At 43.9% G+C, this 65,823-nt stretch overlaps 1 protein-coding gene and 1 pseudogene across 1 annotated transcript; one reads left to right on the top strand and one right to left on the bottom strand.

The window, feature by feature from the left end:
* The first annotated feature begins 7,336 nt into the window (after window positions 1-7,336).
* On the top strand, window positions 7,337-48,895 carry LOC131757667 (inhibitor of carbonic anhydrase). The gene is made up of 17 exons (XM_059065340.2): window positions 7,337-7,429; window positions 16,906-17,078; window positions 20,339-20,447; window positions 21,265-21,426; window positions 22,651-22,798; window positions 23,606-23,661; window positions 27,034-27,212; window positions 28,533-28,704; window positions 29,592-29,740; window positions 31,788-31,878; window positions 33,043-33,099; window positions 36,195-36,350; window positions 39,248-39,389; window positions 45,420-45,484; window positions 46,123-46,307; window positions 47,717-47,903; window positions 48,728-48,895. Exons 1-17 carry the CDS (start codon window positions 7,387-7,389, stop codon window positions 48,760-48,762), a joined length of 2,109 nt encoding a protein of 702 aa, XP_058921323.1. The 5' UTR covers window positions 7,337-7,386; the 3' UTR covers window positions 48,763-48,895.
* LOC131757678 (small ribosomal subunit protein eS21 pseudogene) lies at window positions 13,300-13,543 on the bottom strand (annotated as a pseudogene).
* Window positions 48,896-65,823: the final 16,928 nt, after the last annotated feature.

The following is a 65,823-nucleotide window of genomic DNA, read 5'->3' as shown; positions in this document are numbered from 1 at the left end:
ACCTCAAGAAACAGGAAACATCTCAAATAAACAACCTAACTTTGCACCTAAAGCAATTAGAAAAAGAAGAGCAAAAAAACCCCCAAAGTTGGCAGAAGCAAAGAAATCATAAAGATGAGATCAGAAATAAATGAAAAAGAAATGAAGGAAATGATAGCAAAGATCAATAAAACTAAAAGTTGGTTCTTTGAGAAGATAAACAAAATTGATAAACCATTAGCCAGACTCATCAAGAAAAAAAGGGAGAAGACTCAAATCAATAGAATAAGAAATGAAAAAGGAGAGGTAACAACAGACACTGCAGAAATACAAAAGATTATAAGAGATTACTACAAGCAACTGTATGCCAATAAAATGGACAACCTGGAAGAAAACGACAAATTCTTGGAAATGCACAACCTGCCGAGACTGCCCCAGGAAGAAATAGAAAATATGAACAGACCAATCACAAGCACTGAAATTGAAACTGTGATTAAAAATCTTACAACAGGGCTTCCCTGGTGGCGCAGTGGTTGAGAGTCCGCCTGCCGATGCAGGGGACATGGGTTCGTGCCCCGGTCCGGGAAGATCCCACATGCCGTGGAGCGGCTGGGCCCGTGAGCCATGGCCGTTGAGCCTGCGCGTCCGGAGCCTGTGCTCCGCTACGGGAGAGGCCACAACAGTGAGAGGCCCACGTAACGCAAAAAAAAAAAAAAAAAAAAAAAAAATCTTACAACAAACAAAAGCCCAGGACCAGATGGCTTCACAGGTGAATTCTATCAAACATTTAGAGAAGAGCTAACATCTATCCTTCTCAAACTCTTTCAAAAGATAGCAGAGGGAGGAACACTCCCAAACTCATTCTATGAGGCCACCATCACCCTGATACCAAAAACAGACAAAGACGTCACAAAGAAAGAAAACTACAGGCCAATATCACTGATGAACATAGATGCAAAAATCTCAACAAAATAGTAGCAAACAGAATCCAACAGCACATTAAAAGGATCATACACTATGATCAAGTGGGGTTTATTCCAGGAATGCAAGGATTCTTCAATATATGCAAATCAATCAACGTGATACACCATATCTACAAACTGAAGGAGAAAAACCATATGATCATCTCAATAGATGCAGAGAAAGCTTTTGATAAAATTCAACACCCATTTATGAAAAAAACCCTGCAGAAAATAGGCATAGAGGGAACTTTCCTCAACATAATAAAGGCCATATATGACAAACCCACAGCCAGCATCGTTCTCAATGGTGAAAAACTGAAACCATTTCCACTAAGATCAGGAACAAGACAAGGTTGTCCACTCTCACCACTCTTATTCAACATAGTTTTGGAAGGTTTACCCACAGCAATCAGAGAAGAAAAAGAAATAAAAGGAATCCAAATAGGAAAAGAAGAAGTAAAGCTGTCACTGTTTGCAGATGACATGATACTACACATAGAGAATCCTAAGGATGCTACCAGAAAACTACTAAAGATAATCAATGAATTTGGTAAAGTAGCAGGATACAAATGAATGCACAGAAATCTCTGGCATTCTTATACACTAATGATGAAAAATCTGAGAGTGAAATTCAGAAAACACTCCCATTGCAACAAAAAGAATAAAATATCTAGGAATAAACCTACCTAAGGAGACAAAAGACCTGTATGCAGAAAATTATAAGACACTGATGAAAGATGATGCAAATAGATGGAGAGATATACCATGTTCTTGGATTGGAAGAATCAACATTGTGAAAATGACTCTACTACCCAAAGCAATCTACAGATTCAATGCAATCCCTATCAAACTACCACTGGCATTTTTTTACAGAACTAGAACAAAAAATTTCACAATTTGTATGGAAACACAAAAGACCCCAAATAGCCAAATCAATCTTGAGAACGAAAAATGGAGCTGGAGGAATCAGGCTCCCTGACTTCAGACTATACTACAAAGCTACAGTAATCAAGACAGTATGGTACTGGCACAAGAACAGAAATATAGATCAATGGAACAGGATAGAAAGCCCAGAGATAAGCCCACACACAAATGGTCACGTTATCTTTGAAAAAGGAGGCAAGAATATAGAGTGGAGAAAAGACAGCCTCTTCAATAAGTGGTGCTGGGAAAACTGGACAGCTACATGTAAAAGTATGAAAATAGAACACTCCCTAACACCATACACAAAAATAAACTCAAAATGAATTAAAGACCTAAGTGTAAGGCCAGACACTATCAAACTCTTAGAGGAAAACATAGGCAGAACACTCTATGACATAAATCACAGCAAGATCTTTTTTGACCCATCTCCTAGAGAAATGGAAATAAAAACAAAAATAAACAATTGGCCCTAATGAAACTTCAAAGCTTTTGCACAGCAAAGGATACCATAAATAAGACCAAAAGACAACCCTTAGAATGGGAGAAAATAGTTGTAAATGAAGCAACTGACAAAGGATCAATCTCCAAAATTTATAAGCAACTCATGCAGCTCAATAACAAGAAAACAAACAACCCAATCCAAAAATGGGCAGAAGAACTAAATAGACATTTCTCCAAAGAAGATATACAGATTGCCAACAAACACATGAAAGAATCCTCAACATCATTAATCATCAGAGAAATTCAAATCAAAACTACAATGAGATATCATCTCACACCGGTCAGAATGGCTGTCATCAAAAACTCTAGAAACAATAAATGCTGGAGAGGGTGTGGAGAAAAGGGAACCCTCTTGCACTGCTGGTGGGAATGTAAATTGATACAGCCACTATGGAGAACAGTATGGAGCTTCCTTAAAAAACTAAAAATAGAACTACCATACGACCCAGCAATCCCACTACTGGGCATATACCCTGAGAAAACCATAATTCAAAAAGAGTCATGTACCAAAATGTTCACTGCAGCGCTATTTACAATAGCCATGACATGGAAGCAACCTAAGTGTCCATCAGCAGATGAATGGATAAACAAGATGTGGCACATATATACAATGGAATATTACTCAGCCATAAAAAGAAATGAAACTGAGTTATTTGTAGTGAGGTGGATGGACCTGGAGTCTGTCATACAGAGTGAAGTAACTCAGTAGGAGAAAAACAAATACCGTATGCTAACACATATATATGGAATCTAAGAAAAAAATGTCATGAAGAGACTAGGGGTAGGATGGGAATAAAACACAGACCTACTAGAGCATGGACTTGAGTATATGGGGAGGGGGAAGGGTAAGCTGTGACGAAGTGAGAGAGTGGCATGGACATATATACACTACCAAACGTAGGGTGCATAGCTAGTGGGAAGCAGCCGCATAGCACAGGGAGATCAGCTAGGTGTTTTGTGACCACCTAGAGGAGTGGGGTAGGGAGGGTGGGTGGGAGGGTGATGCAAGAGGGAAGAGATATGGGAACATATGTATATGTATAACTGATTCACTTTGTTGTAAAGCAGAAAGTAACACACCATTGTAAAGCAGTTATACCCCAATACTGATGTTAAAAAAAAATAAATATATAAAACTTCTGTTTATTAAAAGACGCCATCAAGAGAGTGAAAGAAAACACATAAAATGGAAGAAGATATTTGAAATACATATGTCCAACACAGTTCTCATATCTAGAATAAATAACTCCTACAACACAAAAAATGTGCAAAGAAAAAATAGGTATATCACAAAAGAAGATATCTGAATCACCAATAAACATGTGAAAAAGTGTTCAACTTTATTAGTCATCAGGGAAATTAATACTAAAACTACAGTGAACTTCATCATATGCTCCAGCAGAGCTAAAATTAAAAAGTCAGCCCAAACCAAGGGTTGATAAGGATGTGAGGCAACTGGAACTTTCATACACTGGTGGGAGTGGGAGGAGAGTGGGAAGTGTACACTACTTTAAAATCAGTGTAACAGCACTTATTAAAGCTGAACATAGGCGTATGCTGTGATTCAGCAATTGTGCCCTTGTGTGTCTAATCAACAGAAATGCAGACACATGCTCACCAACAGACACGTACAAAAATTTTCACAGCAGTATTACTTCGTAATAGCCTCAAATTGAAAAACAAAAAAACCCAAATGTCCATCAATAGTCAATTGATATATTCACTATTGGAATACCACACAGCAATGAGAATGAACAAATTACAGTATATGAAATAGCATGGTTGACTGTCGTGAATATTACATTTGGACAAAGAAGCAAGATAGAAAACAGTGCTTACTTTATGATTCCATTTGTGTGAAATACAAAAACAGGTGAAACATCTGTGGTGTTTGAAATTAGAATAATGGTTACTTTTGATCACTGGTGACTCTAAGGTGAATGAGGGGGCTTCTAGGGAGCTGGTAATATTCTCTTTATCTGAGTGCTGGTTACATGGGTGTGTTCATGCTGTGTTAATGCATAGGTTGTACACATGATGTGTGCACTTTCTATATGTATGTATAAGTTCAGTAAAAGGTTCACATTAAAAAGATATAAATCCCCTTTTCTCTAGATTAAAAAGAGGAAAGGACTGCTATTCTCATTTTCAAAAATTCTAAAGGTCAAAGGATTCCTTGAGTGGAAGGAGACACAGAAGTAGCTGAGAGTCCTAACTTGGAATCTCTGGCCTCTAGTGTCTTTGGCATGGGGGGGCAGCAGGTGGCCTTCAGGACTTTGTGTCACCATCACAGCAGGCCCAGAGTAAGGGTTTACCCCATAGCAGTCTCTGGGACAAACCCCATGCCAAGAACACCCTGATGAGTGTCTCACCAAGGAGGGGACATGTTCATCCTTTCCTTTGAGATGGTGTTCAGCAAATTGCTGGTCTAGAGGTTGCTTTAATCTCTGACCAGTAATATGCTGGCTATTTCCAGCTCATAAGCATATGGGATGTGGTCTCAGGGACCCCGACAGCCTCTCTGCACAGCACGGACCTTGTGTGACCGAGGCTCCTAAGCCTTTCCCCGTGCCCTCCAGCTGGTCTTACTCCAAAGGCCAGACGGTCACCTTGAAAGCTGACCAGATGTGAGAGGTCCCCTCCTCACTATATCCTGTCCCTAGTTATCTGGCACATAGAGACAATACATTTCTTGAATTGAAAACTCAACTTAGCTGGCTAGAGGTTGTGTGAAGGGGGAGAGAATGGGGACAATTTCCCATTGCTTGTCCGATGATGGTGATGTCCGTAAGATATGGAAGGAAGAGGGTACATTGTTTACTTTGAGGTATATGTGTGAGTCTGTGTGTGTGTGTGTGTGTGTGTGTGTGTGTGTGTTTATAAGAGAAGGGGAGGAGAGCCCAGGTTTGTGTATAATAGTCTTATGCCTTTGACCTTGTGAATTCTGTGATTTACAGCCTCTTCCTACTCCTTCAGGACTAACTCTGGCCTCGGTGGAAGGCAGGGTTAATCTCTGACAGAGGGGAGAACTTTTCACAATTTTGGTAGGAGCTGAAACAAACAACAATATTTCCTTAGAAAAGATTCACCCTTTGCGCACAAGAAGACGGGGGCAGAATAAAGAGTTATGGTGGGCTAAAATAATAAACTGTTTAAATTCAATTATAATACATTCTTACAGTCTTAAGACTCAATTTTGAGGATGCTTTATTAGATGAGTCTTGGTTTGTAGTTTGAATTACTATATTGCCAGTCCTAATACTTAACTTGAGAGAAAGTCTCCTTAAAATGTATTCAGGGCAAAAGACTGGAACAAGAGGGCATTTAAATAGTTAATAAGCATATAAAGATACTCAACCTCATTAGTCATCAGAAAAACTCAAAGTTATGGTGCAAAACCACCAACACTCCCAGCAAAACAATAAAAATGTGGAATAGCCAAACTCTTTTTTTTTTTTTTAATTAATTAATTTATTTATTTATTTTTGCGGTACGCGGGCCTCTCACTGTTGTGGCCTCTCCCGCTGCGGAGCACAGGCTCCGGACGCGCAGGCTCAGCGGCCACGGCTCACAGGCCCAGCCGCTCCGCGGCACGTGGGATCTTCGCGGACCGGGGCACGAACCCGCATCCCCTGCATCGGCAGGCGGACTCTCAACCACTGCACCACCAGGGAAGCCCGAGCCAAACTCTTATACTCTTAATGTGGGAGCGGAAATTGGTTCAACCACTTGGGAAAAGTGTTTGGCAGTATCTATGAGTTGAACATCTGCCTACTTTATTACCAAGCAGTTACTCTCCCAGGAAAATATCCTGCAGAAATGTATACCTATGTGCAGGAAAAGACATGTACTAGAATGTTCACAGCAGCACTCACTATAAGAGCCCACTAGAAACCACTATCATCAACAGGCAGGATAAATAGCATGTCCTGCATATACAATATGGGGTCATATGCAACACCAAGATCGCCTGATGGGCAACTATACACAGCAACATAGATGAATCTTACAAATGTAACGAGAAAGAAGTCGGATGCAACATTGTACATATTGTATGATTCCATCTCTGTAAAGTTAAACAATCAGCAGAATTAGTCTATGTTGCCAGAAGTCAAGATAATGGGTATCTTTGTGGGGAGATGGGAAGTAATTGGAGGAGAGGCACCCCCCCCCACTCTGTTAACGTTCTGTTTCTTGATGTGGGTGCTGGTTACATGGGTGTGCTCACTTGGTGATAATTGTTCAAGTTGTATACTTAGGATATGTTAAGTTTTATGTATGTTTATTACACTTCAAGAAAAATTTTGAAAAATCTAAATTCGGAAGACTTGCCCCAGGCAGAGCTCAAAGACTTCAGGAGGATGGGGCTGCGGGCTGCACTGGTGAGCAGAAGCAGCCCTCCCAGGGTTCAGCGCTTCACCTGACCTCAGCCTTCAGCCGAGGGTTGCAGGAGACCGTGTCAGGGGGATTGGGGGTGAGAAAGCTTCCGGGAGGGACCCGGAGTGGGCAACCGAGACGCTTTTGGAGGAAGAGTCTGAGGATACCTGAAAATTGCGTTCAAAACATTGTGTATGCGTGTGCACATGGTCTCCTGGGGGGAGGGTCCACAGTGTTCACCTCGTGGACGGCCCCTCAGTCCCGAAGAGTCTGTGTTGCAGACATCGAAGAGTTGCTTGTCTAGGTGAAGGTCCAGGGGTCAAGGAACCCGCATTCTAGTAACTAACCTGGTGCCCAGGCGGTCACTCTCATCTTGGGCCTCGACTTCTCTCTCCAGCAAGCTCCGGGGTTGCTGCGGCTCGTACCTCCGGGGTGCGGACTCTTAGCCCGCGAGCAAAGATCCAGCCTCGCAGCTCCGGGCGCTGGGCGAGCTGTCTGGGCGAAGGGTGGGGGTGTGGCGAGGGTGATGGGCCGGAAGGGCGAACCCTTCGGAGGAGGAGGATCCGCCCCCTCGAGGGCAGGTACAGTTGGCCGAGGCCCCGGGAGCCAGGAGCCGGGCAGGAGTCGCGCGCCGCCAAGGAGAATGAGGCTCGCGGTCTGCGCAGTGCTGTGCGCAGGGGCCCTGGGTGAGTGCGCACTGGGACCCGGGTGGGGGCCGGCCGTTTAGGATGGGACCGGGGACACTGCACCGCCTCTTCTAGGCGGCTTCGAAGCAGCCCAGCGCCTGGCTGGCCCCAAAGTGCCTTCCACCGCCTGTGGTGCATCAGTGCACCTGACCAACTTTCGCCCTTGCAGAAACCCTGCCGGCTAGGGCAGGAGTTCGCAAACTCTGACCAGCCGACCAAATCCCGCCAGCTGCCTGATACACAGCCGAACGAGCTAAGAATGGATTTTACATTTTTACATGTGTGAAAGAAAATAAAAAGAAAAATAGTTTGATACATGAGAATTATATGAAATTCAAATGTCAGCGTCCATAAATAAAACCTCATTGCAACATGATCATGCTCATTCAGGTAAGTATTGTCCACGGCTGCTTTCAGGCTTTAAGGGCAGAGTTGAGTAGTTGCCACAGAGACTGTATGGCCCACAAAACTAGTAATTGCCTAGCTAGCCCAGTACAGAAAAAGTTCATGACCCCTGGCCTGGAGGCTGTTCGTCCAGTTTACAGTGAAGGAAACAGGGTCAGAGGAGAGAAGGGATTTTTTCCGAGGGCTCAAGGACTATTATTGAGAGGGGGAGGGGCACATCAGGTAAGCCTGTCATTTCAGATATCTAACCAGAGGATCTTTCCTGCTCTGAACTGTACAATGCCTCCCATCCCTACTACACACTAGGGAGGTGGAGGAATATAGGGGAGAAACAATCACCCTAGAATGGAATCCACCTGCCACTTGGTGCCATGTGACTGGCTGGTCCCTTGCCCTCCTCTCTGAGCTAATTTCCTCCTCAGTTCAGTAGAAATTACTTTTTCATAGCAAGCACACAGTTGCTGTGAAAGTGACATGAAGTCATGTACCTAAGGGCAGAGCTCTAGGCACAGGTGAGTTATCTTTGGAAAAAAATCCTGCACGTAAACGTAGGGGGCTCCTTCCCGTGTTGGGGGGCTGTCGGGGCTGTTGGCTGGGTAACTGTAAGGAAGGTAATGGTGCAAAGTCACTGAGCTCATGCAGGTGGAAACCCCTCCCTGGTGGGACAACTGGGTTCTGTCCAGCCCTGATTCTGTCTTAAATCATTTCTGGGGTAGGGTGTCTATCATCGGGGGAGGGGTAGAAGGCAGGAAAGGCAAGGAGTGCTTTCAGGGATGGGGGTGGGCCTCCTTGGCCCAGTGCTGCCACCTAGGGCCACACGGGGAGCTCTGCTGGGGCTGGGGAAGGCTGGCAATGTCGCTACAGCTGTGGTCCAACTATGGTTGCAGAAAATCCAGGGTGCAGCCCCCTGGCCTCTCCTGTATTCTTCCCAAACAGGGCTTCTGTTGTTTGTTCTTCCTCCATCCCCTCTCTTGGCAGTGTCAGGCACTGACCTAAAGTTCACTTTCCCAGTCAGCTCTGTGTTTACTAAAAAGAGGCAAGAGCTGCCTCTCCCTGGCCCTCCTCCCACTCCATCCCAACATTCCTTCTCTCTTGGCCACTGGACAAGGCTGGAATCGAGGACATGCTTTCTTCAAAGCTCAGTGTTCTTTTCCTATAAAAACCCTTCTGGTGGCAGATGACGGGAATGTAACCAAACTAGCTTAAACTAAAAGTGTCAGAGGAGTGGGAGTGGTGATTAGTAGGCCTTGCAAGAGCCAAGAACCAGAGGCTCAGTACAGCTTGTACCTCCACCTTGGCTGCCACCACCTTTTGCTCTTCTGGGGAAGAAATTTCTCCACACAGCGAGCATGTGGCCACCAGCAGCTTTTCCCTTCTAGGAGCAGATTGAAATATTCACGGTGGGCTCTGATTGCCCCTTCTTGAAATTGTCACATGGTTGGATGGAGTGTTATTGATGGCTGGGCTAGTTTAGGTTACTTGACTCCATTGACCCTTAGCTTGCTTACACACACTCTTCCTTTTTAAAATCATTTTTATTGAAGCATAACTTACATTTAATAAAATGCTCTCCTACAAATATACATACAGTTCAATGAATTTCAACAAATATGCCTACCCCCATAACTACCACCACAATCAAAATACAGAACATTTCTGTCACTCCCAAACTGCCCCCTACCCCTTCCCAGTCATTCCCATTTTTTCCCACTTTAGATAAGTTTTTCCTTTTCTAGGATTTCATATAAATGGAATCATGCACTACGAAGTCTTTTGTGTTTGGCTTGTTTCATTCAGCACAATTGTTTAGAGATTCATCCACATTGTTGTATGTATCAAAGTTCATTCCTTTTTATTGCTGAGTAGTATTCCATGGTATGACTTCATCACAGTTTGTTTTCCATTCACTTGTTAGTGGATGTTTAGGTTGTCTCCAGTTTGGGATATTATGACTGAAGCTGCTATGAATGTTAGTGTACAAGTCTTTGGGCGGACATATATTTTCATTTGTTTTGGGTAAATATCTAGGAGTAGCATTGCTGGGTCATAATGGTAAGTTATGTTTAACTTGTTAAGAAAATGTCAAACTTTTTTGAGTAGTTGTACCATTTTCCATTCCCACCCACAATATGATAATTTCAGTTGCTCCACATCCCACTAACACTTGGTGTTGTCAATATTTTCACATTTAGCCATTCTGATAGGTGTGTGTAGTACCTCACAATGGTTTTAAATTGCATTTCTGTGATGAGTAATAATGTTGTGGCTTAGCTTTCCATTTTCTTTTTATTTTTTTAATTAATTTTTTTTGAATTTTTGAATTTTATTTTTTTATACAGCAGGTTCTTTTTAGTTATCCATTTTATACATATTAGTGTATATATGTCAATCCCAATCTCCCAATTCATCACACCACCAATAAAATTATTTATTTTATTTATTTATTTTTGGCTGTGCTGGGTCTTCGTTGCTGCACGCGGGCTTTCTCTAGTTATTGTGAGCAGGGGCTACTCTTTGTTGCCGTGCGTGGGCTTCTCGTGTTTCAGAGCACAGGCTCCAGTCTCACAGGCTCAGTAGTTGTGGCGCATGGGCTTAGCTACTCCGCGGCATTTGGGATCTTCCTGGACCAGGGCTCAAACCTGTGTCCCCTGCATTGGCAGGTGGATTCTTAACCACTGTGCCACCAGGGAAGCCCTCCATTTTCTAAATGATACCTTCTGAAAAGCAGATGTTTTACATTTTGATCAGGTTGCCTTACCTAATTTTTATTTTTTGTTATTATGTTTTGTGTCCTCTCTAAAAATATTGATATAATTAGCTACCTCCAAAGTTGCAATAGTTTCCTCTTTGTTTTATTTTAGAAGTTTTATAGCTTCAGCTTTTATGTTTTGGTCTATGATACATTTTTAGTTAATTTTTGTGTATGGTATAAAGTAAGAGTTGAGATTCACTTTTCTCATATGGTTATCCAGTTATTCCAGGACTTGTTTTTGAAAAGAATATCCTTTCTTCACTGAATTACCTTGGCAGCTTTGTTGAAAATCTACTGACCCTATATATATGGGTCAACTTCTAGACTCTCAGTTCTATTACATTAAGCTTTATATCTCTCCTTGTGCCAATATCACACTGTCTTGGTTCCTGTAGCTTTATAATAAGTCTTGAAATCAGGTAGTATAAATCCTCCAACTCTATTGTACTACTTTAGTGTTGGTCTGGCCATTTAGATCTTTTGCATATCCAAACACAATTTTGAATCAGGTTATCAAATTCTATAAAAGACAAGTTTAGGCTTGGATTATTATTGAGATAGCATTTAATTTATAGATTATTTTGAGGCTTGGCATCTTAACAATATTGAGTTTTCTAATCCATGAACATTCTATATCTATTTATTTAGGTTTTCTTTCATTTATCTTGGAAATATTTTGTAGTTTTCATGTACAGCTATTGTTCATAATTTGTTAAATTTATACCTATATATTTCATATATTTTTTAAAAAGATTTTTTTCCTTATTTTCTTTCATTTTTCTTGGCTGCATCAGGTCTTAGTTGTGTAACGCTGGGTCTTCGTTGAGGCATGTGGGATCTTTCGTTGCGACATGGGCTCTTTGTTGTGGTGTGCAGGCTTCTCTCTACTTGTGGCGTGCAGGTTTTTCTCTCTCTAGTTGTGGTGCGTGGGCTCCAGGGCACATGGGCTCTGTAGTTGGCGGCAGGTGGGCTCTCTTGTTGAGGCATGTGAGCTCAGTAGTTGTGGCGCAAGGGCTTAGTTGTCCCACGGCATGTGGGATCTTAGTTCCCCCACCAGGAATGGAACTCGTGTCCCCTGCATTGGAAGGTGGGTTCTTTACCACTGGACCACCAGGGAAGTTCCGATATTTCATATTTTTGAAAGCCATTGTAAATAGTATTTTTAAAGTTTCATTTTACAGTTTTTTTCTTTTTAGCATTGTAGAGATTCAACTGATTTTAGCGCTTTGACCTCAGATCCTAAGACCTTTCTAAATCATTTATTCCTTAAAATTTTCTGTGTAAAGAAACATGTTATCTGTGAATATAGACAATTTTCTATCTTCTTTTCCAATCTGTATGCCTTTTGTTTCTCTTTTGAGCTTTGTTAAAATGGTTAAGACCTCTAATAACAATGTTAAACAGAAATGATGAGAATGTCTATCTTTGCTTTGTTTCTGACCTGAAGGGGAAAGCATTCAGTCTTTCACCATTAGGTATAATATTAACTGTGGGGTTTTTTTGTATATGCTGTTTATCAGGTTGAGGACATTCCTTTCTATTCTTACTTTGCTTGGAATTTTGAATTGGCAAATGCCTTTTCTGTTCTATTGAGATAATCGTATGAATTTTTCTGTTTTATTCTGTAATATGGTGAACTATACTGATTAGTTTTTGCACATTAATTCAACTTCACATTCCTGGGCAAGAGATAAACCTGCATGTTTGTGTGTGTGTGTGTGTGTGTGTGTGTGTGTGTGTGTGTTCATGTACTCAAGAATTTTTTTTGGCTGGGTTTGATTTGTTAATATTTTGTAAATGATTTTTGTGTCTATGTTCGTGGGGAATATTTGGTTGTAGTTTTCTTTACTTATAATGTCTTTGTTTGGATTTGGTATCAGGTTAATGCTGGCCTTAGAAAATGAGTTAGGAGTATTACTTTCTCCTCTACTTTATAAGATAGTTTTTGCCACATTGGTGTTATTTCTGTTAAGTGTTCGATAGAATTCATGAGTGTAACCACTTGGGTTTGGAACTTCCTTTAACATTCATTGTAGTGCAAGTTTGCTGTACCCAAATTCTCCCAACATTTGTTTGTCTGGAAAAGTTTATTTTTGCCTTCTGTTCTGAAAGTTATTTTCATTGGTTTTAGATTTCTAGGTTAGCAAGTTATTTTCCTTTTAGCACTTTAAGGATATTCCATTGTCTATGACTTGTGTGGTTTCTGACAAAAAGTCTGAGATATTTACTGTCTTTGCTCCTCTGTACCTAATTTTGTCTATTTTCTCTGGTTGCTTTAGAACTGTGAGTTTGTAGTTTTCATAATACTAGGAAAAATTCTGGCCAAATATTTCTTCACATGTTTTTTCTTGCCCCTTCCCCATTTTTTTATCCTGAACTCCAGTTACACATATGTTAGATCACTTGATACTGTATGACAAGTCACTGAGGCTCTGATCATTTGTTTTTCTATCTTTCTTTCTCTCTGCTTCATTTTGGATAGTTTGTAATAATGTCTTCTAGATCATCTTTTTTCTTCCGCAGTATCTAATCAGCTGTTAATCTCATCCACTGGAATTTTCATTTCAGATATTCTATTTTTCATCTCTAGCAATTCTTTTTGGCTCCTTACCTCTTATGTTTGTATCCTCATTATGCTCATGTTTTTCTTTTCTTGGGGGGAGGGTTCTCTATTTATTTATGACAAATATTCCACATCCATGAGCCTCTCCAGTCAGAAGTGCTTTGAGAGGATGCCATGGGCCTTGGCCAGTCGGAGAATGGAGTCATCTGACTCTCCCATCCTGTGAATGGCCCTGCCTAGGTTTTGAACTGGGTGTTGAACCTGCCTGTTACTTTGTTGACCTCAGCCAAGTTCACCTGGACTGAAGCGTGGTTTTGGCGCTGATGATGCGGTTGCTGGCAGAGTATTTCTGCGGCAAATACAGGTCCATGAACTCTCTGGCATCATTTTGCATGTTGAGGGCATGTCTGGTGGCACCACGACAAGCATGGGAGCAGAAAGGAAGCGCCGCATCCCCCAGCAGCGCTGATGTTCATGTTTTTCTTTAACTCTCCGAGCACACTTATAACATTTAAAATAGCTGTTTTAAAGCTATTTTCTGTTAATTTCCTCATCTCTTTCATTTCTGGTTCTGATTCTATTGACTGATTTTCCTCCTGGTTATGGGTTACATTTTCCTGCACCTTCACTTGTGTATTAATTTTATTGGTTGCTGGACACTGAATTTTACCTTGCTGAGTACTGTATTTTGGTTTTGGGTTTTTTTTTAATTTAAGGAGTGTCAACCTTTTTTTCTGGCAGGCACTCATAATGTCTTCAGATCAGCTTAACCTTCTCAAGACTATTTTTCAAGATGTTTAGGCAGTGTCTAGAATACCCTTCTTTCTAGATCTAGTTTAGCTTACTTATGGAATCTTTCATAAATGCACTATTTATTCAATAAAATTTTCTCCACTCTGAATGGTGGGAACCCAAATGATTCCTAACCCCATTTGAGTTCTGAGAAATGTTTGGTTTAAGCTCCCCATTAAATTTTCTTTCCCTAGCAGTTGTCCTTGCCTGGCCTCCATGATGCTCAAATTGATATTTAGCCAGAATCTCCAAGGTGTGACAATTCTGGATCTCAATCTCTCTTCTCTTTCTCGTCTCTTTTTGCATTCCCTGTTCTTTGGTACCCTGTGCTGCACATTCTAATTGCTTCCACCTTACCAAACTATGATCTCTGTCTCCTCAACTTGGGATGACCATCGGGCTGTTTGTTTTCTCTTCTCTGCCCTGCTATCTGGACATTTTGCCCAGGAAGAAAGTTAGTGTGATTACTTTACTTGTTTTTACTTTACTTTATTTGTTTCCCTTCTCTCAGGGATCACAGTCCTGCAGTTCCTATTGTCCAATGTTTTAAAACATTTTTTTCATATGTTTTTCCCCAGGTTTATTTTTTCTCACCTGTTTAAAGTGCTAGGGCAAGTCCCATATCAGTTATTTCTCATAGGTGGAAACAGAAGTTCATCCTGGTTTGATTTTTTTGTTTGTTTGTTTTGTGTTTTATTTGTTTTGCATTTGTTTAGTTCCCTGTTTTAGTACCATGTTTTTGTCAAGACTTTAGCTTTTCCCCTAATGATGCAAATATCATTCACCCTATTTCATACTCATACTGAATGAACTGGTGATTACCACTGGGGAGAGGGAAGGGATGAGGGGCAATATAGAGGTAGGAGAGGGGAAAAAAGGTTATTATAGGGTTATATGAACTTATCTGTGTGAAACTTTTGGAAATTGTAAAGCACGGTAGAATTTTAAAAATCTTTCATTCAATAATAAATAAATAAATAAATAAATAAACAAACATCAGAAGTTCAAAAGCTACAGTTTTAATCATTTGACCATAAGCACAGGTGACTGAAAATAGACTTTGAAAAAGGCTTTCTCAGGGCTTCCCTGGTGGCGCAGTGGTTGAGAGTCCACCTGCCGATGCAGCGGACACGGGTTCGTGCCCCGGTCCGGGAAGATCCCACATGCTGCGGAGCAGCTGGGCCCATGAGCCATGGCCGCTGAGCCTGCGCGTCCGGAGCCTGTGCTTCGCAATGGGAGAGGCCACAGCAGTGAGAAGCCTGCGTACCGAAAAATAAAAAAAAAATAAAAAAAGACTTTCTCAGTAAGTGCAAACCTTTGAAAAAGGGGGGGAAAAAAAAACACTGCAATTGTATACAGTAGCTCTTTGTGTAACAACCTGCTTACAAAGCTATTTTCATTTATAGAGTTGTATTGTCTCTACAGTTACCAGTCATTTCCAAGAGCAGAAATGTGTTAAGAATCTGTATTGGCAAGCAGAGTAAACATGCTTTGAAAGGCTCCAAATGCAATATGAGCTATTACTCCACACACTTCTATTCTGCGCAAGGGCACATGTGCTGACAGCTCCATTCTCTCACTGGCTCTTCTACCCTGGCGGCTACTATGGAAGGCCTGTTCAAAACAGAGCGGAAGCACGCCATTTGTCACTCCCTGTCTTTGGTATGGGATTCTCTCTAAGGAAATTTGGCATCTCCTGTCCCATTTATTTTGATATTCCCTACTTGCAGACAGTTAAAAGGCAATACAGGCTTTGGAGTCAAACAGACCTCAGTGTTTCAAGTATTAGCTTCATCTCAAGTTACTTGATGTCTCTGACAGTTTTTTTTTGTTTGCTTGTTTAAACTCATCTACAAAATGGGAACACCAGTATTCAACCGGCAGGACAATTGTGGGCATTTGAGGAGGATCGCGTGCCTGGCCCACTGCCTGACACACAGGGCCTCCTCAAAAATTCATAGCTGTGACTGCTGTTACTTTCATCTGCTAGATTTCATCTAAGATGACATCTTGCTCAAGTACCACAGATCTGTAAACAGCATTTTGCCTTTGCATTATTGTTAACACTAATTACTACAGCGTAAAGTGCCAGTGAAATGAACAGACGCTGATTTTAATGCCCCAGCAGTTACTACCATGTAAGGTTAAAGTATCTAATGCCAAGACAAAGACTAAATCATTAGGCCCAAATCTTCCTTCCCATAAGACTATTTTCTTTTTAGAGGTGAAATTCACTAAAATGAAATTAATCATTTAAAAGTATACAATTCAGTGGTATTTAGTATGTTCACAGGGTTATGCAACTACTGCCTCTATCTAGTTCCACCATAGTTCCAACACCCCAGGAGAACATCCTGTACCCATCCTCCTCTTCCCCAGCCCCTGGCCACCACCAATTTGCTTTCTGCCTCTATAGATTTACTTATTCTAGATATTTCATATAAATAGAATCATATAATGTGTGGCCTCTTGTGTCTGGCGTCTTTCATTTAACGTATTATTTTTGAGCTTTATCAATGCTGTAGCATGTAGCTGTACTTTATTCTTTTTACAATAGATTATATTCCATTTTGTGGATGTACTATATTTTGCTTATCAATTCATTCATTGCTGTACATCTGGGTTGTTTCCACCTTTTTTGACCATTGTGAAAAGTGCTGCTCTGAATATTTGTATATATGTATTTGAGTACCTGTTTTCAATTCTTTGGGGTATATACTTATGAGTGGAATTTTTGGGTTATATGATAATTCTGTATTTAACTTTTGGGAGATGCTTTGGCTTTTTTCTCCAAGGGAAAAGGCACAACCAGAGAAATGGGACCTGAGAATTTATGTGAGCCAGGCAGCCAGTCCAATTTGTGTCTACCCCTCTCAGCCAACCCTTGACCTTGTCTTTAACCTCTTCTTACAGCAGAGAAAGGTGAGCTGTGGGTCCCTTACACCCCTGGCCTGTCTCCCATAGGGTTGTGTCTGGCTGTCCCTGAAAAAACTGTGAGATGGTGCACTGTCTCAAGTCATGAGGCCAATAAGTGCTACAGCTTCCATGACAACATGAATAATGTCCTTTCAGTGGATGGTCCTCATGTCACCTGTGTGAAGAGAACCTCTTACCTTGAGTGCATCAAGGCCATTGTGGTAAGTCACTGCTGCCTAAGAAGAGTGGAAGAAAATCCATACTTTCTCCTTCTTTTTCTGTACTTGTTATAGTTTATTACTTCAGAACAACTTTCTCCCCCAAGGAACCGGACCATGCTTTAGAGGAGAAAGAAATAAGCTAAAGACTTGAAAGTACAGAGACTATGTGTAGATGAAAATATAGGTGCTCAACATTCATTAATAGTGAAAACAACAATAATAATAATTAAACAACTGATAGAGAAGGATTCAGTGAAAATGGCCACCGTAAAACAAAGCCAGAATTGCACTGAAAGAGAAATCTGTAAAGACTCAGAAATAAACAAGAAGCTCTAGTATCACTATTATTACTTAATATTGTTTTTGGAATTTCCTAGTAATGCAATGATATAAAATACATATGAGATAGAAACAAACAAAATATCAATATTTTCAGATGCTTGCATGTCTAGAAAGTACAATGGAATCAAAAGAAATGTTACCATAATTATTAATGAAAAAATTAGTTTGGTAAAAGATAAATATATCACAATTAATGTCATTTTCTTATATCAACAGTCACTAGTCGGGGAAAAATAACCCAAAATTATGATCTCATTTACATTTAAAATGATATACAGAAAAATGTTGCAGGGAAAAAATCATATGAGAGATCTGCAAGATTATTATAAATGTAATACAAAAGTCTGAGACAAGTGAACAGTATTTATGAATAAATTAAAACATATGCCATATTCCCAGACAGGAAGACTAAACTTCATATATGTGCACATTTTCCCAAAGTTAATTCATAAATTTAATATAATTGTTATCAAAATTATATTATAAAATTTAAAAAGTCAGTAAAATAAGTTTACAATTCTTAAGAAGAAGTATGGGTGAGAATATAAAATAGTATTATGAAAAATAAAATGAGCTGGGGAGTAGCTGAGGCCTGCCTGAAACTATAACATATTTAATAGCAGTATTACAAAGAACAGGGTCCTAGGACAGATGTAAAAGATATGGAAGAGAACAAAATTCAGACATATTCTGAGCTTTCTATACATACATCCATCTATCTAATTATCTACATGATATGACATAGATGCAAACTATGATGAATGTCCAACACTAAGGCAGTATGGTCCTAGGCTTAATGGTTACATACACATAGATTTAGATGTTGTATGATAAGGCATACTTTCCAAACAAATGTCTGAGAAAGGATTCTTTAGTTGGACAACTGGATAGCCATTTAGAAATAAAATCAAGTGAGATTTTTAATCCATTTACCAAAATAAACTCCCAGCTTGACTCAAGTTGACTAATGTAGATAGATATAAAAAGATAAATCACAAAAGTAGACAAATTTGGAAATGTAAACATTTTAAATCTCTGACAAAGAAAAAAAATTAATGTCCTAAGTGTACAGAAAAATATATTCACATCAGCTATAATGAAACAGTGTAGTGTAAAACTATATAAAGATGTCATTTAAATTTATAAGAAATGCTTAAGAATAACAAGCTATAAACAAACTACTCACAGAAATTACAACTAATAGATGATACAAGTAAGGAAGAGAAAATGTTCATCCTTTATAATAATCAAAGGATGCAAATAAAACCACCTTAAGGTAACAGTTTATATCTCATAATGTGATAACATTTCTTAAATGATAGTATTTCTTGCCAGTAGTTTTGCGTGAAATTGGTATGCATTGCTATGGGCATTAGAAATTATAAATTTCTACATCATCTCTGGAGAAAAATTTGGAAATATTCAGTAAGGGTCATAAAGATGTACACAAACTTTATTTATTTATTTTCTATAATTCATTCATATTTATATATGACCTTATGCAGTTGTGGGACCTGGTTAAGAGATGTCTGTAAGACTATTGTCTTTGCATCTGATACTGGAACTTGAGGAGGAGGTGGTCAGGAGGGGGAAGATGTGTGTAAAGCAGGAAAGAGTGAGAACTATCTAGAACCTCAGTCATGAGCTGGAGCCCATGGGGATGGACTTAAACCTGTGACAGTTCTTGTTGCTTCTGACCTTGATGGTGTTCACAAGGCCTAGTAGCCTTCTTGTCTTTTACCTTTATACTAAACCCCTCCTTTTCTTACATTGATTTCTGATACATGCAACCAACAGAATACTGACTTGATAAATGTATATACATATGTATACATATACTTATATATGAATACACATTGTAAAATATATGTAAGAAAAAATGAGATGGGGTAAAGGGAAGCAAGTATACAGAAACGTAGTATTAAATTTATAAAAAGCTAAATTACTTTAAATGTCAATCAAGAAATGAATAAAAAGCACTATTTACAATAGCCAAGATACAAAAGCAACCTCAGTGTCCATCAGTAGATGAATGGATAAAGAAGATGTGGTGTATATACACAATGGAATATTACTCACCCATAAAAAAGAATGAAATCTTGCCATTTGTGACAACATGGGTGGACCCAGAGGGTATTATGCTAAGTGAAATAAGTCAGACAGAGAAAGGACAAATGCTGTATGATTTCACTTATATGTGGAATCTAAAAGACAAAACAAATGAACAAATATAACAAAACAGAAACAGAGTCATAGATACAGAGAACAGGTGGTTGCCAGAGGGGAGATGGGTAGGAGGAGGAAAGATACAGGTAGGGGAGATTAAGAGGTACAAACTTCCAGTTGAAAAAAAAAGATTTCCATGAGGAAATGAGGGGTAGGGAATGATCCAACCTCATTTTTGAGAAGAGGCTGTGAAGTTACTGCTTGTCTCAGGGAGGAAGGAATTCTTGGCTGAGAGATCCTTGAAGAGGGAATCCAGACTCAAGAGTGCAAACCATGACTTCTTATTGGTGGAAATATTCTACAACTCATTCACTCAATTCAACATTTACTGGACACCTACTGGCAGTCGGTGCTGGGATTTGGAAGGATAAAACAACACAATAACATCCCCACCTTGGTGGAGCTTGCATTTCAAAGGGGAGGACAAACACTAAATGAAGGTTTGTCAGATGGTTGATAAGGGCTCAGGAGAGAAACAGAGGGCTTCCAGCATTTATGAGGTGGTAGTTTTAAGAGCACAGTTGGAGAAAGGCTCACTGAGAAGGTTTTTGAGCCAACACTCGGGAGGTGGAGGAGGTCTGAGCCATACCAAGTATCCACGGCGATACTTGTCAAGTGTCCCTGGCAGAGGGTTAGGTGAGTCTTCCTCAGAGGTCAGGGTCTTCATTCATGTCTGGCCTTTTCTCTTTCAGGCAAACAAAGCAGATGCTGTGAACATCGATGGAGGTTTGGTGTTTGAGGCAGGCCTGGCCCCCTACAACCTGAAGCCCGTCGCGGCAGAATTCTACGGGTCAAAGGATGGTGCGTCTTCCGCGGGGACCCAGGCCTCTGTTCTGACACAGCGGCCACAGTGGGAGGCAGGGACTCTGTTGGCATTACACTTGCAGGGAACAAAGATGCTGGAGTTCTTGAGACTGTGAGAGGCTGTTACCTCCGCTAACTCACGGGGGCTGGGATCTTGGCTCTTTCTGGGAAGCTGTGAACTTTGAGCATCCTGATGGGAATGCTGCTGGTGCTGCTGAGTGAGAAGGGGCACGCTGTCCAGAGTTCACTGCCCACCCGGTGGGGTCGCCCATCTCTGGAGACCCACAGACCTGGACAGCCTCTCCGTGTGCCAAGTCCTCTGCAGGTGCTAGAGAACACAAAGAGTTTGAAGAATGGGGTTTGGGGAGTCGAAGAATGGGGTGGCTGCCCTACTTGTCCATGAGTGTCACCGGTGCGTGTGTGAGCACGGTCTGTCTCAATTTGAGTCCAACTTGCAGGGCCCTGGCGAAAGCCTGGAGATGCCCTCCATACCTTCCTCCCACACCTTCATCTTCATGTCCAGGCTGCAGACAGAGAAGGGAGAAGAGCCCATGGGGATAAACAGTAAATCTCAATGACTGGGAGCTGCAGGCCCTGTGATAGCTGGTGCAGAAAAAGAACTCAAGTGTATTGCCCTGAAAAGGGGCAGTTTCCTTTCTTCTGTAAATCAAGGGCCTTTCCCTTTCCTTTTCTGCCTGCTTACCAGATGTTGCAGGCCCTAGGATCCCCCCAAGTTCCACTGCAAACACTCTGGAAGATTAGTGGCAATGATGTGGCATCTTCCTTTGGCCCTTCTTTCTCTGCTTCTTTTCAGATCCACAAACTCACCATTATGTCGTAGCTGTGGTGAAGAAGGGCAGCGATTTCCAGCTGAACCAGCTCCAAGGCAAGAAGTCCTGCCACACAGGCTTGGGATGGTCTGCTGGGTGGAACATCCCCATCGGGATACTTCTTCCCTCTGACTTGGTTGAAAAAGGTAAGCTGGCTGGGACGGGGTGCCCTGAGTCAGGTCTCCTACTCCCGGCACCCACGTGGATTCTATCGGGGCCTTACGATCACTATCAGGCGTACAGGTTTCATAAACTCCAAGATGGGGATAACCTGCTTTAAATGTGTGAGGTCTGGGTGTGCTGCACCAGCGAGCCTTGGGAACTGGCAGCTGAGTCTTTCCTTCTCTCAGCAAAGGAACCCCGGTCTCTGAGCTCCTGGCAGCCCCACATTCACGGTAATCCCAGCAGTTTGGCTTGACAAGGGCCATGGTGGAGGCTAATGAGAAGGAAGGCTCACTGGGGGTGATCGCCATACCGCCGCCAGCAGTCAGGCCTCAGTGCTGTGGGTGAGGGCTTGGGATGAAGGCGAGAGGGGATGAGTGGACCGGAGCTATGATTTTTTTGTGTACTCCAGTCTCTTGTTCAGTTCTGATGAGCCACGGTGAGCCTAGGGTGCCTTTTCAGGCCCTGAAAGATGGCAGCCAAATTTTCTGTGCTCTGCCAAAGTGTGTCTTTTTGAGCCCTGCCGACTCTGCAGCATTTATGTGTCACCTGTGTTTGGGGCTGCAGAGGTCAGATGGGGTGCTGCAGCCTGGGCCACAGCTCTGGCCACGTTTGCCCTTTCTGGGGGTTCCTGCTTGCCTCGGTGTCAGACGCCGTGGGACGTCTGTCTGGGCGGTTATGATGCGGCTCTTGGCACACCCCTGCGCCCATGAGGCAAGTTAATCCGACCCCCTCCCATGAGTTCCTGGAAGATGGATCCCCGGGAGCCACCGCAGACCCTGGATCAGAAGAGGAGGGGGTGGGTGGGACCATGTCCTGAGATAAGGAAGGGCTGTCGGGGGTTCCTGCGCGTTTATAGAGTTCTGCGGCCTCCCCCACCACCCCGAGCCTCCGTGTTGGTGAGCTAACCAGGTGAGTGGTGCTGGGGCTGCAGCTTGGGTCAGTGCAGCTCAGCAGCTTTCATGCCCTGCAGGGGACAGGCTGGGAAGCTTCTTCTGGGCTGGAGCCCCGGGCCCACGCGCAAGCCATCCACACCCTCAGACCCGGGCACTGTTGGCCACCTCTGCACACCCACTTCCTCATGACAGTCCCGGGCAGTGCATGCGTGCAGATCCCTGGGCTCTCACAGACGGACACACACACGCCCGCACGACCAAGGGGCCCCTCCAGCTCACGCCCTGAGGTCCGTGTGTCTCTGTGTTGAGCAGCAGCGGCTAAGTTCTTCGCGGGCAGCTGCGTCCCCTGTGCGGATCAGACGGCTTTCCCCAAACTGTGCCAACTGTGTGCGGGGAAGGGGACCGACAAGTGTGCCTGCAACTCCCACGAACCGTACTTCGGCTACTCGGGGGCCTTCAAGTGAGTGGGGCCCCCTTGCTCCTCCTCCTCACTCTGATGATGGGGAAACTAAGGCACAGGGAGCGCACGGGGCCTGCCCCAGACCACCTAGAGTGTCGATGTGAAACACAGGGTCTCCAGTGCCTCCCACGGCCCACCCTCGTTCCTGCCCGTCCTGAGGGGCAGCCTTCTGTGGGGGAGCCCTGCTCGTCTCCCCAGATGGAGGGGTCTGGACCAGGGAGGTCTCTGGGATCCATGGACACAGGCTTGGCCTCCCAGCTGGGCCAAGGGCTAGGAACCCTCCCCCACACCAGCTGCTTCTCCCTGCCTGAGCATCTCGCGTGCTGCTTCTCCTCACCTCCCTCTCAGCCCCCTGCCTGCAGGCACCTCTCCGTACTCCACGACTTCAAGAGACATAGCTACTGCTCAAAACCAGAGCAAAACTGTCCGGGAGTCCAAGGCTGTCTAGAGTTTTTATCCTCTATGTAAAAAGCTTTAAAACTTTTTTTTTTTTTTTTTTAAATCTGTTGCTTTTCGCTGCCTTCGAAAAGGAAGGTCGTGGGTCCCTCTTTTGCATCCTCCCTCCCCAGAGTTGCCTGGGATGTAGCTCAGGAGGCTCCTGCCTGCTTCAGACCTGGGCTTGGCTGTGGGGATTCAAAGGGTCTTCAGAGAGGGCCATCACCTCTGTGAGGACAGACTGAAGCCCGGGAAACTGTGGGTGAAGCCCTGTGAGTCAGTGGCCGGGGAAGAGCCTGGGGAGGGGGGTACTGGGGGAGGGGCGAGACTGTGCTGTGGGCGGTGCCTGACCACAGCTGTCCTGGTCCTCAGGTGTCTTCAGGACAGCGTGGGGGACGTGAGCTTCGTGAGGCACATGACGGTGTTTGGTAAGTGCCGGACGGAGGAACAATCCCGCGGGCCACCCTCTGGCCAGAGGAACTCATTCCTTCCTGAGCTGCCTTCCATCTAGAGATGGGTGGTGCTAAGATATTAATGAAATAGGAGAGTTTCTGTATGAAAAAACACTTCCACTACTTGTACTTTGTTTAATGCTCAGTTTGTTTAGTCTATAAATCTACCAAACAGATCTGAGCATTTCAGCATTACTTACCAACTAATAAAACAATACAAGTTTTAATAATCAGATTCTCTTAGTCACTGCAATACCAGTTTCAGATCTCATCACTTTCTCCTGAATGCTTCCTTATAAAGGGCTCCTAAATGCTTTAATCACCTTAAACAAAAACAGATTATTATAATGATTTCAGAACTTATTAGCACATCTATAATTAAATCTGTTGCAAAAGCATTACTACCATGGACAAAGGTGTATTTCTATGTTTAAAAAATAAAACCTTCCAGAGTTTTGGGCAATTTATCAGAAACAAACAAACAAAATAATATTTCAGACAAGCTCAGTTTACAGATTCTGGGTTTTTTTGTTTGTTTTTATTTGCGGTACGCGGGCCTCTCACTGTTGTGGCCTCTCCCGTTGCGGAGCACAGGCTCAGGCTCAGCGGCCATGGCTCACGGGCCCAGCCGCTCCGCGGCGTGTGGGATCCTCCCGGACTGGGGCACGAACCCGCGTCCCCGGCATTGGCAGGCGGACTTCCAACTACTGCGCCACCAGGGAAGCTCAGATTCTGGGTTTTATAACCAATTAAATTTCTATTAGATACAAAATACACTCGTATCACTTAGGATGTTTAAACAAGAGATGTGTATTCTATGCTAGGTTCATTTTAAAAAATGTGTCTGCCACCTCAAGGAGAATTTTGAGCCCTCATTTTTTCCAGGGGCCTTGGTTCCTTGCAGTCTGGTGTCTTTCCCTGACATGGAGCAGAAGTGTAGTGGCTTTGTTCCCTGTCCGCAATTCACTGTCCCCTCATTATCACACACTGACCTGGTTTGCTAGCATTTTGGCAATTCATGTGTCTTATCAATAATTTTAATTAGTGGTGTCATCTATGGGTTTTGTTTCCCAGAATCAAGTTGTTTCTAATAGCCATCCTTGTTATTTCCTCTGGCTGCTCAAGTTGGCACAGTTAGGCCAATGGGTAGCATCTTCTAATGCTCACCCTGGAGAACTGAAAACATCCTCACTTTCTGTAAACAACCAATTGTCCGAGACCATCCCAATTTCCCTTTGCTGGAAGTCACATGTCCACTATTATACAAGATCCCTCATTGTCTTTTAAGCAGGAGTTTCTGAGAGACTATCCACTGGGCTGTAGGGTAAATGAGTGTTGATGGTGAGTTGCTGCCACCACTGGGCCCTAGAGGGACTGAGGTGGAAAAGTTATTTCTTTCTGAAGATGTTAGATCATATTGATTCTTTTAATTCTAACATTACCAAACTGTTTAAATTTTTTTCTTTTAATATAAAGATTTAAAATGTATTTTCTCTGCAACATGCTTGATTAAAATAGATCTATTCACAGGAACTCTAATTGTACTACTTCCCTTTCAATGTGAGATTTTATCAACCTAAGTTCTTCTATATGAGTTCGCTAGGGCTGCCATAACAAAGTACAGTCATCTCTCGGTATCCATGGGGTGTTGGTTCCAGGACCCCTGCAGATACCAACATCTGCAGATGCTCAAGTCCCTTACATAAAACTGTGTAGTATTTGCATATAACCTATGCACATCCCGTAAATCATCTCTAGATTACTTAAATACCTAATACAATGTAAATACTATGTAAATAGTTGCCTGCATGGCGAGATTCAAGTTTTGCTTTTTGGAATTTCCTGGAATTAAAAAAAAATCTTTGATCTGCAGATGTGGAACACACATCCACTGCAGATATAGTGGACCAACTGTACTGCACACTGGGTAGCTTACGCAACAGAAATTCATCGTCTGAGTTCTAGAGGCTAGAATTCCAAGATCAAGCTGTTGGCAGGGTTGGTTCCTCCTGAGGGCTGTGAGGGAGAACTTGTTCCATGCCCTTCCCATAGCTTCTGGTGTTTGCTGGCAATCTTTGGTGCTCCTTGGCTTGCAGTTACATCACCCCAATCTCTGTCTTTCTCTTCACATGCATTCTCCCTGTGTCCAAATTCCCCCTTTTAGGAAGGACACCAGTCATATTGGATCAGGGGCCCACCCCTGCCCACTCCACTATGACCTCATCTTAACTAATCATATCTGCACTGTCTCTGTTTCCAAATAAGGTCACATTCTGAGGTGCTAGGGGTTAGGACTTTAACATATGAATTTTAGGGGGACACAGTTTAGAACACCTTCTAATACCTAGACAAGCGGAACCAAAGAGCCTGTTTTCCTCACACGGTTTTCTGGTCCTCATTTGCACCTATAGAGTGTCCTGACTGGGCCCCTAGGCCTCCGTCTATCCCTCAACCTCTCTGCCACCTTTCCCAAGCAAGGTCTTCCCCCAAGGGAGTGTTGCCGCTTTAGTGGGGGACCTGGATTGTCCTAGCTTGGCGCTGTGTCAGCCACAGACTAACTCAGACTTTGATGAGTTCCCTTAACCCTCTTAGCCTCAGTCTCCTCATCTCTAGAATGGGATAATCTGGATAATCTACCAGCCTCCCCCAGTTGTTAAGAGGATTAAACGTGACAGAGCATGGAGAGCCTTGAGGTCAGTCTTTGGTGTGCTGTGAGCTCTCAGAAAACATCTGCTGTCACCATCCTTGGTAGCAGAGCCCTGGGCCGAGCATGACTCCCAGACCTGGGTCTCTCTGCAGTGAGAACGTGTCATTTCATCTCCTGAGGCCTCAGCATCCTCACCTGTATAAAATGTATTTGGAAAAGATTCTCTTTTAGTCCTCCTCAGGCTGTTAAAACATGATTAAAGAAGACAGTTTAGGTGATGCAAACTTTAACACTTCTTGAAGTGGGCAGTCTCCATTCAGAGAACTGCAAAATAGGGCAGAAGGCAGGAAGCTCTGATAGGATAAAGAACAACGAAGAGAAAAATAGATAATATCTGATTGACTGGGGCCCCTTTGCCAAGGGTGAGAAGGAAGAAGGAAGGAAGTATAGAGCCCAGAGTTGGCTTGGCATTGGGGGCCTGGCTGACTGGATAGGCTGCGTTTCTGGTCAAGCAGAACATTTACAGGCACAGGAAGTCATCTAAGTCTCTGTGGTGACGTGGCATCCCAGGCAGCAGCGGCTCCATCTTGGGCTTAGAAAGTTATTTCAACAAATCCCCAAACAATCTGGGATACAGGGAGGGGCAGGGACCACACCTCCTTCTCTGCCTGCCGTCGGCTCACGTGGGCTTCCCTCCACAGAGAACCTGCCTAACGAGGCTGACAGGGACGAGTATGAGCTGCTCTGCAGGGACAACACCCGGGGGACTGTGGACGAGTACGAGAGGTGCCACCTGGCCCGGGTCCCTTCCCACGCCGTCGTGGCCCGAAGCATGGACGGCAAGGAGGACTTGATCTGGGAGCTTCTCAGCCTGGCCCAGGTAGCCCCACCCACCATCCTCCCCTCCTGCGTAGGGGTCCCTGCTTGGATTGGGGGCGCTCTCCTTCACTCCCTTCTAGCCACTGTGGAAGTCGTGGGTGTCCAGCACAGCGGGAACCACACCACATGTCCTCCGCTTCGCTGACAAGCACTCGGTCTGGATACGTGATGGGCAGCAGTGGCCATAAAACTCCCTCTCTTGGCATCATCAACGCCATGGGCCAAAGACTCCACAGAAGCCCTTTGTTGCCCCATTTTATTCTTCTCAGTTGTAAAGAGGTCCTCAGGCTTGCAATGCAGGTGCCACTCCTCCATGAGGTCCTCCCCTCTTATCCCATTGGTGGGGACCCCTCAGCGGCAGGTGAGGGGACACAGCATTCTGTGTCCTGTGCTGGCGGCCCTCTCTCCCAGCCCGCCCTCATCCGGTCACCTGTCCCATCTCTGTCCGCACCCTCTGCTCAGCACTGGGTGGTTAGAGATGAACTAGACACAGACCTGCCCTTGGGTCACTCACAGACGACTGTGGAAGATGCGGTGAGCACATTATATACACAGATATATACACCACCCTGGGGACATGGATTATGTGCTTTGAAGGGACTGATTTGCAGGGCGTACCTGGAAAGGTTCCCGGGCCCCGGGGTAAGCTGGGGCACCCCAAGGAAATGTGGGGTTTGCCAGAGAAGGCAACATGCAGAGTCACTGCGAAAGCAAAAAGCAGACAGACATCGCAAAGAGCGCGTGGGTAGGTGTTACCGTCAGCTACCATCAGGAATGGCTTTGGGCCAGTCAGCGGGAGTTATACGCAAAGGGCCCTTCGGTTTTTGGGGGGCCAGAAAGAGGAAGGGACTGCTTGAAGGCCTTCAGTGGCAGGCTTGGGGTGGCAGACGCGCCCAGGACTTCTGATCTCCAGGCTTGATTGTCCTGGACCAGCACCCCCTCCAGGATGAAGCCCACCGGAGCCGCTTGGGGCAATCAGATGACTAGCAACAAGGCCACCATCACTGGCTGCCCTGTGGGAATGCAGCATAGGAGAGGGGCAGCTGCCTGGCCCATGGTGACCATTACCCTTTATGCAGACCTGGGGGCAGGCCCTAGCAGTCTCCCTGAGGCCCACAAAGCAGACAAGCTGGGATTTGCTGGAGAAGATTTGAGAACCCTGTGAGCCACAGGGACTTTGGAGGGCCTTGGCATGGTCTTTACTCTCAGGCACTCATATTTCTCTCGTTTTCTGCTCTCCTTGTCTGGTTTGGGGGTTGTTTTTCCTTTGCTTCCTTATGCTAGCCTCCTTCCATCACTGTTTCTTTTATCCTTTGAACAGGAGAATTTTGGAAAAGACAAGTCAGCAGAATTCCAGCTCTTCGGCTCTCCTCATGGAAAGGACCTGCTGTTTACGGACGCCGCCCTTGGTTTTTTAAGAGTCCCACCTAAGATGGACGCCAAGCTATACCTGGGATACGAGTATTTTTCTGCCATCCAGCATCTAATGAGTGGTGTGTAAGGTCCTGGGGGGGACCTGGAGAGCTTGGGCATGGGGCAGGGTGTGGCCATGGAGGTTTTCCTGGTGCCCGCAAGCCTCACCTCACCCAACCTCCACTGGCTTGCAGGGCCCAAGGGAGCTACCACCTGCATTGGGTTCATGCAAGGATTTTCTGCTGAGCTGGGGAAAAGGCCTGAATTAGGGGGTCACAAAAGGCTTTGAAAGACCTTCAGATTACAGGCAACTTGAAGTAATGATGGTCCTGGCTCCCTTGCGTGAACCAGTGTTGCCCCACCCTGCAGTAGGTCTGTTTGACAGGGAAAATAGCCCATCCTAAACTGCAGTGGGAACACAGCCTCTGCCACCATCAGGAGCAGAGCTGGAATTTCAGAGGGTTTTAATCCAGTGCCTGCTTTCCTTTGGATCCCCATGGTTTATTTCTTCCTTCCTTCCTTCCTTCTTTTAGTTAACCAGTAGTTATGGAGCATCTACCAAAGCCACTGAAATTGACCTGGGCGTCAGAGCAAGCAGGCCCACCCAGAACAAATGACACTGGCTTCCAACTGGGGGATGCTCCCTGGATGGGAGAACCCCGTCCTGGAAGAGAAAACCCCACAAGGCCCTGAGCCAGGCTGGTGCTCAGAGAGGCATCCCCTGGGGTGGTGACGTCTGAGTAGGGGAGGTCAGGAGACTGCTGGCTCTGCCTTCACTGCTCTTTCTGGGAAGCGAGTTCGCCATTTCTCCTGGGAGGTGACAGGCGGGAATGAGCAGTGACATGGGCATGAGACACTGCTGCCAACTCTGCTGCTGGGCAGCCGCTCGGAAGCCAGTGGCGCTAACCGCCCCCCTCCCCTCCCCCATCTGGGGGCTTCCTTTGGATTCCTGGCTCTTCTCCACCAGACCTAGGGACAGAAGACCCCCAGAGGGTGATGTGGTGCGCAGTGGGCCAGCACGAGAAGGCCAAATGTGACGAGTGGAGTGCCCTGAGCGGTGGCGTCTTGAAGTGCACCGCGGAGGAGACCACCGAGGGCTGCATCGCCGCCGTCGCGGTAAGGAGTGCCCCGCTTCTGCAGTTGGGCTCTGACACCCGGACACGCGGCGCTTCTGCGAGTCTGGGGTCTGGCGGTGAAGCCCCCTCCCCGGATGTCTTCCCATCAGCTGTGAGGCTGAGACGCACCTGTTACGTGCTGCCTTCCCCCACCCTCAACTCTCCAAAGCCCCACCCCGCCGCTCCCCCAGGCCCCTCCCGCTCGGGGCCGGCGGAAACACAGAGCAGCCCAGGACCCAGACTCCTTAGGACCTCAGCTCTGGAGCCCAGGGAGCTCTGAGGCGTCCTGCCTAGGAAGCTGGGTGACACCCCAGGGTGTGGTCAGGACCCCTGTGGATTGGGAAAGCAAATCAACCTTTTCAGTTCTCTGGACAGGTTCAGTGTTTTTTTTCTGGGGATAAAATTATTACATGCTGGAAGAGAAATGAAAAATAAATGACATCATTTACAACTTCATAACTTAGAAATCAGCACCACATAATTTCTGAGTTATGATGTTGTGTTGGTATCAACCGTCCATTTTCTCTATAAGCAGACAATATTTTTGAGATTAGAAAAAAATAAATTTATAAATAAAAGATTGAAAAAATGACAAACTTAGGAGACTACAATTTTTCTTAAGAAAGAAGATCTAATTTTGGTAAACATCCCTGGGACCAACTTCTAAGATTAAAGTCTTGCTATATATACAGTCTCCTAAATTTGTCAATTATAAGAATTAAATGAATATGAGCGCTTGTAACATTGCCTGGCATATAATAAGCAGTCTATAAATGTTAACAGTTGTTATTATGATTTCAGTTCTTGAGCACAATTGGTGCACTTTCTTAGGTAATGAAGTCTTCATTTAAAATATGTTTTTAATGGCTGCATAATAGTCCACCAAATATTTATTCAACCAATTTCTAAATGTCTGTAGCTGAATAATTTCCAACTCCTTTGCTGTTATAAATAATATGGGATTGAAGATTTTTGTTCTATACCCATCAATATTTCTAAGTATATCTTTAATATTAATGACAGTGAATATGTCTGGAGTTACTTACTATGTGCCATGCATATGTATGAGCTCTTAACTTGTATTAACTCATTTATTCCTCATCATGAGCCTATGAGGTAGATTTTTCACCCATTTTGTGGATGAAAAAAATGTACCTAGAATAATATTTAGGGATGTGTCCTTTGGAGTAGTCAGATCCTGGAGGCTGACACATTCCATAGTGGTTATGAGCAGAAGCTAAGGAATTAAACTACCTAAGTCTTAGTGACCATCTATTGGACAAATTACTTAGCTTCTCTCTGCTTCAGTTAACTAAGGTATAAAAGGGGGAGAATTATAGTACCTACCTTACTGGGTTCTGTGAGAGAGTACATGAGGAAATCATTGTAAAGTGTTTAGAAAAGGGCCTGGCACATAGTAGGGGCTTGATAAGCCTTTGCTTCTATAGTTACTACTGTTTTAAGATAGATTTCTAGAAGAGCAATTAACAGGGGAAGAGCAAAGAGTGTGCCTGTGTCTGTGTGTTTGTTTCTTGATGACCTTATCTATGAATATAAGTATGCATGTTTTTGTCTCTGTTGTTGAAAAAGTTCATTGATTAAAATCGTAAGTTAATTATTAATGAATTATTAATTAGAGTAGAATACTAATGGGGTTATAAGAATAGAATTGAACTCTGCCATACGGAAGAAAACGTGTTCCATAGAAACAGATTAGACCCATACCCTGAGTCTGATTGTTGAGTGAGTGACAATGGTCACAAAGAAAGTGTAGTGATGGCATGTCCAGTACTCAGAACGGGGTCTCATGTGAGGGCACAGAGATGACCAGGGAGCACGACCTGGGTTGGGTGCTTGCTTCTGGGTTAACAGGCTAAAGGCATGTCCAGTTTTCTAAACCCTGTGTTTATGTGGCAGAAGCTTTGGGTCATACACCATTTGGTTTATCACAAGGATGTGTGACATGAAGCCAATGAGATGGAAACCTCTGAGGGTGAGACAGGGTAACAGTCTCAATGTTGTGCTATTGTTTTATTTCTTAACTTCAGAAAGGAGAGGCTGATGCCATGAGCTTGGATGGAGGCTTCATCTACACAGCGGGCAAATGTGGTCTGGTGCCTGTCCTGGCAGAGAACTACTGTAAGTGGAGGGGAGGGTCTCTGTGTTTTCTTCCCTCTGGGCTATGGACACAGAAAGGTGAGGAAATAATTTAGTTCAGTGCGGAGATAACAATAGCTGTTATCTGGGGTGTGGGGAGCTAGTAGATAACATCTATCTTCCCCAGAGTCAGAACCAGTTAAGATATAGATGCGGAACTTAGGCAGAAAGAAATCAAACTAAAACCTTTATTACTGAAAGTGATATTGGAGGACATGGCATAGAGCTGGCCCTGGGGCTTGTCAAATTGTCCTTGAGTTAGATTCACCCACCAATTCAGGAGGACAGGTCTGCTGGCAGACCGCCTGCTGAGGGCAGAGAGAAAACACATTCTGTCATAGATGAGATCGAAACCACCCTCTCCCCGTTCTCTTCAACAAAGAAAGAGCCACAGGTGCCTAGATCCTTTTGCCAAATTTACTAATCCAAAATTCGCTCACCCAAGCTGCACTGGGACATAGAGGGATGGGGCCACAAGGTCATGGTCTTTGTGGGGATCCATCCACCTGGAAAAATAAAGCCAGGGGAAAAGAGGATTTCACCACTATTTGTTAAATGCCTCATCTGCTATGCAGTGAGTGAGAAACCATAGGTCATCCTTCAAAACAAAACAACTCTGTGAAGTAAATAGTGGTATCTCCATTTTACAGGTATAAAAACTAAGCCTTGGGGAAGTTGAATGATGTGTCCAAGGTAGAATAAAGACTGCAACCAGGTCTTTCTGACCCATGGGCTGGATCCTTCCCCTCCAACACAGCATGGCTACAAGGATTGTCTACACAGTCCAGAGCTCTGAAGGGAAGCATGTCCATATGCCTAGAATCACACAGCAAATCGAAAGGATCTCTGTCAAGGTCTTCAGTGGCTTCTGTTCCCCACACCACCCCCTTCAATGAGCATCTCATTTTCTTTCTCTGTAATTCCCCGAGTGTTGGGCATGTTCTGGGATGGAACCTAATGTTCCAGTGGCAAAGGTCAGGAGAAAGGAGGTGAAACAGGACTGCAGGATCTCCGCTTGTTGATGGCCAATGCTAAACTGCTTAGCTAGCGTTTCTCATTTTATTCCTCACTGTTGAGACTGAGAAAGTCAGGACTTGAGTCATGTGAGAATTTAATGACCTGTACCTCAATTCTTTTTCTTTTTAGTGTCTCAAGATGGCAAAGAGCAGCTTGGGTCTAAGTGTGTGAACACACCTGTGGAAGGTGAGTCAGAATCAGTAACACTGGGGCTCAAAGGTAAAGGCCTGTTGTCAGGGAGGGGGTGAGGAAAGCCTTACAAATAAACCAAAGTTACTAGAGTTGTTAAACAAAAAAAGAGAGAGAGAGAGAGCTGACGGTGCGGCAGTCCATCGTGAAGGAGCAAGTCCGTCGTGGGGCATGTCACAGTGGACAGAGGGCTCCTACTCTCTCTGCTCAGCAGTCCTCTAGAACACGGGCATCGCTGGCCGCATCACGTAGATGGGAAAGTGAGGCTCAGGGACGGCGTGACTTGCCCAGGGCCACACAGCGGGAAGTGGCTGCCCCTGGGTTTGAGCAGAGGCGCCGTGGCTGGAACCCCCCTGCCCTTCCTGACCCACCACAGCGCTCCATGTCACATACTGCCACCCGTCTCTGCACCGGGACAGGAGCCCGTTCCTGACACTTCTGCGGCCCAGTGGATGCCTCAGAGGAGGAGGAGGGGAGTCATAGATGCTGCTACTGAAGACGAGGAGGATGAAAATGAAATCAACCCTTTAGCTTTTAGTGGCTGGCTTTGAATAGCTGGGGAGTTGACCTCCTCTTCAGAATAGGAGACCAGGTGACAAGTTTTCTTGTTCTGTGTCTGTCCCTGAGGTACCTAGTCTTGGGCCTTGGCTAGAGCAGTGGTTCTCTAGGCAGTGTGGTGTCTGGACCAGCAGCGTCAGCGTCGCCTGAGAACTTGTTAGATGGGAGCGTTCTTGAGTCTGACCACAGGTCTGCTGGGGTCCAGGATGGGGCCGCTGCTCTGTGTTTTAACAAGCCCTTGGGATGATTCTGATGCATATTAAGCTTTGAAAACCATTGTGATGGAGGATCTTGAGATGAAAACAAGTGCTCACCTGGGTTTGGAATTTCTTATGAGACAGCAGAGCTGCAGGAGGTGGGCGGGCACACAAGCTTGGGGTCATGAGGCCCTGCACCGCCGCCTCCACAAAGGCCTCAGGGGTGCAAAGCCGCTCACCCTGCGGCAGCTGCCCTTTGTTTGCAGCAGGACCCCAGCCCTGGGATAAACTGTCCCTCTTCCCTCTCTGCTTTCATGGCTTTCTGTCTTCTCTGAATTGGATCTGTATCCTCAACTCTAAGGGCCGGCATTTCGTTGTTCTGATTATAAAATACATAAAGTCAGAAAGAATTCTAATTGATTCACAAGTGATTGAAATTTCCAGGAACTGCAGTGATATACAAATGTAGGTCAATGAGGATGCTTAGAAGACGGTTCAAGGTGATGGAGAAAGTTAGATTGGAGTAGAGATGGAGAGGGGTTAATCCCAAAGCCACATACACACACACCAGATGACAATAAATAATGCCATTTGTGCAGAAATTGTTACAGCTCAAGAAAGGCACTGTAGCAGTATTTGGCCACCTGAATGGCATAATAGAACCCAGTCTGATAGGCAAGAGGTTGCGGTGGCCTCAGGAGAATCTGCTTCACCAAGAAAGGGGCTCTGGTACTGCTTCTGCCATAAGCAACATGGCTGGAAACCTATCCATGTAACCTCCCCTTCCCATTCCTAACGTACAGTGTGCTCATATTAGCATTACTGTTACCATTTCACTGAGGAGAAATTTAGGATCCTAGATGCTAAGCGACTTGTCTGAGATCATTTAGTAATTGGTGAGGCAGGTCTTCCACTGCCATGTTGACTCCCAACTTTTCCAGGCATGAATATACAGACACCTCAACCACAACAGCAAGAAAGGATGTGTGTGTTGGGGGTGGTGGGAGTGGTGGTGGAGAACCACATTACCCATGATTCCAGTCTCTAAATTCAGCCTTGCAGTTTAGGCCTTACTCAACAAGCAGGATTCTGTTACACTCTACTGCAATAGGAATACATCAAGTATCAATGGTGTTCCCATAACAATCAGGAACAAGACAAGAATGCCCACACCCACCAAAGATATTTGACATTATTTTGTAAGTGAATGCAGAAAGATAAGAAAAAGATTTTAAAAATATTGGGGAAAGGAAGAGATTAAATTGTCCTTGTTAGAAAATGGTATTATTATAAACCTAGAAAATCAGAGACTTGACTTTAAAAAAGAAGTCATTAGGGGCTTCCCTGGTGGCGCAGTGGTTGAGAATCCGCCTGCCGATGCAGGGGACACGGGTTCGTGCCCCGGTCCGGGAGGATCGATCCCACGTGCCGCGGAGCGGCTGGGCCCGTGAGCCATGGCTGCTGAGCCTGAGCGTCCGGAGCCTGTGCTCCGCAACGGGAGAGGCCACAACAGTGAGAGGCCACAACAGTGAGAGGCCCGCGTACTGAAAAAAGTCATTAGAGATCTTTCTTTTGGACTTCTATTCAACAGAAATATTTAAACAGGTGCACACTCCATACAAAGATTTATTTAGATAAGTGATTTTTTTTTTTTTTTTTTTTTTTTTTTTTTTTTTTTTTTTTTTTGTGGTATGCGGGCCTCTCACTGTTGTGGCCTCTCCCGTTGCGGAGCACAGGCTTCGGACGCACAGGCTCAGCGGCCATGGCTCATGGGCCCAGCCGCTCCACGCTTGTGGGATCTTCCCGGACCGGGGCACGAACCCGTGTCCCCTGCATCGGCAGGCGGATTCTCAACTACTGTGCCACCAGGGAAGCCCGATAAGTGATTTTTAATAGGGAAAAATGGGTCACGACTTAAATGCCCACCAGTAGGGGGATTATAAAACACTGTACTCTATACAGTGGACATAACTTAGATTCAACTAATACATAGAATGAGACAGCCATATCTATTTCTACTGAATCAAAAAGGTATATCATTGAGGAAGAATAAAGCACTGGCAGGAAAGAATGCACTGGCAGGATTCTGTTGAAAAAGTATGAAGTGTGTGTGTAAATATGTGTGTGTGTATGCCTGTAGACGTATCTGGAGAGCAGTAGAGTCGGTCTGTTTGGCTGAGTACCTAACATGATTGTTACTGAGAGGATCTGCTAGAGCGAGGTGAGGGCTTCAAGCTGGTCCCCCTCCCCTGGGAGAGTGGCAGGCAGCAGCTCTGCAGCACATTTTGGGAGGTCCCTGGAGGTATTGAAATTGCATCTTGGTATCTCTGTTGCAAGGTTATTACGTCGTGGCAGTGGTCAAGAAGTCAGATGCTGACCTCACCTGGAACTCTCTGCGAGGCAAAAAGTCCTGCCACACTGCAGTTGGCACTTCTGCAGGCTGGAACATCCCGATGGGTTTCATATACAACCAAACTGGGTCCTGTAAATTTGGTAAGTGCGCTCCGAGCGGTGGTGCAGCATCCCCTTCCTTGGGCCTGTGCCTGTGTAGGGGAGAAATTCAGTTCAATGAATGGCGTAAGTGGATGGTGTGGACAAGGGCTGGACAGCCATGTGGGTGAGCTTCACCTCTCCTTAGCAGGACTCCTCTTTCTCCTCGCCCATTGCTTCTGAGGGGAGTGGTTTGGCCCAAAGGGCAGATCTCAGGGAAGTACACTGCTCTTTATGTCTTTCAAATCTGGCTCAGGGAAGAGGCCTGGGTTGCAAATCAAAAGTGGGGCGTAGGGGTGCGCATGTGATATGTGTGTGTGTGTGTATGTGTTATTTTCCCACATAAACTGAATTGGTTGCTTTCTTAATGGAAAACCTTACACCAGTAAGTCTTTGAGTGCTTTAGCTTTCACTTTCACCCTCACCTCTCTTAAATTTCCATATCTGTCATTTGAGCAACGCTCTTGCCAATACCTGAAAGGCTCCTGCTCCCCTGCTTTCCCCAGCCATCTGACAAATCCGAGCCCTGCAGGAACACCATCACCTGCTCTCTTGGCCCTCTGCACCTGATCAGCTGAACACAGCTGGAGAATGTCGCAGGGCAGAGCAGTTCATTCCATGGAGATTCCCCAGCTGCTGACCCCAGCGCCCCCTGCCCTGCCCTGGCACACACGAGTACCCCCACTGTTCCTCTGCTCCACACCCACACTTCCCAATAATTATACTAATGTCCTAGTTGTTCGTACACTTCCATCCCACGCTTACCTACCTATCACCCTTTCTGAGCACATGATCTCATCTGCACCTGCAAGAGATACTTCAAACCCTCAGGAAGTTTCCCATCAACACCCCACCGCCAAAGCTGGGGGCTCCTGCTGGCTGCACCTGCTCAGCCTCCCTCTACAACGCGGCCCGTCCTCCTACCTGCACTTGGCTGTGGGCCCTGCCTCGCCCCTCCCCAGAGCTGCACCCTCAGTTACTACCTCTTCCTCTGGTATGTCCAACAATTTCTTTCAGCATGTGAACGCACCCAGTGTCTTCCGCATTTAAAAACCCTCCCTCTCCCCACATTCCCCTCCAGCTCCTGCCTTCTCTTTCTCCTCTTTATGGCCAGACCTCTTCAAATCATGGTCTCAGCCACTCACCCCACTCACGGCTGCCCTCCCTGCCCTCTGGCTCCTCCACCTGGTTCCACAGGGAGAACTCTGGTCAAGGCTACTGGGACCTCCATGTTGCTCAGCTGGAAAGATGGGCTCCAGTCTGTGCTTCCATGACCTTTCCTGCTTCAGATCACCTTAAACCACCATCTCCTGGCTTTTGTGAAAACACACTGGCTTCTTTTTTCTCCTACCCCTACGAAGTCCCTTTCCGAACCTGGTTAATAAACGTTTGAGTTGCTTAAAGCAACTTTTTTCCCCCACTCTAAACTCAACCCCCAAGCCCTCACATGCATGCCTATAGCCTAGATGACGATCTAAACACACGTTATACGTACAAAGCTAGGCACATAGCAAGCACTAGATAAATGTTTGCTGCTGTACTGTCATTGTGTCTATATGCTGATAACTATCAAGTTTTTGTCCCTGGCACAGATCTCTCCTTGATCTCCAAACCTATGTATATTGAACTGCTTGTTCGACATTACCTAGTCCAGTATTTCAAAAAGTACATTAAACTCAACCTATACAACACGGAATGCATCATCTCTGCCGAGCCTGGTCCTGCTCCAGAGCTGCCTAGCTTGGTGGAGGCCGCCCACAGTCCATCCACTGGCCCCAGCTGGAAATGAATCCACCACACACCTGTCCACCACACACCTGTCCATCACCAGTGATTTCAGCTTCTCCTCCTTCCACGTAGCTCCTCCCTCCCCTTTGTGCTACTTCAAGCTGCCCTCACGTCCCCTGGACCCCTGCAGTAGCCTGCTGCCTGCACCCCACATCTGTCCTGGCTCACCCTGCTGCTACACCCCTGGCCCAACATTGTCTAAAGCCCATCAGAGGCTCCCCATTTCTCTACAAATAAAGAACAGAATGTACACAAAGGTGTAAAATATCACATGTGGTCTGGACCCTGACCCCTCCCACACACTGGACCACTGGGTGGTCCAGGCCAAATGGCCTCCATTAAGCTCTCTGTGCTGTTTGCCCCCTCCCCCATCCCCTGCCCTAGGCCTTTGCAGATGCTGCTCCCTGTCTGGAAAACTCGTCTCTTTGCCCTTCACTTGGGTAATTCCTATTCGTTCTTCATCTCTCCACTTGAGGCCTCTCCCTGACTCCCAGGTCTGCACCAGTTTCCTTTATCTGTAGCCGTGGAACCACGTTCTTTATCCCAGAGCACGGTGGGGAAACACGATGATGGGGAAACATGAATTCACTGGCGTGGTTACTTGAGTCTTGACTGTCACCACAGAAACTTGGGGTCCAGGAGGGCGGGGCTTGTGGGGTTTCCTCACCACAGTGCCCTGGGGCTCAGCACAAGGGTGGGTAGCTGGGCGTCTTGGGCCCCTTCCTGGCCTTCAAGTCATGATGGCAGACCTTGTAAAGATGGACAAGGGCAGTAGAGATCGGAAAGCATACAGGACAGGTTCAACCACCCAGGACTTCCAATTTTGTCCACTCTCTTAGGGTTAAACCTGTGTCCACCCGTCCGCACCACTGACCTGTGCCAGGACTTCTGTGATCTCAAAGACCCTTGTCCCAGCTTCAGCCAGGCCCCCTTTACTTTGCTTCAGCTGCAACCTTTTTTTTTTTTAATTCCATAAGGTTCTTATTTCTAATCACGTGGTACTACATACCTGAGTGTGTCTTTATGTCACTCAGGCAATTTTAGGAAAAAAGTCTGAGGCTTTCTTGCCAACACAGGCAGGAAGAGCTGACCTCTCGTGTCCTCCTGCGCAGATGAATTCTTCAGTCAAAGCTGTGCCCCTGGGTCTGATCCAGCGTCCAGTCTCTGTGCCCTGTGCAACGGCAGCAGCACGCCAGCCCACACGTGTGCTCCCAACAGCCAGGAGGGGTACTACGGCTCGAGTGGGGCGCTCAGGCAAGTAACATCTGTCCACCACCTTTCGCTTTGGCACCAGCCCGGTGAACTTCCTGCCCTTTCACCTTTCTTGTCATCCCACCATCTGGGTGCTGCATTTAGAAGGAGCCAGAATTAGAGAACAGAACTGCAGATTCCCAGGGGCCCCGAGGACTCAAGCCCGGCCCCTTCCTGGAGCACTCTTGGGCAGAGCCGACAGACTCAGGGCACCTGGGGAGAGGCAAGACTGATGGACACAGGTCACAACCCTGCTTCTACTTTTGACCTGTTCTTCTGTGTGACTGTGGACAAGTCACAGGATCTTTCAGAGACCCAGTTTAAGATCAAAGGAAGGACACCGGCTACATGCTTCTTACACCTGGTTGAAGAGTATGTTTAAAAACATATATGCCTGGGCTCCTCCATCCATTCAAGAAATATTTATTGAGCACCTAGTATGTGGCAGGCACTGTTCTAAGCAGAGAGGTTAGAGCAACAGCAAGACACACGGCCTCTGAGTCTCGTGGGGAGAGTAAGACAATAAACACATAAAGCACAATCACTTCCTGACTGTGATAAGTGGTGGGGGGGGGGTGGTGACCAAGGTGGGTGATATGGCAGTGACTCAGGGACAATCTTAGAAAAGGTGGTCAGGGAAGGCCTCAGGATCAGAGGGGCCATGTGAACTGAGGGTTAAATGTTGAGAGGGAATCAGGCCTGAGAAAATCTGGAGAAGAGTAATCCAGGAAGGAGGAACAGCAAGGACAAAGGCTGGTGCTGGACAAATGATGCCATATTTGAGGCCAGAGAAGGCCCCAGAGTAGAGCATTGGGAGGGAGGGGATCAGGTGAGGGAGGAGGCTGGAGCTGCAGGCATTGGCTGTCTGGGTGCCTTGTGGGCCTGGCTAAGGAGGTAGCGTTAATTCTCAATATGAAGGGCACTCTGTGGAGTTAGGCTGGTGTGGAGAACGCGTGAGCCTCTAGAAAGGAGCCTTCTCTTCATCACACAGCCAGACTGCTTGGTCCCTCCCTCTCCAAAGTTTTGTCACTTTCATAAGCCGTACATAAATTACATATTTTCACAGATCCCACTACAAAAATATATGCTGAACATTAAACCTAGGCTAAAATAGTTGAACTTCTCTTTACACTGGGAAGTACGTTGGTATTAGGGTCCATGGTCCCATTTTGGTATGATTACAGTAGAATTCACAGAGACCTGGAATTCTGTCCTCGGAGTTCTAGCCAGAACCACGGAAGCTCCAAAGTGAGGATGACAATCTTAGCTCTAGATGCCTCATTCTGCCTGCCAACACCTGCCTGCCTCTGCACTCCTTCTAGCTTCCCGGCTCCACCATTCCTACTGACCTGAGGTCCGTTGATCCTGTTCACACCCGCCCTCATGTCCTTTTCTCCCTCCGGATGCAGCGTACATTCCACAGCCAACCGTGATAATTATTCCCCTGGGCACATCCTCAAATGCCGGTCATCTCTCCTGGCTGAACCTCGACCTGGGTTGGGTGCAACATTCTACTTCGGTGCCAGCGCCTCCAGGCTGACTGGCCTCCCTTTAAAGTAAGGCAAACCCAGCTCAGACGAGCCAGGAGTCTCTAGTCCGTTACTACCCCATGCTCCTACAAGACGATTCCATACTCTTTCCTCTCCTCAATCCTCCAACACTTCTTCCTCCATCTGTCACACCTTTGTTTCCTATTTCACCTGAGAAAACTGAAGCAATCAGAAGAGAAACTCCACAACGTCCCACTGCCACATGTGCCGAGTGCTGGCGTGTGTGCGCCCCTGGACGCTGCCCTCCCTCCTTTTACTGGGCAGGAGCAGGCCATCTCCTCACCGAGCCCAGCCCTGCACCTGCAGCGATTGTCTCCAGGCAAGCAGCCTGCTCAAGGCCATTGCCTCGGCGCTCCTCCCCCTCTTTCTCCTGTGTTCTCGCATCTCACTCTCTACGGGATCATTTCCATCAGCATACAAACATGCTGCTGTTTTCTCATCTTAAACATAAAGAAGTAAAACTTCTCTTGATCTCATTTTCCTCTGTAGCAGCTTTCCATTTCTCTCCTCTTTACAACAAAATTCCTTGAAGGAGGATATTTTAATGTCCTTGCTCGGTTCACTTTCTCTCCTTTCAAGCTCCCCAAAGCCTAGTTTAAGAATCTGTTCACCTCCCCCACCCCAACCAGTGGAGTTGGTTTTATTATTGTATTTAAATTATCTACAGAAAACATTCCTCCTTACTGTTGGCACGTGAGAAGACTACTCCCACCACACCTCCCCACTCCCCACCTCCCAACGCCCCTCCCCCGTACACCACCACCCACCACGCACCTGAAGCTGCACTTTTAAATTGCCAGGGACCTCTGTGTTGCTAAATAAATCCAAAGCCCAGATACTGACACCACCGATCTCTTCCCTGCCCTTGCATACATTTTCTTCCCTGGCTTCAGGACCCCACACTTTCTTGGATTCTCTCCTCCCTCTCCTGTTACTGCATCTCAGCCTCTTTGCCGGCTCTACCTCATTCCCCAACCTGTACAAGTTGGCGTGCCCCAGGGCTCCAGCCTGGGGTCTTCCCTCTTCATGCTCAGACCTTGGTGGTTTTATCTAGTCTCGATCTATCTATATGCTGACAATTCCCAAATTTATGTTCCTGTTCAGACATCTCTTCAAAACTCCAGATGAAACTCCAAACGCCTCCTGGGCATGTCCACTTGGATTTCTAATCACCAGGTCAAGTTTAAATGTCCCAAGCTGACCTTCTGGAATTCACACACTCCCACCCAAACCAGTACCTCCTGAGGTCTTTGCCATCTCAGTTAAAGGCAACTCCGTTTTTCCTTTAGGAAAAAGTCAAAGCCTTGTTGTATGATAACCGTGTCTATTCTCTCTCTCTCAAACCCCATGTCTGGGTCATCATCAAATCATGTTAGCTCTGCCTGCAAAGGGTGATGAGAATTGTCCTCATCGCCCATCTCCAGTGATACCACCTTGATCTAAACCACCATCATCTCTCCCTGGATTATAACCCCCAACAGATCTCCATGCATCTGTCCTATCCTCCTCCCCCACTCTCGTTGCTGTGTTGTCTCAACAGAGCAACGAGAGTGATTCTGTTTAAACATAAGTCAGAGCATCACATTTCTCTGCTTAAATCCCCCCAGTAATATCCCATATAACTCAGAGTAAAAGTCCGGGTCCTTCTTTGACCTGTGTGGCTCCTTTGTGATCTGGGAAGGCTCTGTGTGACCTCATCTCCTACATCTTTCCCCTTGCTGTCTCTGCTTCATCTGTGATCTTGGCATCACAGCTGTTCCTTGAAGATATCAGGCATACTCCTGCCTCAGGGCCTTTGCACTTGCTCTTACCCCCATCTGGAGTGCTCCTCCTTCTCATAGCATCATGGCTAGTTCCCTCATTTCCTTTAAGATTTCTCAGGGAAGTCTTTCCTGGCCACTCTCTGATTTTACACACATACCCTTGCCAATATTTCATATCCGCCTTTCTTGCTTTATGTTGTCTTTAGCACTTTTCACTCTCTAGAATACTATACATTTTATCTGCTGATCTTGGTTCACATCTTTTTTCTTTAATAAAGTGAATAAGGACTTTGGTTGCAAGTGCAAACACCCATGTGAACCATCTTAAGGCAAGGGCATATTTTAACAGGTGCTGTGCGAGCTTCCTCCTTGTAAGGCCTGAGACCTAAGCCTCAGGAGTAGCCAAGATACTTTAAGGCGAGGGTTGCCAGGTAAAATTCAGGTCATCCAGTTAAATTAGAATTCCAGATAAATGATGAATGAATTTTTAGCACTCTGCTTCTCCTCTCTCTCTCTCTCTCTCTCTCTCTCTCTGCACATCTGCCTCATTTCTCTTTCCCCGCAGGGTGGTTTTCTCTGTTTCTCAGTCTACACAGAGGGAATGCCTGTGATCAGCAGCCCCAGCATTGTTACAGGTCTTCAGTTATAAAGAAGCAAACACAGACCATAACGTATTTGTCCCAGGTCCCAGGACATAGGATTGTCAGCCCAGTTCAGGTGAAAGTTTCCCGCTCACATAACTCATGCTGTGAAGTTGCATTGTGAAGTTCCAGCTGCCTCCGCTGTGACCAGATGGATTAAAGCGGATGGGGAGGGGGAGTCAGTACTCAGAAAAAGCCATAAAGCTTGGTAGACCAAACAAGAGCCAAGAATTTAAAAATAAAATTATACAAAGGGAATTTTGTTTTCTTAGATATAAAAATCATATTATAATACTACTTAATATGGTAATGCTGTGATCAATACAGGCTGGTTTATGTGAAAACTGACAAATAAATCAGTGGAAGAGAAAAAATTTCCAAGACAGGTACATGGACATACTATATTTAATCTAAAACAAAGATGACATTTCAGATCACTGGGGAAAGGATGAACTTGAGAGATCAAATAAAACGAGTACAGTGAACTGGCTCCTGGATCTGATGACCCGGGCGGGAGGAGATTCAATACTGAGTCAGTCCCTTAAGATGACTGGCAAGGGTCAGAGAGTCATGTGCAGGGGTGCTGATGGCAAGTGCCATGATCCTTTCAGCTGTTTGGATGAGTGCCGGGGAGAGAGGCCCATTGCTAAGGGCAGTGCGGGGTCAAGGCAGGGCTTATTGTTTGTTTTTACAAGAAGTGTGGAAGCTGATGAGAAGAGTGAAGAGGGTTATAGAAGAGAAACAGGATGACTACGGTGGAAAGTGCCTGAGCATGGGTGAGGTGCAGACCACCCAGGGAGGAGACTTTTGCTGGAGGGAGACCTTCCCTCCTCCTTTGGCCCTGGAGGGCAGGAGAGTGCTGGAGCCTTGGGCTGCCAGATTTGGCAGAAGGATGCTGAAAGGAAGCCCACCTGATGATTTCTGTGTTTCCTCCGGGAAGCCAAAGCACATGTCAGAGTGTGAGTGTTGGGTAGGGGTGTGTGGAGAGACAGAGGTTTACAGGAAGTGGGCAACGTTTTGGAGTCCATGCTCTATAGAGCTGAGGGGGTTCTGTCTCAAGCTCTATAGAGCGGGGGGCGGGGGTTGTCACTGTTTCACACTTGAGCACAAATCAGAATCTCCCAGGGAGCTTGTTAAAACACAGATGGCTGGACCCCACCCCCAGAATTCCTGAGCCAGTAGGTCTGGGGTGGGGCCCGAGAATGTGCATTTCTAATGAGGTCCCACTGGTGCTGATGCTTCCAGTCCAGCCCACACTTGGGGAATCACAGATCTAGAGTAGAGAAGGGACAACAGGAATGCCCAGGTGAAGTTAACGATAGGGAAGCTCTGGTTTACCTCGCTGCCGAGGTGCAGACACACCTGAGGCAGACGATTAGGCTCCTTCAGGACTGAGATTGTACTGGCCAGGGTGGAGGGCGTGGTGCTGAAGCAAGGAAATAGAGCAAGATGGAAAATTGAACGGAGTAGCTGAGCCTCGCTAATGATAGAGGGACCCGAAGATTAGGAGAGAGAGAGAACTGGATCAATTCCAACTGATTGAATATCACAAAACTGAATTTCAATGCGCTCAACATTTCTCACAAAGAATGCACCTTAAACACAGAGAAACATTTTTCAGGGGATTAACCGTGAAAAATATCTCATGATGCATATTAACTTTTGCCAAGGCTGAGTAGACATATGGATGTGATAGGACTCCTTCAGAATCACGTCTTCCATGCTGATTTTAATCTCTGATGTGTGTTTTGATCCAACCAGAGAATTATCCTTGGATATCCCTATTAATAGGAGAACACAAGCATCTCTTGTGGAGAAACCGATCAGTGTTTAAAACAAGGAACCAAACAATAGGTATCTACAATAGAATCTACATAAGCAGACTTCTTTTTTCCATGACATTTCCCCTTGAGTCCCCAGGGACAGCAGGCATCACCGTAGCGTGTGTGGCGTAAGCGGGCCATGTCAGGTGTGCCCGGTGGCCCGGGGTAGGACTGGGAGCTCCCAGTGGTTCCCTCTTGGAGCCTCTCCCTCCCACTGCTGTGAGTCCTCCTTGCTGACCTGACCCTCTCTGTGCAGGTGTCTGGTTGAGAAGGGAGACGTGGCCTTTGTGAAGCACCCCACGGTCCTGCAGAACACTGACGGTATGAGCCTATGCTGTCCTTTCCTCTCTCAGAAGACTCAGAGTTCTTCCTGGGGTATCACTCCCTAGATGGGCAAGGGGGGAAGTTTATTAACCCCATCAGACTCTGGTGACTTTGGTCCTAACCTTTTTTATTTAGGGAATGAGAAAATTCTTCAAGCCTGGGCAGACTTGACAGGGTTGGTTATCACATTGGTCTTGAACTCAACTGACAAACACACAGCTGCTGCAGTCCATATGAGCACATCTGGCTGTCTTGATTTTTAAGCATTCTTTATATGTTCTGGATACAAGTTTTTGTCAGCTATGTGTATTACAAATATCTTGTCCCTCTCTGAAAAGGCTTGCCTTTCACTTTCTTGATGATGTCTTTTGATAAACATTCTTCATTTTAGTATGGTTCAATCCATCCATCTTCTCCTTTCTGCCTAGTGCTTTTCAGGTCTGTTGAAGAAATCTTTGCCTTTAATAAAATCTATGAGTTTATGAATGTTTCTCTTCTGCTTTATTGTAAAGGCTTTATTGTTTTTTTGTGCCTCTGTGATTCTCCCAGGCACTGGTGGTCGGTCACACCCCGCATTGAGGGTGCCTTGACCAAAGCTGTCAACTGTGGCCCGTCCACCTCCTCTCTCTCCCCAGGAAAGAACCCTGAAGCCTGGGCGAAGGATCTGAAGCAGGAGGACTTCCAGCTGCTGTGCCTCGATGGCACCAGGAAGCCTGTGACCGAGGCTCAGAGCTGCCACCTGGCCATAGCCCCAAGTCATGCTGTGGTCTCAAGGAAAGATAAGGCGGATTTTGTCCGCAGAATGCTCTTCAACCAACAGGTGTGGGAATTCAGTCCTCATCCCCCAGACGAATGCTTAGGTTACTTGCAGAGCTGCACAGGCGCACCCCAGCCCAGTCGCACGCTCTTTCTCCCTCGGCAGTGGCCCCTGACTCTGATGAAAGCGGAAGGCTGGCGGCTGTGCTCACTTCTTGCTCTGGGACAGTCTAGGATATCACAGTGGACTGGAAGAGTCCCAGACGCATGGGTATCTCAAGCGTCTCCCTGAGACTCACTTGACTCTCTAAGCAGAGTCGTGGTACCTCTTGGGCTTGTTCTGTCACAGAAATAAGGGAGTTGGCCCAGTGGCCTTCACAGTAGGCTGGACTACATGTGGAAAAGGCAGAACGGAGGTTACTCTGTGTGACCTAGGGAGGATCCCAGTGTGTTTCCTGGACCTGGGCAGGCTGAGACTGTTTTGGGCTTCGTGAAAGTCGAAGGGCCAACATTCAGACAACTCATGACCTCTACAGGCAGCCAACAAGGGATGACCCGATGGAGTAGTGGCTGTCTGAATCAGATGATCTTAAGGAAACCCAAAGCCTTGTCTGCCTTTTGCCCTAGCACACCCCATTCCTGGAGGAGCCCCAAATGAGTAATACATATCTTAGCACATGCTGCCCACACATCCCAGTTAAAAGGTGATGACCCAGGGACAGGTGGAAATACAGAGGCTCTTGGTCATGGACTTTTGAAGGGATGGGTCCCACACAGGGGGAGCTGCCACCTGGGCTACAAGGAAAGTGGACAAAGGAAGGGGGGGAGGGGCAGGGAGCGGGGGAGGGGCAGGGTCAGTGCCTGAGGCAGGTCCAGAGAACAGAAGAGGCAGGGTAGCAAGGGCTCCGGCCACAGGAAGACATGGAAGGATGACCCAGAGAGTTGAAAACATCCCGCAGTGATTGGCTGGGAGAGTGATATAGCTGTGAACTTGGAGCTCTTTCTATTTAGCAGTTGCTTTACATACATCGTCTCAGTATTTAGCGTAATTACCTCCATATACAAATGAGTAAACTGAGGTTCACTGAGCCCTGTCAAGAATTTTCTTGGGCTTCCCTGGTGGCGCAGTGGTTGAGAGTCCGCCTGCCGATGCGGGGGACACGGGTTCGTGCCCCGGTCCTGGAAGATCCCACATGCCGGGGAGCGGCTGGGCCCGTGAGCCATGGCCGCTGAGCCTGCACGTCCGGAGATTTTCTTAAAGTCACTTGACAGGAAAAGCTAGGGCCTGGATTTGAACCCAGAGGCCATGCTTTGTGCCATTTTACTATGGTACCTCCTAAGCTGTCTCTGTGTCCCAGGTTTCCCAGGGCCTGGAGCTGAGAAGTCCAGCAGACTCGGGGCTTCTGAGGCAGAACACACAGCTCCGTGCTGCCCGGTGCTGCTGGTCACTCGCTGTCTGTCTGTCTAACCCAGGAGCTCTTTGGAAGAAACGGGTTTGAATACATGATGTTCCAGCTGTTCAAATCCTCAACCAAGGATCTGCTCTTCAGCGATGATACAGAATGTTTGGCTAACCTTCAGGACAGAACAACTTATCAAAAATACTTAGGGCCAGAGTATCTTCGGGCTCTTGCTAACATGAGGCAGTGCTTACCCTCTGGTGAGTAGAATAAACACCAAGGAGCAATAACGTGGAGGTCAAGGTAAACATGTTTGTCTTAAGGACGACGGTGTGCCAAGCCTGGGCCAGTACGAATAGTTCACAAAGATTAGGAAGGCTTGCTCCTGGCCCTGCAGGAGGATTCAGGCTTACCAGGGAGGCAGTCAATTAGGCCACAGTATAAGACACTAACTGAAAAGGCCAAATCATTTGAAGGAGCCAGAGAGTGCAACAGAACTGAAGATCATTTGGAAATTGAACTTGCTTACATGTGTATTTCCATTTTTTGGCTAATAGAATGAAAATGTCTGTGTGTGGGAGCACTTCAGTGTAGGGAGGAGGTTGGAAATGACACATACATACCACTCATAGTGGACCAATTTTCAAAGATTTTAAATAAAATGTATAATTAATATTAATAGAAACAAGTGTTGTTAGCCTAAGCAGGCCACTTCTACATACATACATAAGTAGAAGTGGCGCTAAGTAAGTCATTTCTCTCGATTTCTATGTACTATAGATATGGCATAGTTGCCTCAAAAAAAATAAGTTGGAGAAATAAAATTAGAGCTGGAATAATCAAATTATTGGGAGTGTGCCTGAATTTTTGTTAAATTATATCATGTGTTAGAGACGTGGAGAGTAAGAGGAGAGGAAAAGGTAGTTGTTTAAGGATAGCACTGACATCAGTTAGAGGAGATAGAGAGATTTTTTTAAAAAAAATCTTCATTACCTACCATTTACTTTTAGAAAATAGGAACAGCATCGTACTTAATAAACACAGGCAGTACCTGATGGTCTTTCTCTTATGTTACCTCTCACAGAACTTCTGGATGCCTGTACATTCCATGGAAATTAAAAATTGATCAAGGTGGGCAACCACAGAGATGCTCAGAGCCTGCAAATCCAGTGGGGCCACATTCTCACTTGTCTGCATGGTGGGTCTGTGTTAACATCAGTTAATCTTTATAACTGTGTCCTGTAACTGATGCAAAAAATAAAATGAATAAAAATTATTGTGTCTTTCAGAAAACTTCATGAAATGTTCTCAGATTTTGGCAGGGGCAGGGTAGAAAATGGTTTGTTTATGCTAGAATTGTGCTTCTGAATTCAGTATATATTAAATTATATCTTTCTTTAGACCTCTACAAGACTAGCTCAACTTCCCTCCCTATTGTTTGATGATTTTACCCAAGAGTCAACTCACTTAAATCGAATTTAAGCAATAAATCTGTCTGAGGGGAGTCTGAGTGTGCAAGAAAAGCATTAGTGTGTGCAGTATCAAGGACCTACATAATGAAAATAAAGGATAAGGAATGAGTTTCTGCATTTTAAAAATATATTTGAGCATTTCAAATCCATAATGACAAGCGGAATCAAACTCCTGATCAGATTAATTGAAAAATATGAAAATTACCCCCAAAAATCTCATCCTACTACCGTTTGGCAGTAAATTTCCTAGAAGTGTGGTTTACATTCATTTAAGTCAGTTTCTTATCAGAGATTTTGCCTTATCTATTAATACCATGATCCCAGCCTATGGTAGTGCCTCAATAAATGCTGCATGGGAACCCAAGTTATATATTGTGAAGTGTCTGTTTGGAGTGTGCTTCTGCCTGTGAACGAGTAACCAGTACAGGATTTGCTGTCCTTCCGTAAACAACTAAAAAACTGGAAAAAATACGTGAAACAAATGTTCTCAAGCATTGGGCTATAACAGTGCAGGATTATGATCCTTGAAAGAAGGAAAAGAAAAGAGGTGTGCAGAGTGATGACCTTACTTTTTCTTTAGAGGAAATTTCCAGATCACGGCAAAGGGAGCAGGAACCCAAGAGAGCCCATCACACTGAGTTGAGGAAACAGAGATAGGAGTCACTCTGGGGAAGCCAGAGTGACTGGAATTTGTATACAGAGATCTGTACAGGAGTCTCCTTAAAATGTTTGGCAAAATACTAATCTGCTTGTGTATAGAATGAAACTGAAGCCCGTCAGGCTAGGCAAAGAATGACTGTGAGAGACCCATAGCTGAACAATGCCCAGGGCTCCTGGGGCCAGGAGTCAATCATGTTCCTACCAACCAGTGTGAAGAGACCTCACTGAACACCTAAGCTTTTCTCTGAAGGCAGCTGGGGCTGAAATAGCTGTGGACTAAGGGCTGCTCCATAACTGCCCTTACTGAGAGTGACACTAGCCTTGGTGAGATCAAGCAGATCGGCAAGTCACCTGACTGCCCTCTAAAATAAACCTCAATACTCACTAAAGGAATACAACAAAATCTAAATATTCAACAGTGTGGCATGCATAATATCCAGCATCAGATACAAAGATTACCAGATGTGCAAAGAAGCACAAAATGTGACCCAGAGTCATCAGAAAAATCAACCAGTAGAAACCACAGAGAGGATGGTATTCAGACAATTAACTTTAAACAGTTGTTATAAACAGGCACAAGGATTTAAATGAAAACATGAAGAGAATTTCCTGGCGGTCCAATAGTTAGGACTAGGAGCTTTCACTGCCAAGGGCCCGGGTTCCATCCCTGGTTGGGGAACTAAGATCCCACAAGCCACGTGGCCAAAAATACATACATACATACATACATGAACATAACAAAGTAAAAAATGTAAGGTTTAAAAAAGAACCAGTGAAAATCTAGAGCAGCAAAATTTGTGTTTCAAGGAATTTGTTTGATCTAAATTGTCTATTTTTGCCATAAAATTGCTCAAAATATTTCCTTATTATTACTTTTATATTTATAGGTTGTGTAGGGATACCTCTTCTTCTATTTTTCATACTGGTAATTTGTATTTTCTTTTTTCTTGACCTGTGTAGCTGTGGCTTTATCAATTTTCTTGAACTTTTCAAAGAATGAATTTTTAGTTTTATAAATTTTCATATTATTATTTTTAAAATTTTTATTTATTTAATTTATTTATTTTTGGCTACGTTGGGTCTTTGTTGCTGCACTCGGGCTTTCTCTAGTTGCAGTGAGCGGGGGCTACTCTTCATTGCGGTGTGTGGGCTTCTCAATGCGGTGGCTTCTCTTGTTGCAGAGCATGGGCTCTAGGCTTGGGGCTTCAGTAGTTGTGACTCCCTGGCTCTAGAGCGCAGGCTCAGTAGTTGTGGCACACGGGCTTAGTTGCTCCGCGGCATGTGGGATCTTCCCGGACCAGGGATCGAACCCGTGTCCACTGCATTGGCAGATGGATTCTTAACCACTGCACCACCAGGGAAGTCCCACTATTATTTTTTAATCTCATTTTCTGTTCTTAGCCTACTTCCTTTCTACTTCTTTTTCATTTTTTTTTCTTTTTTTCTTAGATTCTTAAGGTGCAAGCTTATATCAATATTTAGAATGTCTTATTTTTCTAATATAGACATATAAAATGATAAATTTCCCTCTAAGCACTGCTTTAGCTGAATCCCACAAATTTTGATATGTTTATTTTCATTATCATTGAGGTACATTTTTTTTCTAGTTTTTCAAAGATTTCTTCTTTGATCTGCTGATTATTTAAAAGTTATTTTTAGTTTCCAAATATTTGGCAATTTTCCAGATATGCTTTTGTAATTTATTTCTAATTTAATTCCTTTGTGGTCAGAAGATATATATTCTATATAACTTCAATCCTGCTATATTTATTGAAGTTTTTTTTTTTTTGGTCAGCATATGACCAATCCTGATGGATGTTCCATGTATACTTAAAATAAATAAGTATTCTTAATTGTTTGGTGTAGTTCTGTAGTATGTAGTGTAGTACTATAAGTAGCAGTAGGTCAAGTTGGCTAAAGTTATTGTTCAAATCCTCTGCCTTGACTCATTTGCTATCTACTTTTTGCATTAATTACTCAGAGAAGAGGATTGAATTCTCCAACTATAAGTATGGATTTGCTCATTTCTCCCTCCAGTTTAAATAGATTTTGCTTTATATATTTGGAGGCTTTGTTACATACACATTTAGGAGATTAGGCTTTCTTGATGAATTGACTCCCTTACCATTATGAAATGTCCCTAGTTGTCCCTGTAATACTTTTTCTCTTTAAGTCTGTTTCATTGGATATTAATATGACCACTCCACCTTTCTTATGATAGTTTGTGCTTGGTTTATTGTTCTACGTTCTTTTACTTTTAATTCATCTGTTTCTTTCTATTAAGGAGGGTTTCTTATAAAGAGCACATAGTTGTTTTTTTTTTAATCAGTGTGACATTCTCTTCCCTTTTAAATGATGTGTTTAGTTCATTTATATATAATGTAATTGTTGATATTTGTTTTCTATCTGTCTCATCTGTTCCTTGTTCCTTGTTTCCTCTTTTCTGCCTTCTGTTGGATTAATTGAATATTTTTTAGTATTTCATTTTATCTTCTCTGTTGGTTTATTAGCTATTATTTTATTTTTAATATCTTCTCCAAGGTTTGTAATATACATCTTTAGCTTAATACCAGCATCAAATAACATTACATCACTTTGTGTCTAACATAAGATCCTGTAATAGTACAGCTCCACTTTCCCCAGTGATGTTTGGATAAACTTTTAACAACCAGATCTTCAAGGTAAAAAAAGCCTTGATTTGTATCATTTGCCAGTTTCATGGAGTATGTACTCTCGCCATGGATGATTTCAAGCTACCAAAGTGATGTCAATGAATTCAAAGTTGAGTAGAGATACACACAATCAGCCTTTGCAAGCCATCACAAGCTGGCTGTACTACCCCACTGATTTCCCTGTTTTATCTTTTGTGCTCTTACTATCATACATTTTACTTCTACATATGTTAGAAACTCCACAGTATATTTTTATTATTTTTACATCAAGCTGTCAATTACCTTTTACAGAAATTTAAAAATGAAAAAAACTTTAATATTTACCCACATCTCTACTGTTTCTAGCTCTCTCCATACTTTTGTGTAGGTTATAGATTTTAGATATTTTGAGGCTATGTCTTTCTGGCATGCTTTCATTGTCTGTAGAGAGGTTATTTTTCTTCTTATTTATTTTTTGTAATAACTTTGTATAGTATTTGACCACGGTACTTTTGGTTACTGAATTTTAGGTGAAATTTTCTTTCCTGAACTTTTAGACTAAGGCTATTTTCAGGAAAGATTTTCTAACTTTACAGAGCTCCGTCTTCTGTTGTTTTGTGCATTATTCAAAACCATAGTAGCTTGCTTTCTTGGGTTTTTTGGTTTTATTCCCTTGTCCACTTTGGTCTAGACCTTCCTTTTACTTCATCCTTGTTTTCCCTTTCCTACACAAATTTGATTCCACGTTCAGCAGTCTCTTGCTCCAGACTGCTCCAGGTCCTTTTGTCCTTCTTGGGAAAGGTATTTTCACATCTCATCCTAGGCTGTCTCCCTACAGGATACCCCTAGGAAACCACAGGCATGCTTATCCTTCAAACTGGGGCTTCTAGGAAGACTCTTTTCTAGAGTTTCACCTGCTACAGAGTCCTCAGGCTCTGTTGCCTGAAGCCTCAGAGACTGTTGCCTCTGATGGGCTTGAGTCTCTGCCACCAGTTTCCCCTACCAGGAGAGCCACCCTTGCAGTCTTGAGTGGAATAGACTTGAGGCAGGAGCCTGAAGATCCTGGTCCAACAGGGACTTCTCCCTGTCTGGGGTAAAGCTATCAAGCACTCTACCTCTACTTTCTCCCAATTCTAAGACTTGGAAAAAAGACCAGAGCAGATGATAAATGTTTAGAATTTCAACATGTTTGGGGTACTAATGGACCCCTTTGAGTATTAATAAAATCCTGGGACTCTCACCATCATAACACACACACACACACACACACACACACACACACACACACCCCTTGGTGTATAATTTTTGTGTATTCATAGCTCCAGTCCACTGATTCTTCTGCAACCTCACACCACTTTCCCCTGGGTTGGAGATAGAGGCTACTTAATCTATTTTCAGGCAGATACTACCCTGTGGGGCTAATAAGTCTGTTGCGCATATAGACAAGTTGCATATATTTATGTAAAAGGCCTATCTGTGGAACATTTAGGACAACTAAAAGGGTAGGATAATTCAATTATAGAAACCGAGAGTTGACACCAATTGTCTACAAATCTGTATAGATCAAAGGTTTACTTTGAAACAGCTGAAAAACCAGGTGGACTTTGCTATCTTCTTCCCATGCAGAGCAGGGACATCAAACAATGGCATTTGCTGTCAGGGCAGTAGAGGAATCTGCAATCTGTTTCTTTTGCCCCAGGAGCACTAGGCTCTGCTCAGCTTAACCAGCCACTCCTCATGGGCCCACCTGAAGATCTCAGGACTTGGCTTCTCTTGGTGAAAGAGCATGGGAAGTGAAATCCCTAAATGACCTAGAAGACATTATGAATGACACCTTTCAAGAAAGCATGTCACAGGATGGTGGGGATAGCTCAGGATATTGAGTCCAAAGTCCTGGGTTCTGGCTTTGTCTCCTGGGCACCCTACCAGTTATGTCCTCTGGCTGGGCTTCAGTTTTTCTCTCTATAAAATGAGATCATTGTACTAGATGGTCTTGCAGGGTGTGTTTTGCTGAAGGGCCCATTAGCAATGGAAGATGCCATAAAGAAATTATGTGGGGTCACTTCATTAATTCACTGAATGTGTTGTTAGTACTCAGTCTGTGCTGAGTGTTCCATAATAATGATAGCATTGCCATCTATTGGTGACTGCTACATGTCAGGCAGGACTAGCACTTTAATAGCACTGTTAAGTAATCTTCGAAATGACCCAAGAAGGTCTCATATTCCTATTATTAAAGAGAAACCTTCCAGGAATAGGTAAGTAACTTGTCCAGCATCATGTATCTTCTAAGTGGCCTGTGATTCAAAATGAGGAGTCTCTGACTCCAATTTCATACCCATTTTATTCTACAGATTGCACATGATAATACCCAGTATCTGTCCTCAAGAATGGACAGGTGAATTAAAAGCATGCATAGGTAACTAGCATAAGGTGAAAAAAAATTTTGCAGCATCTGCTTGCTATATTCTTTATGATGCATTGTCTAGGATCTAGCGGTGAGCATGCTTGCAGGGCTCCCTGAAGTGGTGTGACTCAGGAGCTGGGGTCACAACACTGTGCACATGGGAATTGAAGGGGAAGATATTGGTCATGACATAAATAAAAATAAGAAGAATAATGTGCTGGGTACTGTACCAGATGATTTACTTTAATTGCTAATTTAGTTCTCATAATAACCCTATGAAGTAGGTATTATTATTCTCATTTTCTAGGTGGGAAACAAAAGGCGGTGAGAGTTAAGTAACTTGCCTAATTCACGAAACAACTGAAAGTCTTACTGAATAGAAGTAAATGTATAGAGGCAAATGACCAAATCACACTAGATATAGTGGTGTCCCCAGTAAAGGAGAACCAGGGCCAGGTTCTCCTCTTGTCCTAGTCTTTGCAGTTGTGATAATTTCTCATGTTTACTTAATGCTCCTTCTATCACCACTACATTCCTGCTTAGCACTGGACAGGTGATTTCCAAATACAAATCTGGAAATTAACTCCACTTCTGGGAGCAGATTCCTCTACCTGAGATCCTTCTTTCATTTTAAAATGAAGACTCCTTGACACCCTGGTGTCCTGGCCCACTTTATACCAGGCTCTCAGAATTCCCCAGCCTTCCTTTTCCCTCCATAGTATCCCGCTGTGTGGCCTGGGAGAAGTCAATTGCCAGAGGGGATTTTGAACAAATGTTCCATCCTGGGACAGATCCTGCCTGTTTCACAATTTTGCCTGAAATCAACCCTGCCATGGAGCTCTAAACTGTGCCCCAGCCCTGACCTCTAACTCTCTTCCCATCTTTGCCAGACCTGTCTGAGTGCCCTGCCAAGAACATGCCAGAGAAGACCAACTTTTCCTGCACAACTGCCTTTGATCAGGGACTTTTGTTCCTTTACACATGACAGTTTCCATATTCCACTTAGCTCCAGGGTCAGTGGCCTCTGCACCTATTGGCCTAGAGGTCAGATACAGCCAGGTTAGGTTGAACATTATACTGATAAGGAGAGAGTTTTATTAGGAGGTTCTTTTGCTTGCAGAATGGACATCTCTGGCTTTTGAAACAAGGACAAACACCAGCTAGTCTCTCCCAGTACATTATAGAAGAATGATTGTGTTGAGGAAAAGGAGCCCAGAGCTTTGTTTAATGGTAAAAAATGTTAACAATCTCTGTTCAGTTTTTCCTCATTCTGCACACGATCCTGCTCTCTGCCCTTCACAGTTTACTGTGTAACTGTGGAGACAGGTAAAAAGCTCCTCTTCCTTTTCCTTTTCTCTACTTTTCTCTTTCTCTTCCCTTTTTTTGTTCTTTTCTTCAGTTAAAAAATACTTATTTGTTCTCCTTCATTTCCTTTCCTTGAGGTGACCAGAGGGAGTGAAGCCTGAGGGACCGGGGCCAAAGAGGCAGCTGGAGGATCAGGAGATTGATAATATACGGGGGAATGGAACAAAGAGCTAAAAATATTGAGAATATCAAGATCTAGCTTTCTCACTGTCAGGAAGAAGGGAGTTGCAAATATGGGGAGGGAGAAAACTAAAAGATTTGCTGTGGTGTTCAACTTGAATTGGAGGAATCAGTGTGGACTCATGGTTGGAGAGAGACAGAGAGGGAGGGAGGGAGAGATGGATGTAGATGTGTGTTATTATGGATCTCTATATCTATATATCTACATCTATATCATCTATACATATGTTGAAAGATCCTAGTATCAATTTCTCTCCAAAGCAGTTACCACACCTAGCACACACATTTTGGTTCCTAAATACCATTCTATACTAAAAGGATAAAGTTTCTTAGAGAAATGAGATTCCTGAAATAGAGATTCCAGAGCTAGTATAGGGAAAGTATGAGATAGGCCTGAATGTCTTATTCTGCCAGAAAGTGAAGTGCCTAAAAAATTATGGGGCGTATAACAAATACACAGGAGCAAGCGTGAAGGGCCACAACAATCTAATCATCAAAATAAATGAGGAGGGTTCTGGGAAGATGGCAGAGTATAAAACACCAAGAATCAGTCTTCCCACTCAAACAACAGTTACACTGGCAGAATCTGTTTGATGGAAGTATTTTTGAACGTTGGCATCCATTGAAGGCTTCCAACTTCCAGGGGAATGTTTAAAGGGTAAATTGCCATTAATTTACAAGACAAGAACTGTCAATTTCAGTTCTTAGCCTAGCAGTGGCTAACCATCTCCCTCCCCCATGCCCCGTGTCAGGCAGCTGTGCATGTATTCCTGGGGCAGCTTGCACAGAGCTTGTGGGATCCAAGGTGGGCAATAAGGATCCTGTTATGAAATATTAGGGATCTGTGTATGGTCATTGATTGCGGCTTCTGAACATGGAGGTGCACATACAGAGGAGGGAAGCCATTGTTATTGAACTTCTCCTCTTTGTTGCAAGACCCTCCTCCTCTGAGTGACTTCCAGAGGATTTAAAGGGCCAATACCTTTTTACCACCGCCCCTCACTTTTTTCTTTTTCTCCCTTTTGAAAGTGAGACATTTAAGACTAGGGCATTAAAAAGCAACTGCATATTCAGGAGAAATTGGAAAGTCATTGTGCATACCCAGGGAAAGGAGCAGGATCAAAAATAACTGAAAAGACATTAAGTTTGTACTTCAGCTGATCCTTGGCACAGAGATAGTCTACAGCAATAGAAAACAAAACAAAACAAAACAAAACTGCAAACCCTGAGGAAGGAGAATCTGATTTCCAGAGTTACTATATTGTTAGATTCAAATGTCCAGTTTTCAACAACAACAACAAAACAAGGCATACAAAGAAACAGAAACGTATGGACCATTCAAAAGAGAAAACAATCAACAGAAACTGTTCCTGAAAAAGACCTGATGATGGGTCTACTAGATGAAGACTTTAAAACAACTGTTTCAAAAATGCTCAGAGAGAGAACTAAAAGGATATGTGCAGAAAGTAAGCAAACAAAAAAATGATGTATAATCAAAATGGAAATATAAGTAAAGAGATAGAAAACCTAAAAGAAATTCTGAAGCTAAAAGTATAATAACTGAAATAAAAATTCATTAGAGGAATTCAAAGACATTTTTGAACACGGAGAAGAATCAGTGAGCTGAAAGGCAGGACAGTTGAAATTATTGAGTCTGAAGAGCAAAAAGAAAAAATATGGAGCAAAAGTGAACAGAGAATAAGGGATAAGTGTGTCTTCATAATGCAGAATAACATATACATTGTGAGAGTCCCAGAAGGAGAATAGAAAGGAGTAGAGAGAATATTTGAAAAAATAATGGTCAAAAATTTCCCAAGTTTGATGAAAGACATGAATATAAATCCAAGAAGCTCAATGAACACCAAGGAAAATGAACTCAGGACCCACACCAAGACATATTATAACCAAACTGTCAAAAGTAGAGACAAAAAAAAAATCTTGAATGTAGAAAGAAAGAAGCAACTCTTGACATAAAAGGGATCTTCAACAAGTTATTAACAAATTCCTCTTCGAAAACGTTGGAGGACCACCACTTCCCTGGTGGTCCAGTAGTTAAGACTCTGCGCTCCCAATGCAGGGAGCCTGTGTTCAATCCCTGGTCAGGGAAGTAGATCCTACATGCTACAATTAAGAGTCCACATGCCTCAACAAAGATCCCGCATGGGCAATGAAGATCCCACATACCCCAACTAAGACCCAGCACAGCCAAATAAATAAATAAATATTTTAAAACAAAACTTTGGAGGACAGAAGGCAGTGGGCTGATATATTTAAGGTGCTAAAAGAAAAAACACTATCAATCAAGAATCCTATGTCTGGCAAAATTGTTCTTCAAAAGTGAGGGAGAAATTAAGACTTTCCCAGATAAACAAAAGCTGGGGACATTTGTTACCACTAGACCTGCCCTGCAAGAAATACTAAAGGTAGTTTTTCAGGTTGAAATCAAATGACACGGGGCTTCCCTGACCATGCAGTGGTTAAGAATCCACCTGCCAATGCAGGGGACGTGGGTTCAAGCCCTAGTCCGGGAAGATCCCACATGCCGCGGAGCAAATAAGCCTGTGCGCCACAACTGCTGAACCTGCACTCTAGAGCCCGCAAGCCACAACTACTGAAGCCCACGTGCCTAGAGCCTGTGCTCCGCAACAAGAGAAGCCACTGCAATGAGAAGCCCACGCATTGCAAGGAAGACTAACCCCCACTCGCCGCAACCAGAGAAGGCCTGTGCACAGCAATGAAAACCCAACAGAGCCAAAAATAAACAAATAAATTAATTAATTAAAAAAAGAAAGAAATCAAAGGACACTAGACAATAACTTGAAGCCTTATGCAGAAATAAAGATCACAGTAAAGGAAAATACATGAGTGATTATAAAAGCTAGTATTACTGTAACAAGGGTTTACAATTCCACATTTTGTTTTCTACATATATGAGACTAATGCATAAAAAATTTTTAGCTTATGTTTTCAGACACAATGTATAAAGATGTAATTTTATGAAATCAACAACTGAAAGGGGTAGGGAATGGAGCTGTAAACAAGCAGTTTTTGTATGTTATTCAAGTTAAGATGGTATAAATTCAACTTAGAATGTTATAACTTTAAGATGTAATCTCCATAGTAACCACATGGAAAATAGGTATAGAATACACACAAAAGGAAATGAGAAGGAAATTAAAATGTTTCACTACCAAAAAACAAAAAATCAACTAAACACAACAGAAGACAGTAATGCTGGAAATGAACAGAAAAATGCTGTATGGCATGTAGAAAACAAATAGTACTATGACAGAAGTCCCTCCTTATCAGCAATTACTTTCAATGTAAATGGATTAAACTCTCTAATCAAAAGACAGAAATTAGCAGAATGGAAAAAAACATGATATAATAAAACATTGTCTACAGGAAACTTACTTTTATCCAAAGACACAAATAGATTGAATGTGAAATGATGGAAGAAAATATTCCATCCAAATAGTAACCAAAACAGAACAGGATTGGCTATAATAATATCAGAAAAAATAGACTTTAAATCAAAAAAGCTTATAACAGACAAAGAAGAACATTATATATTAGTAAAGATTTCAATACAGCAAAAAGATATAATAATTACAAACATTTACAAACCTGACAATAGACCATCAAAATATATAAGGCAAAAATTGTCAGAATTGAAGGGAGAAATAGACAGTTCTACAGTAATAGTTGGAGACATCAATATCCCACTCTCAATAATGGACAGAATAACCAGATAGAAGATAAGCATGGAAATAGAGGACTTCAACAACTCATTAAGTCAACTAGATCAAACAGACATATACAGAACACTCCACCTGATAACAACAGAATACACATTCTTTTTAAGTGCAAATACACATTCTTTTCAGGATAGATCATACGTTAGGCCACACATTAAATCTCAATAGACTTTAAAAGATAGATATAATATAAAGTATCTTGTTTGACCAGAACAGAATGAAGTTAAAAAACAACAATAAAAGGAAAAATAGAAAATTCACAAATTTGTGGATGTTAAACAATACACTCTTAAACAACCAATGGATCAAAGAAGAAATCACAAGTGAAACTAGAAAATGCTTAGAGTTGAATCAAAATGAAGACACAACATACCAAACTTATGGGACACAGCAAAAGCAGTGCTAAGGGGGAAATTTATAGCTATAAATGCTTACATAAAGAGGAAGAAAGATCTCAAATCAACAGCTTAATGTCACAACTTAAGAAACTAGGAAAAGAATACAAACTAAACTCAAAGCTAGCAAAAGGAAGGAAATAATAAAGACTAAAGATAAATGCAATCAGAGAATAAAATAGAAAACCTAGAGAAAAATCAATGCACCCAAAATTTGGTTCTTCAAAAAGATCAATGAAATTGACAAACTTTTAGCTTGATTGACTATGAAAAACAGAGAGAAGACTCAAATGAGTAAAATAAGAAATGAAAGTGGGGACATTTCTAGTGATTCTACAGAAATAAAAGGAATTTTAAGACAGTAATATAAACAGTAGTATACCAACAAATCTAATAACATAGATGAAATGGACAAATCCCTTGAAACACAAAACCTATCAAGACTAAATCACAAAGAAACAGAAAATTTCAATAACCCTTTATCTAGTAAGGAGATTGAATGAGTAAACAAAAATCTCCCAGAAAAAAAAAAAAAAGCTCCGGACCTGATGGCTTCACTGTTGAATTCTACCAAACACTGAAAGAAGTGAAACTTATCCTTCTTAAACTTTTCCAAAAAAAATATAATAAGAGGGCACAGTTCTTAACTCATTTTGTGAGGCCAGAATTACCCTGATACAAAAGCCAGACAAGATCAGTACAGGAAAACTATAGACACATATCACTATGAAGATTGATTTTTAAATCCTCAAGAAAAAAACTAGCAAACTGAATTCAGCAGCATATTGAAAGGATTATACACCATGACCAAATGGAATTTATTTCTGGGGTGCAAGGAGAGTTCTACATATGAAAATCAATCAATGTAATACATCACATTAACAGAATGAAGGAAAAACTCCATGTGACCATCTAAATTGAGGCAGAAAAAGAGTTTGACAAAATTCAAGTCTTTCATTGAAAAAAATCACTCAACAAACTAGGAACAGAAGGAAACTACCTCAACATAATAAAATCCATACATGGAAAACCCCACAGCATAAATCATACTCAATGGTGAAAGACTGAAAGCTTTTCCTCTAAGATCAGGAACAAGGCAAGGATACTCACTTTTACCACTTTGGTCAACACAGTAATGAAAGTTACACCCAGAGCAATTAGGCAAGAAATAAAAATAAACTCATCCAAAGTGGAAAGGATAGAGTAAAATTTCCTCTGTTTGCAGATGATCTGATCTTCGATGTAGAAAACCCTAATGATTCCACCAAAAAAAGAAAAAATTAACAAATTCAGCAAAGTAACAAGACACAAAATCAATCCACAAAAATCAGTTGTTTTTCTATATACTAACAATGAACAACACAAAAAGGAATTTAAGAAAACAATTCCATTCATGATAGCTTCAAAAAGATGCTTAGGGAGGGCTTCCCTGGTGGCGCAGTGGTTGAGAGTCTGCCTGCCGATGCAGGGGACATGGGTTCGTGCCCCGGCCCAGGAAGATTCCACATGCCGTGGAGTGGCTGGGCCCGTGAGCCATGGCCACTGAACCTGCGCATCTGGACCCTGTGCTCTGCAACGGGAGAGGCCACAACAGTGAGAGGCCTGCGTACCACAAAAAAAAAAAAAAAAAAAAAAAAAGATGCTTAGGGAGTTGAGGAAGATGGCAGAAGAGTAAGACGCAGAGATCACCTTCCTCCCAACAGATACATCAGAAATACATCTACACGTGGAACAGCTCCTATAGAACACCCACTGAATGCTGGCAGAAGACCTCAGACCTCCCAAAAGGCAAGAAACTTCCCACGTACCTGGGTAGGGCAAAATAAAAAAGTAAAAACAGAGCCAAAAGAATAGGGACGGGACCTGCACCAGTGGGAGGGAGCTGTGAAGGAGGAAAGGTTTCCACACACTAGAAGCCCCTTCATGGGCGGAGACTGTGGGTGGTGGAGTGGGGAAGCTTCGGAGCCGAGAAGGAGAGTGCAGCAACAGGGGTGTGGAGGGCAAAGTGGAGAGATTCCCGTGGAGGATCTGTGCCGACCAGCACTCACCAGCCAGAGAGGCTTGTCTGCTCACCCACCGGGGCGGGTGGGGGATGGGAGCTGAGGCCCGGGCTTCGGTGGTCAGACCCCAGGGAGAGGACTGGAGTTGGTTGCATGAATACAGCCTGAAGGTGGCTAGTGTGCTATAGCTAGCCAGGAGGGAGTCCGGGAAAAAGTCTGGAGCTGCCAAAGAGACAAGAGACTTTTTCTTCCCTCTTTGTTTCCTGCTGTGCGAGGAGAGGGGATTAAGAGCGCTGCTTAAAGGAGCTCCAGAGATGGGCGCCAGCCGCGGCTGACAGCGTGGACCCCAGAGACGGGCACGAGACGCTAAGGCCGCTGCTGCCGCCACCAAGAAGCCTGTGTGCGAGCACAGGTCACTATCCCCACCTCCCCTCCCAGGATCCTGTGCAGCCCGCCACTGCCAGGGTCCCGTGATCCAGGGACTACTTCCCCGGGAGAACGCACAGTGTGCCTCAGGCTGGTGCAATGTCGTGCCAACCTCTGCCGCCGCAGGCTCGGCTCGCCCCGCATCGTACCTCTCCCTCCCCCCGGGCCTGAGTGAGCCAGAGCCCCTGAATCAGCTGCTCCTTTAACCCCGTCCTGTCTGAGCGAAGAACAGATGCCCTCAGGACACCTACATGCAGAGGCGGGGCCAAATCAAAAGCTGAACCCCGGGAGCTGTGCGAACAAAGAAGAGAAAGGGAAATCGCTTCCAGCAGCCTCAGGAGCAGTGGATTAAATCTCCAAAATCAACTTGATGTACCCTGCATCTGTGGAAAATATGAATAGACAACGAATCATCCCAAATTGAGGAGGTGGACTTTGAGAGCAAGATATATTATTTTTTCCCCTTTTCCTCTTTTTGTGAGTGTGTATGCTTCTGTGTGAGATTTTGTCTGTATAGCTTTGCTTTCACCATTTGTGCTAGGGCCCTGACTGTCCGTTTATTTATTTATTTTTTTACTTAAAAAATTTCTTTTTCTTAATTATTTTTATTTTAATAACTTTTATTTTTATCTTACTTTATTTTCCTTTCTTTCTTTCTTTCTTTCTTTCTTTCTTTCTTTCTTTCTTTCTTTTTTTCTTTCTTTCTTTCCTTCTTTTCTTTCTTTTCTTTCTACTTTTTCTCCCTTTTATTCTGAGTCGTGTGGATGAAAAGTCTCTTGGTGCTCCAGCCAGGAGTCAGTGCTGTGTCTCTGAGGTGGGAGAGCCGACTTCAGGACACTGGTCCACAAGAGACCGCCCAGCTCCACGTAATATCAAATGGCGAAAATCTCCCAGAGATCTCCATCTCAACACCAACACCCAGCTTCACTCAAGGACCAGCAAGCTAGAGTGCTGGACACCCTATGCCAAACAACTAGTAAGACAGGAACACAACACCACCCATTAGCAGAGAGGCTGCCTAAAATCATAATAAGGCCACAAACACCCCAAAACACACCACCAGATGTGGACCTGCCCACCAGAAAGAAAAGATCCAGCCTCATCCACCAGAACACAGGCATTAGTCCCCTCCACCAGGAAGCCTACACAACCCACTGAACCAACTGGGGACAGACACCAAAAACAGCGAGAACTATAAACCTGCAGCCCGCAAAAAGGAGACCCCAAACACAGTAAGATAAACAAAATGAGAAGACAGAGAAACACACAGCAGATGAAGGAGCAAGGTAAAAACCCACCAGACCTAACAAATGAAGAGGAAATAGGCAGTATACCTGAAAAAGAATTCAAAATAATGATAGTAAAGGTGATCCAAAATCTTGGAAATAGAATACAGAAAATGCAAGAAACATTTAACAAGGACCTAGAAGAACTGAAGAGGAAACAAGCAATGATGAACAACACAATAAATGAAATTTAAAATACTCTAGAAGGGATCAATAGCAGAATAACTGAGGCAGAAGAACGGATAAGTGACCTGGAAGATAAAATAGTGGAAATAACTACTGCAGAGCAGAATAAAGAAAAAAAGAATGAAAAGAACTGAGGACAGTCTCAGAGACTTCTGGGACAGCATTAAACGCACCAACATTCAAATTATAGGGGTCCCAGAAGAAGAAGAGAAAAGGAAAGGGACTGAGAAAATATTTGAAGAGATTATAGTTGAAAACTTCCCTAATATGGGAAAGGAACTAGTTAATCAAGTCCAGGAAGCACAGACAGTCCCATACAGGATAAATCAAGGAGAAACACAACAAGACACATATAAATCAAACTATCAAAAATTAAATACAAAGAAAACATATTAAAAGCAGCAAGGGAAAAAGAACAAATAACACACAAGGGAATCCACATAAGGTTAACATATGATCTTTCAGCAGAAACTCTGCAAGCCAGAAGGGAGTGGCAGGACATATTTAAAGTGATGAAGGAGAAAAACCTACAACCAAGATTACTCTACCCAGCAAGGATCTCATTCAGATTTGATGGAGAAATTAAAACCTTTACAGACAAGCAAAAGCTGAGAGAGTTCAGCACCACCAAACCAGCTTTACCACAAATGCTAAAGGAACTTCTCTAGGCAAGAAACACAAGAGAAGGAAGACACCTACAAGAACAAACTCGAAACAATTAAGTACATGGTAATAGGAACATACATATCGATAATTACTTTAATGTGAATGGATTAAATGCTCCCACCAAAAGACACAGACTGGCTGAATGGATACAAAAAGCAAGACCCATATATATGCTGTCTACACGAGACCCACTTCAGACCTAGGGACACATACAGACTGAAAGTGAGGGGATGGAAAAAGATATTCCATGCAAATGGTAATCAAAAGAAAGCTAGAGTAGCAATTCTCATATCAGACAAAATAGACTTTAAAGTAAAGACTATTATAAGAGACAAAGAAGGACACTACATAATGATCAAGGAGTCAAGAAGAAGAATCTAACAAGAAGATCTAACAAGTGTAAATATTTATGCACCCAACATAGGAGCATCTCAATACATAAGGGAAATACTAACAGCCATAAAGGGGAAATCGACAGTAACACAATCATAGTAGGGGACTTTAACACCCCACTTTCACCAATGGACAGATCATCCAAAATGAAAATAAATAAGGAAACACAAACTTTAAATGATACATTAAACAAGATGGACTTAATTGATATTTATAGGATATTCCATCCAAAAACAACAGAATACACGTTTTTCTCAGGTGCTCATGGAACATTCTCCAGGATAGATCATATCTTAGGTCACAAATCAAGCCTTGGTAAACTGAAGAAAATTGAA

This window comes from Kogia breviceps, chromosome 5 (assembly GCF_026419965.1).
Source record: "Kogia breviceps isolate mKogBre1 chromosome 5, mKogBre1 haplotype 1, whole genome shotgun sequence".
In the NCBI taxonomy this organism is placed as follows: Eukaryota; Metazoa; Chordata; class Mammalia; order Artiodactyla; family Physeteridae; genus Kogia; species Kogia breviceps.
The sequence above is the reverse complement of the archived record's forward strand: the minus strand, read 5'-3'. Positions and strand labels throughout refer to the sequence as shown.

Bases quoted from the DNA above. Each gene is read 5' to 3' on its own strand.
- LOC131757667 (XM_059065340.2), top strand. From the start codon at position 7,387: ATGAGGCTCGCGGTCTGCGCAGTGCTGTGCGCAGGGGCCCTGG. The intron at 7,430-16,905 runs GTGAGTGCGCAC...TGTCTCCCATAG, and splicing joins GCTGTGCGCAGGGGCCCTGG to GGTTGTGTCTGGCTGTCCCT. The intron at 28,705-29,591 runs GTGTGTAAGGTC...CTTCTCCACCAG, and splicing joins CATCCAGCATCTAATGAGTG to ACCTAGGGACAGAAGACCCC.